General features: G+C 38.0%; 1 protein-coding gene, 2 long non-coding RNA genes and 1 pseudogene across 3 annotated transcripts; 3 read left to right on the forward strand and 1 right to left on the reverse strand.

Moving 5' to 3' along the window:
* Window positions 1-3,039: 3,039 nt before the first annotated feature.
* Window positions 3,040-18,072, forward strand: LOC121417609 (the record flags this gene model as incomplete). The annotated part of the gene is made up of 6 exons (XM_041611346.1): window positions 3,040-3,352; window positions 3,919-4,166; window positions 4,853-4,981; window positions 16,182-16,344; window positions 17,500-17,545; window positions 17,889-18,072. Coding segments are annotated over exons 1-6 (1,017 nt in total), but the record flags the coding sequence as incomplete, so codon positions are not given.
* A 2-nt stretch (window positions 18,073-18,074) lies between these two features.
* Window positions 18,075-19,814, forward strand: LOC121417116. Its single transcript, XR_005970313.1, has 3 exons — window positions 18,075-18,175; window positions 19,486-19,501; window positions 19,764-19,814. It is a non-coding gene; the product is annotated as an uncharacterized LOC121417116 (long non-coding RNA).
* A 109-nt stretch (window positions 19,815-19,923) lies between these two features.
* On the forward strand, window positions 19,924-35,254 carry LOC121417610 (annotated as a pseudogene).
* Window positions 35,255-58,864: 23,610 nt separating this feature from the next.
* On the reverse strand, window positions 58,865-61,534 carry LOC121417117. Its single transcript, XR_005970314.1, has 2 exons — window positions 59,302-61,534; window positions 58,865-59,009 (listed from the first exon to the last, which is right to left on the reverse strand). It is a non-coding gene; the product is annotated as an uncharacterized LOC121417117 (long non-coding RNA).
* Between the last annotated feature and the right edge of the window lie 10,555 nt (window positions 61,535-72,089).

Below are 72,089 nucleotides of genomic sequence, written 5' to 3' on the forward strand. Positions count from 1 at the left end.
CAGAAGACATTCACGGCCAGACACCCTTACATCAAACCATAAGCCTCGGGTACAGAGATATTGTTGATGTTCTAGTTGACAACAGGGATGCTAAGGTAGGCGATACATACATCTTATAATGTTCTTTCCGGAGTTATAAATAGCTGAAATGGTGCCGTTTGGTCATTCTGCAACTAATTGCCAATGTATGAATCTTTTAAACTGTATAGAATATTGATGTAATTTGCAAAAATGCTTGTTCCGCAAAATTCGGAAAACAGTACAACAGAAAAGAGCACTTTGATTACCATTATAAAAATAAAAGTTTATTTCAGTTTGGTATTCAAGGAAGATTTTACCAAATGAATTGATTTCTGTAAAATAAACTTTATGGCATAGATAAAAAAAATGCTTTCCCTACAATATACAAGAGTGCTTATTTTGCTAACTACGTTTACATAATTCTATCAATCCAGAGTGATTCAGTGGCCATCCATCTTGCTGTGATGCACGGACATACATCCATCATTGAGAGGATGATTGCTAAAGGTGGGATCTCAATGTACAGTCTAATGACGGTCAGACATGTCTTCATAAAGCTATCAAATTATGCTACCAAAGAAAAAGGAATGTTGAAGACACCGAAACACTCAGAAAGGTTGTCTTGAAAAAGACATTTGCCTCAGTTTTCAGTGTACACTTGGATTTTAAAACATTTAAGTCAACTGAGTACAATCATCATGGCATTTCCGGCATCCGCTGCTAATTGCAATACGATACAAACTTACAAAGATATAACGAAAAATCATATGACTATTTTGCACTTAATTAAATTTGTGAGAAGTTAATATTTTATTCATACCATAATTTCTTTTATCATTGATCCTATCAGAAATATTAATGACATCAAACACTTTATGACTAATAAGGTTTAAATTCTATAATTTGTACTTAAATAACAAAACAAGGACGGGGAATTTGAATGTTGTATACATAATTACCCCATAAAATTAGTTAATTATCCTTTGCAGGTATCCGAAGAATACTACGGTGGCAGGTTATCTCCTGAAAAGGCATTGGTGCTCTATCTCTTAGAAAATAGAGCCAGGATTGATATCAAGGATGAAGCAGGTTGCCTACCAATCCACTATGCAAATGATGAAATGATCAGACAGATGATATTGGCAAGGTGAACAATTACTTTCTTTAAACTAAATTTCCGGTACAAACGGATTCTGATATAAATGTATTTTCAAGTCAAAGATCAAGTCCACTCCAGAAAAAAACAAATCAGAGGAAAATCAAGCAAGCACAACATTGGAAATTTCATCACAATCGAATGTAAAATTATATGATATTTTTAAGTTTTGCTTATTTTTCATTAAAAAAATCTACATGCACAAATCAGTGACATATAAATGAAAGAGTCGATGATGTTCCTAACGCATCCTTTTATATTTCTATTGTTTGAAATGTGTAATATTTCAATTTTACAGATTTAACAAAGAGGACCATCTTTGACTGAACCATAAAATCGTTAAAGCAATGGTAATACCACACGCTCAGGGTGGAATTAAACCGTGCTTCATATGAGAATGAAGAGAAAATCTAGAATATTTATATCATGAAATACAGAGGAAATAGCAAGGGGTGACATCATTAGTCCCCTCTTTTGCATGCCGACCAGAATGTGCATATTGTACAAATGCTATTTTTTAATCGAAAGAAACTTTAATAGATAAAACCTTATTTTAAACCAATTTTGATTGAATATTCAGTGTTTAATAGTGTGGAGTTTATCTTATCATTCAAACCGATTTTCTATTGGGATGGAATTGTCCTTTCAATATTCTATGGGTTAATTAGTTCGTGTAGCTCTAAAAAACACAGTTTGCAATTTAAAATGGCACATAATAAGTGAATATTTTTCACTGATGTATTATTATCAGAAGTCCATCAAAACAAACGGTTTTCTTTTGAATGTTCTAAATGATTTTAATGCAGTTTATGTAGTAAATATGGTTCAAGATATTAGAAGTTGAATGATTTTGTATTAATTGCTTACTGCAGATCACCTGCCTTGGATGGTGCACAGTCTACTAGAGGTAAGAGCATCTCTGAAATATGAAACAAGAAATCGTCACCGAATTCGTCGCAGACTGCACGTTGATATATATCTTGTTGACCGACTGATCGTTCATGGAAAAACATTCCATTTGTCTACTTTAGGAACAAGAGGGTTGCTGTTTTACTCTAATTATGTATATATAATTTTGTATTTATTTTTTTCCCCCATTATAGCTCTCTTTTCCTCTCGTTTATTATGGTATTGTTCTTCCACCTTTTATTATTCTTACCCTTCCACTTCTTCTCTTTTTGTTCTTATTCTTCTCGCTCTCGTTATTCTACCTATACATTCATCATAATTCTTTATCTCTTTGTGATTTTATATCAAATCTCTTAATGCATTTCCTTTATCTTTTCCCCATATTCCTATCAACTCCGCCTTCTGTCTCTCATTCCTATTCATTCCTATTCTTAATGCTTTTTTACGATCTGGAAATCAGTGTTCTGATTTTTTTTGCATAATTCATGTATCTGACTACTTATGAATCATATTGATTTTAAAACTTTATCGTTTATATATTAGCGAATTTTTAAATGCTATTTTCTTTGATTGTGGTCGATGACCTCGTGTCGTATGGTCAATGTTCTGTAATCGTTCATCTTATGCTATGTGATAATCGTTGCTTTTGTGTTGGGTTTTACTTTACAATATTCTATGCCTTATTGATGTCAAAACGTTTGTCATTCGTCTTTATGCCTCGATTGATTCTTTAATCTAAAAACAAACCATTTTGAACGGAATTTGAATAACCGAGATCAGAACACAAGGGTTAGTTAGCTTTTGATAGGATTATATACATTGTAAAATTGTTTGATTATTATTCAATTTCATTGGCTGAAATGCAGGTTTGTTCCTCTACATTTTGTGTACCGTGACCTTTTTGTTCACCTTGTATACGTGCATATATCACAGATCGGCAATCGAACTCTAACGCTGCCTCTGTCAAAGTCAACAGAAATTCCAGTCAAGAAATCAATCTAGAAGACCATGGAATATCAATGTACCTTCCTCCTGGAGCGGTTCCACCTGATGTTTCTTGTCAGATCACCCTAACCATCTGTAGAGAAAATACCTGTGTAGATATCACTGAAGGTGAATCAATGGCCTGCTATGGGATCAAGTGTGACCCTCAACCCTTGATCTTCAACCAACCTGTTACGATCACTATACCACACTCTTCCTTGGTCGTCCATCCAGAGCAAGTAAAACCAGACATCGTTTGTCGTGTGTGGGACTCTATCAAGGGTAAGTCCATGAAGATTGATATTGGAGTAAAACAATATACGTATTATTGGTAACTGTACAGTAAATCATTTAGGTTTTTTTTCTTAAAATGACTTTGACGCTAACCTATATATATAAACCATATATCAAATTTGACATTTTTAAGATCATCACTACAATCAGTAAAATTATAAGTGGCAGCGTTCGTAATCATTCGCACTATCAACGGTGTGGTGCCGGCCGAGTGGTCTAAGCCGCCCGAATACACATTGAAAGTCCGGGTTTCGATTCCTGGCACGGTCCTTAATTGACAAAGGCGTATTTCCATGCGTTTCTTTTTTTTTATCTTGGATCAAAGGAATGAAAATGCTTTGTGCATTATTGATAATGTGTTCACGTGTTTGTTATAGAAACAAATTAACAGCGCATTGTCATCATTCAATATATCAGCTTCCTTAAGCAGGTAATTATTTCACTTATAATACCGTTCCTGATATTTATACAATTTATAACCATTATGACTTTCTGAAAGTCGTGATGAGGTGAATTTCATTGATCTTTTCTCTCTTCGGTATTGGTAAAACAAGATCTACCGAAAACTCTAAGGAAGCAATCATCCAGCTCACCAGACACATCACCATACTGCAGACTTTACGAAAGACATCTTGAGCTGTACATTGGCCACTGTGCAGAGTGGTGGGTTCTGATTCCACTCGAACAACAGGTGATTCGACAGCGGATAATGTGTACTCCATACGTCCCAGACAGGATCAAAAGAGGACAAGAGCTTGCAGTTAATCTTCAGTTGTGTAACGACCTACCTGGAAACGAAGCGGTCAGTATTAAACATCGTCACTCCATATAAGTTCAGAATTATCATTCATTCGCCAAATAAATACAGCTCTGAAAACCCGAAGACCTTTATCATTTGAGAAATTGTTGATTGATGAATTTCCACCCTCCAGCCATATGAGGTGAATGTTCGCGGGTAGAACAAAATTACTTGAATGCTATTGGTTGACGTGATGATTGAAGCGCTCTGAACCATTTCACCATTAATGATAGTATTATTATTATTGTTATCATTTTTAATATAATTATCACTGTCATAATCAGTATTGCTCTTATCATCACAATTATTTAAGATAATTCTGCTTAAAGATATTAGCACCGTTGTAAATAAAAACCAGGATTTTTTTACAATTACCTCAGGTAAAGTAAACTTTTCACATCTGTAATTGCATGTTGGTAATAACATCAATACACCATATCAATCATTTCAACGGTTGTGTTGGCTCAGCTGGTAGAGAGTCCGATTCACAAACGGCGGGAAGTCGGGAGCTCCGGCCGCGTCAGACAAATATATAGCGCTGCCGCGCCGAAGGTCAATTGGGCAGGCAAAATTAGTTTTCGGAGTTTTTGTACTTCAGATTTCTAGTTAGAATTATAAAATATGGATTTTGATATTTTTTATAATTTTTTGATAATTGAAATAAAATACAATCGTAATCATCTTTGTAGGCAACACAAGAGGAGTCGAGACAACAATCTTACCACAGATGTCATCGCTCGGTCCCTTTCAATGTTGAAACAAAGGCTGGTGACGTCACAATCACGTGCCATCGTGAGGGAGGAGAAATTGAGAGCCAGGTAATTAAGCTTCAGGAACTTATTTGATAATCGTAAAACAAATAAGGTGCTCTTAGCAATCAGGCTCCTTGTTAGCATGAAACTGATCCTAAAGCGATTTAAAGTACTCACAAAATAAGGCATACGGAGATGTGCCGCTAGAATGGGTCGCTTTTTTGGACCCCCCCCCCCTAACATGCGGTATGGTTTTATGCTGGAAATTCCCTAAACATTGCCCCAATTTTTAGATACATGGGTCCATGGCCCCTGTTTTAAAATACTGGGCTTAAACATGGGTCCATATTCTCCTCCTTTAGTGATAACTTCTTTGAATCGTAGCCATGGCGTGTTTTCCTTCAGCAAGAAATTCATCCACACTGTGCTGCACTCGACCCAGGTGAGGTGAATGGGTACCCGGCAGGAGTAATTCCATGCATGCACTGGGCGCCGGTGATGGTAGCTCGAGCTAAAGCCGGGGTAATAATAGCAGCGCTTTGTATCCTCTGGCAAAAAGCGCTTTATAAATCCAGCTATTATTATTATTATTATTATTATTATATTTTTTAATTTTTGCTTGTCAAAATTTACATCAATAACTGGGATATACCCATTTGATTTGCTAGTTCATTACGATGAACCTGCGTGCCGAATATAGAGTACACAACTTTTCCTGCGCGCGCGCTGCATCTCCCTACCAACGCACTATCCCAAGATCGTCGCGCAATTTGGCGTCCATTTCCTCTTTTACTTTCGCCTGCGGTCGAGTGCAGTCGCAAGCTAAGTACACTCTCAAAATTGCATTTCTGTTTTCCGTTTGGATTCTTTTTGTGCAATTCTTCCCTTATTTCAATCTTATTTTCTCTCATCTAAGATTGTTATAGGATTATCACGTCGCGCGGAGCTTCCGTGATATTATTTTAACGTTTCTTGTCCCTCTTCGTGAGTTTGTTTTTAAAGATACGTTTCTCACAGGCGGGTTGTCTTCACCTCTCCGCCCCATAGCTCCGCGCCTTCCTGCTCGGGCGTTGTCTTCGCTCCTTTTTAATTCTTTAAATCTTTTTATTCACTGACTTCTTCGTTTATACGACTCGTCGTGAATTTAATTGATTTATTTCTCCACAGATAGGTTCTGTAGGACGTTAGGAGCGTCGTATTCCAGCCTCGTTTCAAGTTCTTTGTCTCTTGTTTCGAGTTAGTTGATTGTTCTTTTGTTTCAATCAATCCTTTGTTCTTGTATTTATTAATTGAATTAATTGGTTAATTGATTAATTAATTAATTGATTGATTCTTTTAATTCTTGACTTGCTCCTTTGCCTCGATTCAAGTTCTTTGTTTCTTGTTTCGAGTTAGTTGATTGTTCTTTTGTTTCAATCAATCCTTTGTTCTTGTGTTTATTAATTGATTAATTATTCAATTAATTAAAAAAAAATTATTTTCTTTCCTTCACAAGAATACTTAGATTTTTTTTAGGAAGCCGTCTCCTGTCAGCGTTCGTCGCCTTTGGCTCGGCCTTCCTTCTCGGGAAAGCTATCTTTGTTTTTCCCCCTTTCCTTTTCAAGTCAGCTACCGGTCTCTGGACTTATAAATTTTTTTTTTCTTAAACTTCTTGTTTATAAAAAAAAAGAAAAAAAAAAGAAAGGGAATCTTGCTCCCCTTTTTTCCTTAGCTGATCCTCACCTCAAGAAAAATTATTTTTTCTTTTGAACAGGTGGACACAAAAAAAAAAAAAAAATTAGTGTTTTCTTCTTTTTAGATGCTTCCCCCCTTCCTTCTTTTCAGAATTTTGGCGGAAGCAGATTCTTGTTGTGATAATCAAATAATTAATTTTTCTAACGGACTTCAGGGACAGTGTCTCTTAATAATTCTTAATTATTACTGTTTCCTTTGTTCTGGGATTTTACCTTGTATCATCCTTGTGAGATCCGTTTTTGACTCTCAAAAGTCCGCTTTTTGAGGTCCTTGTCTTACTACTAGATCACCCTACGGCAATAATGAGCCTTCGGACTCTCTTTCTGAAGAGCCTCAGGCGACTGCTGTTTCGGGGCCCGACACCGGGGTCTTATCCCCCACCACAGGTAGTATAGATAGCGAGAACAGAGTCAGAGCCCCGTGGGCTCTCAAAGGGGTGGAACCGTGGACGCGCGTTCACGTGCCCCGCTTAATAAGGGTGGAACCGTGGATTTGCGACCACGTGCCCGCACGGTGATGGCCAAGGCTTCCGTCCCGGAACCTGAACCTTATTGGGGAGCGTCGCACTAGTACAGAAAACGGCGACTCCTCTAGGGCTGTCAGACCCACCGGCCATCGGGTCACCTAAAGTCCGGGGGAGAGCACGGGTCTCTCCACCCGGCAAAGACTAGGCTCGATGCCGTGTAAGACCCCTCTAGGGAGCGTCGGCAAAGGGCTACCAGCCCCTAGTCGGAAGAGGCACCTGAGTCCGACCGTGTCGGACTCTCAATTCAATCTGACGCCGTCAGATTCGGCCGACGCCTCCTCTCGCTCGGCTAGCTCTCCCCGTGGGAGAGCTAAGGAGAGGAAGACAGGCGCAGTCCAGTCTCTGGTCCAGCCTCTGGTCCAGCGTCTGGTCCTCGGCTGGCTCTCCCTGTGGGAGAGCTAAGGAGAGGAAGACAGGCGCAGCCCAGCCTCTTGTCCCTTCTTCCGCTCCGGCGCCGGAGCAACCGAAGAAGAAGAAAAGAAGAAGAGGAGAACCACAGACGTAAGCCCCGCTCCGTCGGGCGGTCTGTCCTCTGATTCTTTTGATGGCCAGGCCTCTCAGCTTCTCAAGCTAATCTAGAGTGCCCTCCAGCACTGCGGGTTTTTACCCCCAGGCTTGCCTGCTTCAGCCGACGGTACTACCAACCGAGCGGATCAAGCAGACACCGGCCATCCAACACACCTCGGAGAGTCACCGGCAATATCATGTTTTGCCGGCTCACGCACCTGCAAGGGAAATTCCCGCTAATACACAGGTGCTATCGACATACGGGCGTCGCCCGCCATTATGTCACCAGACTCCCGATCATTATACCCTCTTCTGCCCCCCGGCGGGGGCCGCATAGAAGAGAAGAAGAAAAAGAAATTCTAGGTCGCTAACCCCGCTGTGCGGGCAGACCTTCCCTTCTGATTCTTGTGCCGACGGCCAGGCGTCGTAACTTCATGTTACAACAGAACGCCCTCGAGCACCACGGATCTTCATCCTAATGCTCTCTGTCAGCTAAAACCGCCGTGTCGAGCACCAGCAGGTCAAGCAGACAGTCGCTCATCGTCACTCTCACCTCGGAGAGTCACCGGCAATATGATTCGCCGGCCCACGCACCTGCAAGGGAAATCCCCGCTAATACACAGGTGCTATCGACATACGGGCGTCGCCCGCCACTATGTCGCCAGACTCCCGATGATTGTTCCCTCTTCTGCCCCCGGGGGGGCCGCACAGAAGAGGAAGAACAAGAAGAAAGTCTAGGTCGCTAACCCCGCTGTGCGGGCAGACCTTTCCTTCTGATTCTTGTGCCGACGGCCAGGCGTCGTAACTTCATGTTACAACAGAACGCCCTCGAGCATCACGGATCTTTATCCTCATGCTCCCTGTCAGCTAAAACCGCCGTGTCGAGCACCGGGCAGGTTAAGCAGACATTCGCCATCTTGCACCTCGGAGAGTCACCGGCGATTTCATGATTCGCCGGCTCACGCACCTGCAAGGGAAATCCCCGCTAATACACAGGTGTTATCGACATACGCCCTCCATTATGTCACCTGGGCCCGTATTCCATAAACGAGATAAGCATGCTTAAGTCAAAAATCTAAGCATTTTGTCTTATATTTCTGTCTAAGATAAAACTCTTAGCCAAAACGCATATTCCATAAAGAATTGGCTAAGAATTTTGTCTTAGAATTTGGCTAAGAGGTTTTGCGCAACTAAGACAGATATAGAATGAATGGCTAAGTAACTTTTCTTAAAACTGCAGATTCTGTATTTCATAAATACAACATGGCTAAGAATTTAGCCCTAACTTTAAGACAGCTGTGAGTTGTCTTAATTGTATTACCTTCGAGGTAATTCAGCCAACAAAATTTTACAATTTATACCTATATTGCATTTCGAGCTCCTACTTCATTTTTTAAACCGATTTTCATGAAATTTTGAACACACATTGGTCTTAAGGTAAGGAGGTGGAAGATGTTTTTCTTTTTCAGAAATTGTGTTGCCATGGTAACAATATATTATGGCCAAAATTTTGCCGTTTAAAATACTTCTTTAATTTTCTACCAATTCTCATGAAAGATAGCTCACACATTGGATTTGAGGAAAGATGTGCAAGACACATTAATGCATGTGTCAGAAAATGTGTTGCCATGGTAACGGTATATAATGGCAAAAATTATGTATAAATCTTACTACTTCCTCAGTTTTTAACCAATTTTCCTGAAATGTGGCACAAACATTAGTCTTGATGTGAAAATGTGCAAAACATATTTTATGCCTATATAAAAAATTGTGTTGCCATGGTAACAAAAAATACCAAATATAAATGAAAATCTTGTGATTGAATTACTTTATCAGTTTTCAACTGGTCTATTCTCCTAAATACTTGGCATACACATTAGTCTTGAGTTCAAGATGTCTAAGACATATTTTTGCCGGTATCAAAAATCGTGTTGCCATGGTAACATATTATTTAACGAAAATCTTGTAGTTCGAACTCCTTCATCTTTTTCAACCAATGCTCATGAAATTTGGCACACACATCAGTCTTGAGTTAAAAATGTGCAAGAATATTTTTTGTCTGTATCAGAAATCGTGTTGCCAAGGCAAGGTAACAACATATTATATTTGAAATTAGGTGAAAATCTTGTGGTCTGAAACCCTTTTTATTTTTCAACCAATTCTTACAAAAGTTGGCTCACACATTGATTTTGAGGTATAGATCTGCAAAACATAGTCTATATTGGAAAATTTGTTGCATGAACCCATTTTTCTGTGGCCGGTCGAGACAAGTATTTCCTAATAAAACCAATATTTCGCAATTGGTAGCGAACTGATCTACAAATATAAGAAATGTGATTAGACATGTGAGAATCAAAAACTAGGCCTATACCGAGATTGCGACAAGAACTTGACAGATTTACAGTGAGGCCAGAAAATGAGATTGAGTCGATGTGGATTTTACTAAGATGTACCGGTACTTTGGAGCCAAAAAGAAAAAATTCACATTTGGCTGGATTCAACTTAATGCTAGATCCCTAGCCTACTTCCTTTTTGAATAGATCTAGACTAGCCTACATTTACTATTTTTAAAAACTAGAATCTATATTTTGATAGAGTCTACAAGTCTCTACTCTAGATCTCGACCTATAACTATGAACACCTAGATTGATATAGTTCTACTTCTACTAGATCTAGATAGCTTTTAGTCTTATTTTTCGTCTAGATCTAGGCCTACGTTAGAGATTCTAGATCAAACAGTAGACTAGTCTGAGATCAGCCAGTCCTAACGTTAGGGCTACCGGCTAGGCTAGAAATAGAATCTAGAATGAATTTGAAGTATAGCCATAATAGGCTAGGCCGCCTAGACCTGAAGTAAATTTTTATATAAATCTAGGCCCCAGTCTAGACTGAGCTGTTGGTCTACTACTAGGCTTTACTTAAGGCCTGTTTTCTAGAAACCTAGATCTAAACAAACTCCCCAAAATGTATAAATTAATATCCCCCTCCAAAAAAATAAATGGACCTGAAGTAGACCTAGGCCTAGTCCTAGATCTACTTGGAATCTACATAGATGTCTAGGTCAGGACTAGGCCTAGATCTAACTAGTTTAGGCGTAGTTGGCAAGCAATGCATAGCGATAGGCCTAGCAGTAGCACTGTATGTCTGTAGACAGGAATAACCGTCGTTTCTGGGAATTTATTTAAAAGTTTCTGACATTTACTGTCATATCACATTGGTGAGATTAGGATCTAGGCCAACGTAATGTTGTTAGACTGCCAAGTGTCGTACTCGTACTTTAACAGAAAAATCAAAATACAGTCGGGGACAGAAGCTTTTGGTCTAGGCTAGGCCTAACTCTAAGTCAGATCTATTCTAGTCCTACATGTAAATCTATCCCTGTCCTAAGTAAGGCTAAGCCAGGCTAAGTCCTGAATGTTGTTCTAGGCCTAGACCAATACTAATATACCTAGGTCTATATGATGTATTATTATATAGCTTCAGTCTCGGTTGCTCCACTATGTCTATGGCATGCCGCTACTACTAACAAAGTTACGTTTTGCAGCCTTCATAAAAAGGTAAAAAAAGTAAAAAAAACAATGTTTAATTCTCCTCCAAACGGATATTATAGATCTAATTGGGCCTAGGCTAGATCTAGGCCTAATGTTAGACCCAAGACTAGTCTCAAAAGTTACAAAAGTTTTCTCTTAGGGGGCCTAGGTCTACTTAAACTGAAGTTAGAGTAAAGATGTCGAGAGGAATATATTCAATTTATATTTTGACAAACAATACATGAAAAGTAATATATGGGACTGATACACAAAAAAAACTGCAAGTCACTCGGTTTGGGATTGAAATGTTTTGGTAATTAACAAAAATATAGATATGTTGAATTAAAAATTCTTACCATATATGTGTGATGAATGCTCTTCTCTTACTACAATAGTTGTAATTAGTTTCAATAAAATCCAAATTTTTAAGAAAAAACAACTTTAGTCACATTTTTGCAAGTTTGTTGCAGTGACCTCTGCAGCAATTTATCATTAAGAAGGTCACTGAAGGTCATAGAATTTGAGACTTTGGCTTAGCCATATCGCCTGACTTGAGACAAATGTCTTAAGTTTATGGAATATCGCTAGGGAAGATTTCTTAGACAAGCAAAATGCTAAGACAAATTGCTAAGACTTAAGCAAAAATCTTATCTCGTTTATGGAATACGGGCCCAGACTCCCGATATTTGTGGGTAAGGCGTCGCACATACTCCCATGAGCAGTGCGGGTAATTCACCCACGCTTCATATCAGCTTCAGCCGCCTTGCTAAGCACTGTGCGGCTCAAGCAATCACCTGTCCTCTCACACCGGGCATTTATTGAAACGCTGTTCACCTACACGGTGACCCCCGTTTCTATGCAGGTGCTTCCGACATACGGCTTTCAAGCATCAATATGTCGGCAAGCTCTCGGTGACCGACGGCTGGACGTTGCATCCGTTCAGGCTGCATCTATGCGTCCCCGAGCATTACGGTTTCTTATCCTCGTGTTCTCCGTCATTATAAGACCGCCGCGGTCTTATTGCCGGCGTCGGGTATTGAGCGGATTGAGACTTCTCTCGCCAACCCGCACTCCGGGGAGCCATCGGCGAGTTACCTGCATGGGTATTCCCCCTTTTTATGCAGGTACTCCCGAATTCGCCCTCTACGTCAAGCCCACGTACGGCGACGACTCCTTCAGCGGTAACTCTCTCCATTCTACCCCCTAAGCGGGCCCGTAGATTGGAGGTAAGAATCTCTTACATACCGCATGCCGCACTTCTCTCGTGAGAATGTTTGGCTGCTTTGAGGGGGCAACCTATCACGTCCGCGGACCGTCCGCCCAGGCGACGGGACCGTCGGTTTCTGGCCTGAACCTCACTTTCTATTCGAAAGTAAGGGTGCCCTGTCTTACTTAGCTCCTAACATTGCAAGGCCAGAGTCAGGGCTAGTACAGACACCCGTCCTCCAGCGATCGCCGCTGAAGAGAGGGCGACTCCGATATGAGCACCATCACCGCTCAGCGGTATGTCTCACTACCTCATAGCTCTCCGAACTTATGAGTATGTATATCGGATCTGAATGTCACGGCGATTAAAAGTTCTCCTGTGCTTAGTAATCGCTACGCCTTCACCACCCGGTGCATTATGGTTATGTTAACCTATTGTCTCGTATTCGGGCGGCTCGTTCGAGCCCTGCCCGAGCTGCCATCACCGGTCGTCCAGCCGGACACCGCCGAAAGCACCCGCACCGAATACCTGGAGGGAATCAGCTTTTCATATGCTAGATATCCCTCCTGTTGACATTCACAGCTGTTCCCCGAGTCCTTCCGGTCGGGTAAGCATCATCTCGGAGGAAAGAAACCGCCGTACATCTCATGAGATTATTGGCTATGTACGTGCGTTCAAGCTTGTTTAAAGCCCCAGACTTCTCTGTCGGCATTCTATGCCTACTTTCTGGGCACACCCACCGTACCGGGTCGGCGAGTTTACACCAAACTGTACGCCTCCAGACCATCGGTCGAGCTCTAACAGTCTATCTTATAGACTGCCCTCTATGTGGGTCAAGCTTGCGGGCGTCTCCGCCGTTTCCTCCTTGTGTGGAGTGGTCTACGGTGGATGTCTTACCGTGCCCATTTGTCGAACCGTCTTCTTATTTAGAAGCTTTTTCACTCGGCACACTCGAGTCGCCTCGCATGCTGCTTTCATCCTCCCTCCATGCAATGCATGTGGCCATGGTCACCGCACGACCGAGGATGATGTAACCGTGGATGCATGTATGCTTATGCCTACCTAACCACAATCACTACGACCCGCTTTTTCTCGGGCCGACTGTGGATGAGTCTCTCCATGTAAGTGATTTACTTCACTGGAGTTCTTCTTTTAGAAACTTAGATGCTCATCCCCCACTGCTTAGGGCGTCATTTTTGCCGCCCCCCGCAGCTTTTTGGAACTCCTTATTCTCCGATATCGGACTGTTCCACGCTGCCGCAACCGGCGCCGGCGGTGCTTGCTCTTACGATCACCTGAGAGACCAGGCCTTGTGGCTGTTTTCATAAACAACTGGTTCTCACCGCAGACTGATGGAAATTTTTGTGATTATTTTCCTCAAGTCTCCCTCCTCCTTCGCTTGTTTCTTCAAGCGAGGACATCGACACTCTTAGCCAGTTTCCGTCCCGAACTTGATAGGACAGGGCCGTTGCTACCTCATTCGATTCCGTTGGGAACGTAACTGTTGAGGTATCATATCTGGCGATGTCTGTTCGTTAGAACATCTCTTGATTGTCGCCTTCACGTAGGATCATGACAGAGACTTTTCGCCAGCTCCCTCTGGCGTACACTTGCTGCTGCTAGGGATTCCCCCGCCCGGCGGTCATCCATCGCAGCCTAGCCTCACGGGCTCTCTCGGCAATGGTGGCTTGAGCCAAGCCACCTCTTCCACCGCGGGCACTGCACCCTCAGATGGGTGCTTCAATCAGTACGGGAGAAAGGGAATCCTGAGTTCTCTCTCGATCACTCGGTCTATCACACCTTTGTCGTGATGTGTACCGCGCTGTTTCTCTGACACGCCCGGTTGAGCTATTTTAACCAGACTGCTTTATTCTACATAGGCAGCAGGTCCGCGGCATTTCTTATTAAAAGGATGGCACTCAGTCGCTTTCTCGACCCTTGACTGCCTTACGAGTGGTTTTCTTCTTAAATCCCTACTCTCCGTCGTTCCTAGTCCCCTTCGGACCGCTAGTAACTTTCTGCCACAGCTCTCTTTAACAGAATTCTGCAGATGTTCTGCCCTCACGCATTTGAGACAGATATCGAATTCTGGGCGCTTTCTCCCACGCGGAGGCTTCTGAGATCTCTCGCCTTCTCAGATTGTTCGATTGATCACTTACTGAGCCTTAAAGCTTCAGTTTTCCGATCACGATTCTTGTTGAAATTTTCAACAAATTCCGAATTTTACGCTCTTGTCAGCTGGTGATGTTGTTCTCCTGACACTAGGCCGAGGGCCCATGATACTTAGTATCATTCTTCTTGGGCTCTTTCTTGGAATCGTCGTTCACGACTTCTCGAGGTCCGCCTATTGACGCCCCTCTTTCCTTCACTCCTTGCTCTTAAGGACTTCTTCACATGAGGCTTTATCGCCTCCCCTGTCCGTAAGGCAACGGCCTTTGTGTCTTCATCTCCCTATTTTTACGCACTTCTTAGTCTAGACATGCCTCCCTTCACGTTGAATCCGTGTTGGTCTAGCAAATCAAATGGGTATATCCCAGTTATTGATGTAAATTATGAAAATACTTACCATGATTTTCTTATTTACGAGATAACTGGATATACCCATTTGAACCCTCCCTCCTACCCCTCGCCTTGTGTGACAACATGTCTTGCCCGCAGGCTCATGAGAGGAAATGGACGCCAAATTGCGCGACGATCTTGGGATAGTGCGTTGGTAGGGAGATGCAGCGCGCGCGCAGGAAAAGTTGTGTACTCTATATTCGGCACGCAGGTTCATCGTAATGAACTAGCAAATCAAATGGGTATATCCAGTTATCTCGTAAATAAGAAAATCATGGTAAGTATTTTCATATTTTAATAAATCCCTTATAATGGGTACCCTTTTAGCCAAAATGACCCGTAAATATGGGTATGGGTTTTGTACCTTCACCCGCACACCCCCGTCCTAACCAATTCTAAGTATCCCCTTGCCAGGGGGCTCCTAGAGAGTAGAAATCATTTACTAACGTATGCTTACTTTCCACGGAGACAGGGATTCCTTTCATTTATTTGCCCCCCGAGATTTCTACTTTCCTTAAAGATCTGGCCCTAAATCATTTAAATGGGATGCAACTTTATTTCCGACATTTCTACGTTATCGATTTCAATTCAATTTCAATTTATTTCATTTTCAACAGAACAAAGTAATGTATCGAAATAATTACAATGAACTTATACAGACAAAATAAATTGAGGCATGTACAATTAATGATATTTACCTATAACTTAAAGTAAAACATTTCATGTGTAAACAAGAATTCATTAACATAACGTTACGGATGCATGCGTCCGTAACGTTGGCAAAGAACAATGAGAAACAAGATGACAGCGTCAAGTCCCACCCCCCGTCTTTTCATAATATTTTTCTCGTTTTTTAAATGAATTCTTGTTTAAAAATGAAATCGATAGCGTAGGAACGTCGGAAATGAAGTTATATCCCACTTATATGTTTAAGGGCTAGTTCTTTTAAGTTAAAAATCTCGGGGGCGAAAGTTTCTGTTTTGGGGGCGGTACACGTACATGAATGGGAAGTAATTCCTGGCTCCGTGGAGAGTAAGCATACGTTAGTAAATTATTTCTACTCTCTAGGAGCCTCCTGGCTATCCCCCCCCCCCCCCGGTTTAAATAATCCTTTTTTGGGTGGTGGATTAAAGCCTGTCCAAACGGCACAGCCTCTTGGTGGTTTATGCATTTCTATTCTGCAGCTGTATTTTTTCCCAACAGATCGTTTCTCTTAGGGACCTTCTAGCCAAGATAAACCAATGTATATCAATATACGTTCCACCCAGTGAGGACGATCTAAACTTTGCAGTGATTACCATAACGATTACACAGGCTGGGAAGCTTGGAATATCACGATCTATTGCCTTTGTCATCAGATATACAGGTAGAATTTCATGCTTGATAATTCAATGATAAAATGTTATGTTTCTTATTTTAATCACCAAAGAGTTGGATAAGGGTATGGATTCAAAAATTACCCGCCATGTTATTCAGCTCCATGAACTAATTAATGAACGGTATTAAACCATTTTTCATAACAAGGTGTAGGGGAAGGCGGGGTAAGTTGAGCATAGGGGCAAGTTGAGCCACCAGCCCCAGGCCAATAATGAATGAGTCAGACATTGTGGCGGTGTCATGTATTGATGACCCATAGCATAACCCCTAACCCCACCATATTGTTTTCATCTTTGAAACAAAAAGCAGTTTTTTTAGAGGGAAAAATATGAATTTCAGCCAAAAAAGTAAAAAAGAGTGTGAAATAGATAAGTGCTTTATAAACACACACGTCTTTAGATATAATAAAGACATGATAACAACATTATTAGTCCAGGTATGGATCTTCATTCCTGTCATAGTCTTTTATATGATGGATGCATAATAAATGTGTGGATACAAAATTATCGCACTAAGTTCGGACTGGGGTAAGTTGAGCCAAACAGCATGGGGCAAGTTGAGCCATGGTAATTCCTATGGTAATGTATCTTAAAAAAAAACAAACCATAAAAATCGATGGAAATGCTGGCTGAAAGGAGCAAATTTACATGACTGCTCTTTTCCTTTTAAAGGATGTTAGTATTTATAGAGAATTAGCAAGTGAAAAGACTTTAAACAAAAAATATGACATGCCGGTCCTCCCCCATACATTTTGTACATAGTTTTTGTGGCTCAACTTACCCCAGAAGGTGGCTCAAACTTACCCCATATATGGGGCAAGTTGAGCCATTTGACATCGTTTTTTTCAAAGGTCACGATGACTTTCAGTGTGGGGATAGAAAGTTATATATAGGTAAACAATATTTCAAAAGAATTAAATTTCAAGGCAAGGTACTTATTTCGACAAGATTATTAATCATATCAATTTTAACATGCAAAAAGCAAAAACTGTCACAACTTACCCCGCCTTCATAATCCTTTGACACTATCGCTGACAACAAAAAGCATATTTTTAGATAATGAAATAAAGAGAAGTATTATCATTGTAAACAGAAAACACAGTGGAATGTTCGTTTTATGTCTCTTCATTTTCTCTCTGTGTTAGATGGACCTGTGTGCGAATTTCCCTCCGAACAGACAGATCTCACTAGGTAGGTTTCCATCCATTAACGTGTTTTTCTTTTTCTCTTCCTTTTTGAGGAAACTCAGATATTTGTTTAGAAAAAAAAGATTTATTTAATTTCAGGTAATATGCTTGTTGACTCGATTAGACGGATAAAGACATCAATAATAATTATGATCGTGAACTTTCAGTCAGGTTCTCAAAACGGCAACGTTTGAACGAAGGGTTTTAAAATACAGTGACACGCCGTGGATGTATATGTGATATAGCAAGTGAAAACGATTTTAAAATATAGTAATTTAGATTAATTAATATTAAATAGCAGTTCTTTGATATTTCAGCCATGCCTTTTATTTTCATCCATCTTCTAGGACGCTAGAAGAAGTAAAGAACAGTGACCTTCAATCTGACATAGACATTCTAACAATAGCCCAGACAATGGACGTAAATCAGTTCTATGATTTGGGCATTGCTCTTGGCTTCACCATAGCTGAGTTGGATCGGGTAGAGTATAAAAGATCCCGAGATAGGCAGCAAGCTACATACGACATGCTTGTGGTATGGAGAGGGAGACAAGCATCTACCCAAGCAGCAAAGAATACCCTCATCACAATTATAGAATCATTCAACTCATCTTCAAATGATACAACTTTACCAGGTTTGAGTTTGTGTTTGTTGATTTTACTTTGGTTTCAGTCTTCGTTTTTATAATAACTGTTGTATCTAAGGAGATTGATAAGAATCATTTGTGTTACTAGTTTCAGAATAATTACTTTTAGCTGCATGATGTAACTGCATCTTCGTTTGTAAGAAATCGGAAATATTGCTATAAAATGGAGAGTACGGATATCTGACAATATCTTACAATAACAGTAAATTTATTTTGCAAGCATTAATTTATTTTCTCATTATCACAAAAAATAGTTGATAATAACATGCAAATTGAATAGCGTTATCCTTTATTTTCGCTTGTGGATTAAACTATGGATTTCGTCTAGTTTTTCATCGTCCGTAAAGGGTTGAGTAATTATTTTTTACTAGTTTCAGAAAAATGCTTCTAGATTCACGGTGTAACTGCATTTTTGGGGGGTAAAATATTGTTAGAAAAATTGACAGTACGGGTTTTGTCAATTTTTCTCAAGTGGTTCTACCATAACTCTTGTATAAATTACTTGCCAAAATTCTTCATCTCGTTTGTATTTGAAGATTGTATAAGTTTGCATCAGGAACGACATACTAGCTAACATCTAGGCAGCGTACTAATAATTAAAGGATAAGTCCACCCCAACAAAAACTTGATTTGAATAAAAAGAGAAAAATTCAACAAGCATAACACTGACAATTTCATCAAAATCGGATGTAAAATAAGAAAGTTATGGCATTTTAAAGTTTCGCTTATTTTCAACAAAATAGTTTTATGAACGAGCCAGTTACATCCAAATGAGAGAGTTGATGACATCCCTCACTCACTATTTCTTTTGTATTTTATTATATGATATATGAAATATTTTGATTTTCTCGTCATTTTCATGTGAAATGAAGTTTCATTCCTCCCTGAACACGTGGAATTCCATTATTTTAACATTTTGTGCTTCGGGCAAGGAGGTCCTAATCGTCAAATTCGTAAAAATTGAAATATTGTATAATTCAAACAATAAAAAAACAAAAGAAATAGTGAGTGACATCATCGACTCTCTCATTTGGATGTAACTGGCTCGTTCATATAACTATTTTGTTGAAAATAAGCGAAACTTTGAAATGTCGTAACTTTCTTATTTTACATCCGATTTTGATAAAATTTTCAGCATTGTGCTTGTCTGATTTTTCTCTATCATGTCTATTGATTCAAATCAACATTTTTCTGAGGTGGACTTGACCTTTAATTTTATCAGTAAATTTTCTTTCATGAATTGATTTTTCTTTTCTCTTAACATTGCTCCCATCTCGGATTCGGCTACGTCCATCAAGATATTGACCCAACTGAGTAAGTTTTTTTTTTTATTTGCAGTGCGTTTTATTATAGCCAAATGAAATAAGCAGCAACTTCAAAAGTGATATGTGTGACATTCTGCTTTACTAAAAACACTAAAGATTATTATAAATTAGTTAAAACTTTAATTTGTTATTTAAATTACAATACGCAAACTTGTCACATTTCTTAATATTTTGTTTATTTTAAGTTAATGTATGTCATAATGGTAACAATTACTGATAGTGAATTTCATGATTTCAATCCAATGATACAGAGAGATTCCCGACTGTATGCTAATACAATTCTCCCGTCACATTAACAAAGAGAAATTCTATAAGATTGGCAAGCAACTGGGATTTGATGACATAGAGTTACATCACATCGAGCGTCGTTCCCTGTACAATAGGAAGGATGCTAATATCCAAATGCTCTCGATGTGGAAAGCATCTCAATTATCATCAGATAAACCGGATGAAAAACTGAAGATGGTCTGGGAATCCTTAAATGAGGCTTCAAACGTGACGGACATGAATGGTATTCAAAATTATTTAAGAAAAGGAAATGCACACAAAATGAAAAAGGTGGCGACAAGTTCTAGTTTAGATGTAGATTTCAGTTTAGTAACGCATTTTGATACTTTTGTTACTGAATTGGAATCGACTACTAAACTAGAACTTTAAAAAAGGTTCATTATACGATCCCTTGTTTACAGCATAATGAGTAAAATAACATCCTAATTTATAGATTTAAATGTTGCTTGGTGCTTTTTAGGAAAAATAACACGCATCATAATTGAAAGGCAAGCCCTATAAACTTTGAAGGTTGGTTTGGAATTTTCTTTTCATGTCAACTTGTCATATAGTTCTCGTTGACAGGAATGGTTGACCAAAGAGGTAGAACTGGTAAAGATTGGCCTGGTCAAAAATTAGGGTTATAAAAAAAATTATATTACCTGCACATGTGATGACATTTTAATCTTTAGGGGAGGGGTTGCGTAAACACACCGAACTATAACAGTAATAGTAACTTTCTTACGGCACAAGTGGTGAGTTTTCAATGGTTATTATCAGGTAAGATTTAAAAAAAAATGCAACAAAACCCTCTGGTTATATATCATATCACAGATGATGAGCAGAGTGATGATGTGACTCCTCTTGACCCGATGTGAATTCTGACCCATCACCCGAGAACCAGAAGAGGATGAAGATGAAGAGAATGAAGACTGGAAGATCATCGAATACTCAGAGTCAGGTAGGAACGAATAATAAGCGAGGGTGTGAATGGAGAGGGATGGAGAGATAGAGGGGGGAGGGGCTAAAAGAAAAAAAAGAGGAAAGAAGCCATTTTAATGAATCAAAAGGTATATATGTATCAGACGCGTTTTCGATAAAAACCAAAACCAAGAGACAAAAATTGCACCGTGCACGTTGTACCTTAATTGAAATTTCTAATAACATTCACCCAACCATATATTATTAAATCGTAGACAAAGATGACATTGTTGGAGACTTCGACGAGTATGGAGGTTCACCTGGGAATTCAGAACTTTGTGCAGTTGTTCGTCCAGTGGCGAACGTTACGTTGGCCTTACAAGTAGCTAACGCTCTTCGCTTGGACGTGAATGACATTTTATCTCTCATTGCTCCGCACGACCCTGCATTAATGGAGAGATTAGCGTGGAAACTCCTGCATCAATGGTGTAGACGTCTAGGAAGACAGGAGAAGGGAGAAGATGACTACCCTTCTTCTAGGATACAACATCGAAGACACTCAACCAGGTTTAATCACAACTTGATTTTTTTAATCGCACTTGGTATTGTGTAAAACAAGTTTTATAAACAAATATGTTGGAATGAAAAAGGACACTTTGATAACATATCAACCCCCAAAAATGTTTTTGTATATAAACTGGGTTCTAAAATAAACTAATCAAAATTCACAAGCGCACCGCACAAATTCTACTCTATCAGTCAAAATGAACAAAATTTGACACAGGCTAGCTTCAATAATCTTCAGTAACCACATCTCAAAAATTGAGAGATTAGTTTAATAACAAAGAAGTTGTAGTCCCTCAAAGCAATTGGTTCCGGAATCCAAAGTCACAAAAGTCTCAATTTCAGTCTTAACGAAATGTTCATTATTTGTTTCACTGCTGTTGAGTCCATTCATGCATTATGCTTCTATAATCTCAATAGGTGTGTTTAAATTTCATCCTAACATCCTGTAACTGCTTAGTTACTGAGGCAATCAATTAAATATGCCGATAGTAATGACATGAACTTTAATAAACTGGTAAGTTTGTTTAATCCCATTTCATTTTCATTGTTCTTTCTCAAGTTGCCATTTTGTGACTTTGGGTTCCAGAACCAATTGATTAATTATTGACATGTGCTTATTAAAGATTATTGAAGCTATCTTTTGTCAAAATTTGGTTCATTCTGACCGGGTGGAATTGATGTAGTGCGCTTGTTAAGTTTGATAAGTTTCTTAACCCAATTTATATATTGACAAAAGGGACACGTGTGTCCTCATGGTTCCATTATAATTGCTAATTGCTCCTCTACAAATTCTACAAACTAATGGAATGGCCAACTTCAACCCTGGATTTCACACTATACCCTATCCTTTACCTAACCATAAACTAACATAAAACACCCTTGCAACCCTAACCCGTATCTTAGACGAAATAAAGCCCGGAGGAATTGTCGCTGGGAAAATGTTGTGTCACCGTCCTGATTCACTGTAATTGTGGTGTGATTATGTCCTCCAAAATATAGGTATTGATGAAATCTCTGTCAAGATTCGTACATCTCCAGACCTTATTGACCTCTCCCAACGGCTAGATTTACCAGCTTCTGAATTTTGTCAGTTGATGGCTTCATCTTTTACCTTTGAACCTGCCTTCATACGTCAAGTGATTCTACAAATGCTTCAGAGATGGGTCAAACAAGGAGGAACAAGACTGAGGTTGCTTGAAATTGTTCAAGCGTTTAATTTCAATGATGCTGCAGAGCATATAGCCAGAGGTAGGCTGGTCTATTCATTGGACATAATTAAATCAAGTGTATTTTTTTAATGTGTGTGCTTTTTGTCGCGTAGACCTATCATAATTTATGCTTATTTATTCTGCGTATTACATGGACTCGGTTTTTGTCTCACCTGGGGCCCATTTCATAAAGAGTTGCTATTATAGTAAGTTGCTATCATAGCAACTCTGGTAGATAAGCAACTTTTACTTGCTATACTAGCAACTTGCTATGCTAGCAACTTTGCATTTCATAAAAGCACATTCGCTGGAAAGTCAGCTTGACTTTCCAGCGAATTATTTGAATAGTCATGTACGAGGCTGATTAGGGGGAAATCCCCTTCCTCTCCCCTTTTTTTTCAATTCGAATCACAAATTAAGCTAGAAAGCACTGGTGGATCATGCACAGCAAGCCCATGCCTCTCCCCCACCTTTGAGAGGTCAAGTTATAAGAAACAAGTGGAATGCCTCTGGCCGTCTCACCTGCATCACGCTGTTCAATATAGCAGCAGTGCTGACTTTGAATACTACTCTAACTCGCACAAGATGTTCAGTGATACATGGTTACTCTTATGTCCACTTTTTATGAACTAGACCAATAAACTTACAGAGATATGATAGTTATTCAACAAAAAACCCCAACATGGCCAAAGTTCATTGACCTTACATGACCTTTGACCTTGATCATGTGACCTGAAACTCGAACAGGATGTTCAGTGATACTTGATTACTCTTATGTACAAGTTTCATGAATCAGATCCATAAACTTTCAAAGTTATGATGGTAATTCAACAGATACACCCAATTCGGCCAAAGTTCATTGACCCTAAATGACCTTTGACCTTGGTCATGTGACGTGAACCTCATGTAGGATGTTCAGTGATACTTGATTAACCTTATGTCCAAGTTTCATGAACTAGGTCCATATATTTTCTAAGTTATGATGACATTTCAAAAACTTAACCTCGGGTTAAGATTTCGATGTTGATTCCTCCAACATGGTCTAAGTTTATTGACCCTAAATGACCTTTGACCTTGATCATGTGACATGAAACTCTAATAGGATGTTCAGTAATACTTGATTAACCTTATGGCCAAGTTTTATTAACCAGGTCCCTATACTTTCTAAGTTATGACGTCATTTCAAATCTTTAACCTCAGGTTAAGATTTGATGTTGACGCCGCCGCCGCCGCCGTCGGAAAAGCGGCGCCTATAGTCTCACTTTGCTTCGCAGGTGAGACAAAAAATAAAAGTGAATACTAATGTATTTTTTTTGCTTGTTAATTTTTTCGGGGGCGAAATTATTAATTTGCAGCTGCAAACAGGGTCTGGAGCGCAGCATAAGACTAGCCATAGCCATTGAAGCAGAGTGACTGATGGCTTGCAATAATCCTGACTCGGGAAGAGAGTAAGAAGAAATTATTCATTTTTCAGAGGATTCTTTCTCTATTGTGTAAGTTTTCAGATAATTTAGGCATTTTAGCCCTATGCCAGGTAAAAAAATTATTTTCATAAATATGAAAATGCATCATTAACGCCGTTCGAAATTTCACCTTCAACAAATTTTCTACCACACAATTTTAATCCCAGTCCCACCCTTGACTTTTTGTGTTGGTAATGCAAGTTTGTATCAACAACACGGCAGGCGCGAGGCGCAGGCCACTGCTGGAGCAGTGCTGTTAAAAATCATCCTGAAGCAAGTAAATACATAGGCTCTAATTATACATGAAACATTGAAAATGACCGTAAAAGATTATTTTTGCTTATGTTTGAAATGATTTTTAAGTCATCGTATTCAATGGCGAATAACCATCCACTTAATAATGGATTCAACAATGGCCACAACTTTTTTTTAAGAAAGTCAGAAACAGAAAAAAGAGCAATTTATCATGTTTTTAGGGCCTAGGGCTTTATAAATTTAGGCCTTAAATTTAACACTTCCACATAATAGATCTACCTTCCTCTTTTTTTTCCCCACAAGAAAAAAAAATCCTCTCCAATTTTCTTTTTTTTTAAGTCTGTCTACAACCTCCCTTTTTTATCCTTGGCCTGCCCTGGGATAAACTGGAAAATTCGTTGTTTCGGAGGAACTTTTTAACTTTTTTTCGGGGGGGGGGTAGATAGGACAAAAAAAAACATAATTTCTACTAGAAAGCATTACTTTAATTATATATATTCTTTATTAGCATTATTATCACAGACATTGCTCTAAATATCCGTTCTCTTGTAAGAGCCCTTTGGGCATGCGTGAGCACAACGTACGCCATTCTTAACGATGAACTTGACATTGATAAACCCTTTACAGTGTCAACTTGACACTCCCCCAATACCAGCGTCAAATATTTAACCCTATTTTACGCTCCAGTAACCATACTTAACGCTCCAATAAAAAGTTGACGCTACTACTGGACCGTCAACTTTTTATGAAATGCGCTGCAGCGTCAAACATTAAATTTGACGCTGCAAGTAAAATTTGAGGCTGTTTTGGGACTTGACGCTGACGCTGTACCTTTATGAAATGGGCCCCTGCATAGCAGAGTGAGACGATAGGCGCCGCTTTTCCGACGGTAGCAGCGGCGTCAACATCAAATTTTAACCTGAGGTTAAGTTTTTGAAATGACATAACTTAAAAAGTATATGGACCTAGTTCATGAAACTTGACCATAAGGTCAATAAAGTATTACTGAACATCCTATCAGAGTTTCATGTCACATGACCAATGTCAAAGGTCATTTAGGGTCAACGAACTTAGACCATGTTGGAGGAATCACCATTGAAATCTTAACCTGAGGTTAAGTTTTTGAAATGTCATCATAACAGAAAATATATGAACCTAGTTCACGAAACGTGGACATAAGGTTAATCAATTATCACTAAACATCCTGCGTGAGTTTTATGTCACATGACCAAGGGTAAAGGTCATTTAGGGTCAATGAACTTTGGCCGAATTGGGGGTATCTGTTGAATTCCCATCATAACTTTGACAGTTTATGGATCTGATTCATGAAACATGGACGTAATAGTAATCAAGCATCACTGAACATTTTGTGCAAGTTTCAGCTCTCATGATTAAGGTCATTTAGGGTCAGTGAACTTTGGTCAAATTGGGGTATCTGTTGAATTACCATGACTTAGAAAGTTTATTGGTCTACTTCATTAAACTTGGACATTAGAGTAATCAAGTATCACTAAACATCCTGTGCGCATTTCAGGTCACATGACCAAGGTCAAAGGTCAATGAACTTTAGCCGAATTGGGTGTATCTGTTGAATTACCATCATAACTTTGAAAGTTTATGGATCTGATTCATGAATCTTGGACATAAGAGTAATCAAGTATCACTGAACATCTGTGCGAGTTTCAAGTCACATGATCAAGGTCAAAGGTCATGTAAGGTCAATGAACTTTGGCCATGTTTTTTTTTGTTGAATAACCATCATATCTCTGTAAGTTCATTGGTCTACATGTAGTTCATAAAAAGTGGACATAAGAGTAACCATGTATCACTGAACATCTTGTGCGAGTTAGAGTAGTTTTCAAAGTCAGCACTGCTGCTATATTGAACCGTGTGATGCAGTTCGAGACGGCAGAGGCATTCCACTTGTTTAATTATGAGGGAGCAATGAACAGCTGTCTTAATCTTTTAACAGGAGCATTAGAGGAGAACTACAAAAAAGTCTTTGACATACAGAGGGAGCTCTATTGTCCGATTTCAAAATGGATGGAGGAACGTTCACTACGTTACAACCCACAGCCAAAGGAGACTAACAATCAGATTTAGATCTATGCAATATTTATCTCACTGAACTTTTTAATGTCACTCTTGCAAGTATTTTATTGCTTACAATATAATTATGAGTTATTTACAAAACCTTGAAAGAGAATGAGGCTGGCTCTAACAGTTTGATCAACGACTGACACTCGACACTCTTGTTCAACAATTGCTGAGGCGAGTGATAAATCGCTCTTCAAGAAATGGTTTAAAGGTCAAGTCCACCTCAGAAAGATGTTGATTTGAATCGTTAGAGAACAAGTTGAATGCCCTGGCCGTCTCACCTGCATCACACGATTCAACATAGCAGCAGTGCTGACTTTGAAAACTGCTATAACTCGCACAAGATGTTCAGTGATACTTGGTTACTCTTATTTCCACGTATTATGAACTAGACCAATACACTTTACAGAGATAGGATGGTAATTCAAAAAATACCCAAATGTGGCCAAAGTCCATTGACCTCACATGACCTTTGACCTTGATCATGTGACCTGAAACTTGCACAGGATATTCAGTGATACTTGATCACTCTTATATCCAAGTTTCAAAAGTCAGATCAATAAACTTGCAAAGTTATGATGGTAATTCAACAGATACCCCCATTATTGCCAAAGTTCATTGACCTTTGACCTTAGTCATGTGACTTAAAATTCATACAGGATGTTCAGTGATACTTGATTATTCTTATGTCCAAGTTTTATGAACTAGACCAACATACTTTTAAAGTTATGATGGTAAATCAACAAATACCCCCAATTCGGCCAAAGTTCATTATGGCCAAGTTTCATGAACTAAGTCAATATGTTTTTTAAGTGATGTCATTTCAAAAACTTAACCTTAGCTTAAGGTTTGATGTTGACGACGTCGCAGCCGCCGCACAGTTGGCCAGAATGAACCCAAAGTGCGCCAAAACCCTTAATTCACATATTTGTACAATTAAATTTGGTAGGGGTAATTTCACCCGTAGAATTCAATAAAAGTATTTTCAAATATTGATGACGTCGTTGAAATACTGTTTTCTGATTGGCTGTTCACATTTGAGAAGAAATTACAAGTTTTTAATTTTCAGAAACTAGTTTTAGAGAAATTCCAGCAATAAGGAAGCATATTAGCAAACAGCAAACACATAGACAGGCAAACAAACAAAAAAAAGTCTGTGCTCGGGGTGCAAACAATTCAATTTGTGACTTGAGTATCGCTTAAAGAGGGCGCTCTACCATGAATCCGGAATTGTAAAATTCAAAGTGAAATTGTAAAAAAAAATGCAAAGGAGTATTTTCATTCCCTGGGTACAATGATTAACCACACCTACATGAATTAAAATGGATTGACTCCAGAAGTGGACAGTGAAATCTTTAAAATAATTATTCCAATGATAAATAATAGAGGCCGGGTCCTCTGCAGGTTAATTGTATTGTACAACGCCTACTTAGCTTGTTGTACGCGATCAAATGGGAGGCTGAATGTTACACATTCGTACCGTTGCACACAAGACGTACCATCCTAAATGTACCGTCCAAAATGTACCATTGCACGGCTTAGGAGGTGACGTCACAATGCGATTTCATTGAATAAGGTGACAATGCGCGTACAGCCCGCTGGCTAATGCGCAATGCTGTCCAAGATCATGCGCGCTTGTGGGCCCGGCTTGTGGGATTTTGCTTTTCGCTTTCGATATTTTTGCTCCCTTTTCATAGATTACTGCAGGGAAAAACTCTTGTTTTTTCATATTTTCGCTAGAAATTACCGAGGCGTTGTACAACACAAATAGCGAATATCTTATTCGTGCGATGGTGCGAGATTTCGCATTCGGTGAAAGAAAGAAACGCTCTATTCAACTCGGCTAACGCCTCGTTGAATAAGCATCTTTCTCCATGCGAAATCTCGCACCATCGCACTCATGCCTATTCGCTATTTGTATACCGTAAAAGGCCCTACAAGGCCTTCCTAATTTACCAAGAACGGCGTATACAAAGTTATTCCGAAACAGAGTCTTTCTCTGCTATCTCACCAACCATTATGTCTTTGGTGAGAGGATCTTTTAGCATACTTTGAACATCAGGGGGAAGAGGCTGTGCTTGTTGTACTTTAAAAATTTGCTACTAATCACAATGTCACTAGTTAGTCTGTGGAATACATATAAAGTCAATAAGAGTCATAAACCAAACAATCCTTGAAATGATAATATGCACTTCCTTCTTGATTGATTTTAACAATAATCTATAGCAAATTTAGAATGAGCCAAGATATAAACGAATTCATACGTGTATGTGAAGTTACAAACCCTTCATTTTTTTTTTTTTGGGGGGGGGATAAATACTAATAATGATAATGCAACTTATACATGTATAGATCCCACGTATATGTCCTTTACACATTTTCATATTTTGGCAGAAAACTGAGTGAGACCAATCACATCCCTAGTCATGTGTGTTATAGCGATATACAGTAGCCCTTACTTGGTTTATGAACAACAAAACAGATTAATAATCTTTACGGGAATTGAATTTATCTTCTCAGAATGACAGCATATCAGATATGCAACACGGGATGGAACAGTTTGACATTAAAATGAAAATGTTTTACTAGTATTATTATATAGTTAGTGGAAGTGGAAATGGAAGCTTGTTTTTTACGCATGTTTAACGAAATTATTTCAGGAAGATACCAGTCAAAAGAACCAGACACTTGAGCCAGACATCCCCCCCCCCCCCTCTCTCCCACCACGCGACGGTGAGTTTCACAGATACGGTCCCGGAGGGAGCGGGGAGTTTGTTTAATGTCACCCGCAACGTTCGGCACGCGCATAATGGGACACTAACTTGGAACGATTTTTGTGATAAATACGGCGAACATGTGGTTGGAAAATTGGTTATATCTCCAGAAAATAAACGTAAATGCAGCTAAATTTGGTATCATTGTAAAGCATGAGCTATAACAAAGACCGTCATGGTATTTACAGCGCAGCAATCGACAGCAATTTGTAAAAGAAATGCTCATGAAAAAAAAAATGCTAAAACCCCCCATTGTCAAATGGTTTCGTCCAAAATTACCTCTGAAGGGATATCATTTTATCTTGAAAATTTTCTATAACTTAAAACAATCATTTATCAATGAGTACCGTGAATTAAAAATAAATTAAACAATCCGTTTTGTTAAAACAGTGAAATATTTAAAACGTGTCATTGTTATATGCGGTAGCCGTAAAGGGTCATTTTCCGGTAATATTGAGTAAATGGGCATCTAATAATCAATTTCATGGAGAAATACTGTATGGAGACATCCTACAGGTTCTTATCTTTTCTTAGAACATGAAAAAAAATGTTTCATGACCAAAAAACAGTTTTGGCGCACTTTTGCTCTCTCCTGGCCCACTGTGCGCCGTCGGAAAAGCGGCGCCTTTAGTCTCACTCTACTATGCAGGTGAGACCAAAATCAGACAAGCACAATGCTGAACATTTCATCAAAATCGGACGTAAAATAAGAAAGTTATGACATTTCAAAATTTCGCTTATTTTCAACAAAATAGTTATATGAACGAGCCAGTTACATCCAAATGAGAGAGTCGATGATGTCACTCACTATTTTTTTTTTGTTTTTTTATTGTTTGAATTATACAATATTTCAATTTTTACGAATTTGACGATTAGGACCTCCTTGCCTGAAGCACAAAATGTTAAAATAATGGAATTCCACGTGTTCAGGGAGGAATGGAATTTAATTTCACATGACAATACGAGAAAATAAAAATATTTCATATAATAAAATACAAAAGAAATAGTGAGTGATGTCATCAACTCTCTCATTTTGGATGTAACTGGCTCGTTCGTATAACTACTTTGTTGAAAATAAGCAAAACTTAAAACTGCCATAACTTTATTATTTTACATCCGATTTTGATGAAATTTTCAGTGTTATGCTTGTTGAATTTTTCTCTCTTTATTCAAATCTAGGTTTTGTTGGGGTGGACTTGTCCTTAAAGGAGAGCTGTAGGAAGTGAAGATTTTCACAACTCCTGGTATTATGTAGTATCCATCCTTGTACAATAAATCTAACAATAAACCTCGAAGGCCAAACGAACATGTGGCTTTCTTCCTATTATTTCTTATATTTCAAAGTTAATAATTTTGCCGAAGGTATATGATGCTTCTATTTGTGCAATAAAACAAAGGAGACACAATGTTTCGTCTTATCCTAGCCACATCTCACTTTCTTTTTTTATACATAGATTTAATAATTAAATAAATTGAAATAATAAATAATCAAATAAAAGGAGACACAATGAAAGATCTTTTCGAGCCAAATCTTTTTTATTATTGAATAAAAAACACACTGAACTATCTTTAAAAAAAAATCTATTTCTATAGTGGGCGTGTCGTGGTTATGACTCTCGCCTTTCAAACAGAGGGTCGTGGGTTCGAATCCCAGCCATAGCGTGTTTTCCCTCAGCAAGAAGTTTAACCACACTGTGCTGCACCCAACCCAGGTGAGGTGAATGGGTACCTGCCAGGATTAATTCCTTGAATGCACGAGCGCTGAAAGGCAGCTCGAGCTAAAGCCGGGGTAATAGTAATAATAACATTGCGTCTTGGAATAGATTGTTTCTAGATAGATGGCATTATACAAATGTCCATTATTATTATATTCATTATTATTTCCTGATCGGATTTATTTTTACTTTCCAATGACAGCAATGCCACATCACCGTGGTTTCTTAGATCTGTTCACACATGGCCTCATTGATCACGAGGGAGGAGAGCTGAGGATAGACGAACCTGATATTAGGGTATCCATCCCTTCAGGAGCGATCCCCAAAGGAATGAAATCACTTGTTACTCTCACTATCCTCAGTCGAAGTCCATCTAAGTTTCCTCTGGATCCTGAGGAGGTTCTTGTAACACCACCCATCCGATGTTCCTTCAACCATCATCTTCTCAAACCTGCCACTATAGTGCTTCCACACTACATTGCTCCAGATCAATACCAGCAGAAGAAGCAAGACTTGCGTGTGAAGCTTTATAGCAAAATAGAACCAGGTAATATAGGAAATAGTATATGTAATATGAATTTGGTTCTCTTGTGTGCTTTGTGGGCTTCGTGGCGTTGATATGTAATTTTTCAAATGTATATTTAGCCGCATTTTCTCTTTTTTGTACACCCGATACGCCAAAATAGATGATGAAATGTAAAGCAACTTAAAATAATGTATGAGGTAAATATAATAACTGTATTAGTTAATGTTTTTTCCAACACAGTACACTGGCTTGAACGCCAAGTATTTTCTCGTCTATCGTTAAATATTCTAGGAGAATTTGGTTACAGGACTTTGCTTCCTGAATCGTCGAAGGGTTTTGAGATCTCAGAAGACAGGGTTACCTTCTCGACACGTCATCTTCAATACTTTGCTCTCTCTTCAAACGATATTCACGGAGTTCAGCTCATCTGTGAAGTATCACAGCCTATGTTCATGACCAACTTCCAGCATCCCAATCTTCGAATGTATATAGCGCATCCCTGCAATACTACAGTATGTACAGACCCTACGTTGATTATCAGGAGTTGCATTAAATGCATGGAAAATTACAATAGCAAAATCTGACCTTTTACGTGTTTTAAACATATAAAAGTAGCAAAACTTGTCGCATCTTTAAGAGTTGCTCTCAAGTACATGAAAATTTGATCGTGAAGCAGTAATTATATGTGTGTGTGTGTGTGTGTGTGCGGGTGTGTGTTGTATAGGTGTGTGTGTGTGCGTGTGTGTGAGAGAGAGGGTTGTGTTTGCCTGTGTTTGCCTGTGGAGGTGCCGGGCCGAGTGGTCTAAGGCGCCTGGCTATACATGGAAAGTCCGGAGTTCGATCCCCGGCCGCGGCACCTATGCCCGTGAGCAAGGCGTTTAATCTACAATGCTCTCTTTTATCCTGCTTTCAAATAAATGGAAATGCTATATGCATTATTGGTAGCTAGATGTGCACTTGGTTTTTTTTATTGATTAAGTTTCTTTATTGATTATACAATAATAATCATTGATAAAGAATCAATCAATAAAGAAAATGCATAAATTTTATCCAAACAGTGAATCACACGTGATATCTAGATTTTTAAGAACGTTTATTTCCAGGGTGTAAGAGGACACAATTGCAGATTGTTGGAACCATTCTATGAAGTCACGACTGTTATCAAATTTAATCTGGAATCTGCTGAAGATGACATCAATATTTCATGTCTAACTGGCTCAGAGAAGACCCAGGAAACTGTAAGCATCTGAAGAACTTTTCTGTCACCCCTCTTTGATATCATGTAGCATATCTAGGTTTACATTATATTACTGTGAAGCAAATCTACTAAGCGCTTAGCGCCTAACTTTAATAGGCGCGTTGAGCACTCTGCCGCAGAGTGGATTTGGTGCTATAAATCCCATCTATTATTACTAAGAAAGTGTTCTTACTATCTACCCTAGAATGGCTTGTTAATAATCACTATTATCTTCTAGAAACTTGATCAATTGCTTAAGGAAAATAAATAATGTGGTCTCTACAGAATGATGCAGAAAAAAATCACGAGCCAAAAATGTTCGACAAAGATAAAATGATGATTGTAAACAATTTCTTGTATTAAAAGCAGTTCATGTCAATTATCAGATTCCATTGTCAATCTCTTTACTATATATAAAGGTTCATGCGTATTCCCTACTATCTGGAGGTTGTAATACTATCAACATCAATCTACCGTCCTCAACCCATGATAAGATTGTTCGTGTTTCCATTGAGCAAGGCGTGGTCACACTTGCAGAACAAGAAATTAATATCCATAAAGAAGGTATGTGAAAAAAAATGAATGAATGAATGAATGAATGAAGACGGTTAATTTTTCAAGATATAAAAACCATCGAAACCAAGGCACTGCACTTCCATGTAAACCATTATCATCTTATGTAGATTATCATTTTAAAGAGAATGAAATGATCTATTTATTGGTATCAATCACACATTAATATTTACTAAAACCTCAAGTCAGACTTCCAAAATTATATTCATATTGTTTATATATGTGTGTGTATAATACATGCATTTATCTATATATTTATGGACATATATATATATATATATATATATATATATATATATATATATATATATATAGTATTATGTAGGTAATCGGAAGAAAGAAATTTTGCTAATTGCACTTTAAATATAAGAGTACTGAAACAATCATATTGATTTCCATCCTATTTGCATGATATCACGTCAAAAGGAATGCCAATGATGTATCAGGCATCATGTTCTTGACTTGACAAAAAAAAAATCCATAATGAAATCAACTTTGGAACATATCATTCAATTAAGACAAATTAATATTTTATGGTGCATTTATAAGCTTGTGGAGTACTTGAATCCAGAAGAACTATGTTGGCTTTCTTTTTTCTTTAACAGTGGAACCTGATTACGAAAAAACACAAAGGTAAGAGAATGTAAATCTTTTAACACATATGAGATTAGAATTTTACAAATTTATCAGAAAAAAAGTTAGAATGCGACAATTTGGGGAAAAGGGCGATCAATGAATCGTCTTTTAGCAGTTAAGAATGTTTTGTTCTTTTTTATCAATATCTCTGCAAAAATATGTTCTTCAAAATTAAAAAAACATGAAATTTCACAAATGCAATTGTATGATCACCTACGTGTTTCTTTTCCTTTCTTATTAGATGGAAAATATATGCAAAATAATTTCGGTACAAAATGCCAAGTTGATGAAAAAGAGTATGAACAGATTCCATGAAATCATGGATTGGTATTTTGTACCATTGATTTTATGATTACTTTTTTCTTAATAAAATCGGAAGGTGAATTTTGTCCGCATTTCAATTACATAGTAGCTCCAAATTTTTACATAACGATGCAGATTGTGTGGATCAAAAATAAACTCCAGTTGTGGTGACGAGAAAGAATTTGCACAAATTCAAGGAAATAACCACCAATAAACAAAACATAATTTTGTACAAAATGCTTCTGGTAGTAAATGCGTTTATTGCTTACCAATTAGCAAATTAAGAATTTTATTGCTGCTGCTGGTTATTTATGTATTTCGCCAAACAATAAAAAAACACAGTCCCATATGTGCCTATATATCATATGTTGACAATTCTCAGCGTGTTGGCTTTTTGCGTTGGTTTGAGAAATTGAACTGAACGTATCAGATCAAGATCTTTGATAGTTATGTGAAAATTTACCTTGAATTTAAAGTATTTTCCAATGAAATTAGTAATTTGAAGCGTCTACTCTAACTTGACTGAACTCAGACTGCACTTCGTTTAATCCACATTCAGAAGAGGCCGATTGAGGTTCGTTTCGAACGACGTGATACAGGTGTTGACTGGTTTAGTCTCTGGAATAAAGAATGCAAGTGAGCTTGGTTACCAGCTAGGTTTCTCCCACTCGATGGTCAGCAAGTATCTTTCCAGAGCAGACTCTTCCGCAAGTATTGTCTCGAATGCAGGTCTTAAAGAGATGCTTCACGACTGGAGAAAACGCGTCCGACCTAGTGAACAGGTTAAGAAGCTTCAACTTGCTTTAGAGACCGTTGGGTTAAGAAATGTAGCTGAATTCATATTTCACAACACTTAGACATGTTGGAGTGTAGTCGATCCTCATAGGCTCAAATAATTTTCTACGAATCTTCCATGTCTTCTAAAGTAGGAACTGGAGGGAAAAGTTTTGTAAACACTTTAATTCAGCTTGTTTCATTACTGCATGTCAGGTACGCATTTTTAAGACTGTTAAAGGAGCGCCTTTGGTGATCTTTTCCAGTAAAATGAAAGTTATGCTAACTCTGTACTTAAAGCATACAGGGCGCGTCTTTTTAGCTTTCTAAAATGTGCATGACAGTAATGTCATAATTAAACGATCTTGCTCTTACAAGGTCTAATGGACTTTATTTTATAGTTAATTTTACTTTGGGCACTTAAGTATATTCCTTTATTAAAAAGACACCATTCTTCAAGTATTTAGAAATATGTGACTTTCGGATTGAAAGAAAATACATATTTGAATTACCAAATGATAGATACACAATGTACGTGTATAGAGAGGGTTCTTGCTGGTGGTACGTCGATGTTCATGACTTATTTTATAAAGTGTTATAGCAACAAGTAGCTTTAATTATACATTCGCTTGTGATTGGCAAAAGGTTGTGAATGAATTATTTTGTAGCTGCAATTATAAATGATATTTAATATGATGATGAGTAATGATATTTTCTGTGCAAAAAATCGTTAACCTTAGCAGACATAATCTCCATCTGGGAAACTCTAATTATGCAGAGAATAATTTGTACATTCAATGTTAGAATTACACATTCATTCATTTCATTTACTCCACCTTCATGTGTGTAAACACACATATATAACATATATATATATATAAAAATATATATATATATATATATATATATATATATATATATATATATATATTCATATATATTATTCAATTAAGCATTTACCCATTAAATGTGAGCCCCTAAAAAGCAGAGGGCTTGTGAGGGGGGCCAAAAATACACGTAGTTCAACAATGCGTTAACATGAAAAGAGGAATAATGATAGTAAAAACGAAATCAGTGGTTTGTACTACTTGTAATACAGGTTACGATATAAGACAATGCTAAAGTTAACAAGAAAAAATGCAGGTCTTAAAGAGATGCTTCAAGACTGGAGAAAGCGCGTCCGACATAGTGAACAGGTTAAGAAACTTCAACACCGTTGGATTAAGAAATGAAGCTGAATACATATTTTACAACACTAAGACATGTTAGCTTAGTCGATCCTAAAGTAGATACAGAGCTCGTAATTTAGGTAGCTCTTTCTGAATCTAAGAAATCTGTATAGCATTATTATCCCAGAATCTGACTTACCAATTTCTAGACCCTATAAATACCATTTATGTTGCATTATTTCAAATGATTTGTCTTTGTTATAGTCATTTGTCTTTGATTTGTGAAAGTCATTTGTCATAATGTAGGCCCTGAAGTCCTGCAAGAATGCATTATATGAAAACTTTTTTTTTATTATTTCTGTTCGTGAGTGTGTACAACAGTAGTGATATTTAATCAAATTCTGGTCATTTGGTAAGGTAGTATGAATGAAAGATTTACTAATTTCAAGTCTACGATATTTGCAGATTTACTGAAATATATTTGTTCGGTGTTTATAATCTCGTTTGTTTCATTTTATTGTTTACATATCCTATTTTGTGTAATCCTTATTAGCATTTTACTGAGATGTTAAACGTCGATCGACCTATGTTACAACCAACTCCAACATGTCCAGTATTCTCAGTTCGGATTGCAAGTTTCAAGTTGTCGTTTATTTTTTAAAAGGTACCACCTGGTTGATAATTTATGTTCATTAATGTTATAGTCATATCATCTGATTCATTTGACCTAACTACAATTTCATTTATCATTCGATTAAATTTTTATTTGAAGGCCATCTATAACGTGTAAAAGTTTTTGGTAACGTTTCACAATGTGACTCATTTCCATATCAGATTCTGTTAAAACTATTTTACAAATATTTAGGAACTTGTAATTGATTCGTAATCATTGTTATCATATTTCATTTGTATTTGTTTATATTTATAACGTATGTTTGATTAGTATTTGCCTATGATGTTGATAATGGAAATGAAAAATAAAACTAGAAATTGAACTTGACTCAAATTATAAGCGAGCATACAAACCTTAGAAAAAACAATTATATTGTTTCTTTGTAAATATTTCGATGCTGCTTTTGTAAATAGTTATCACACACTCTTGGTTATTCATGTTTTCAATGTCAAATAAAATATTCTTATGACTTAGGTGGTAGCCTATCAGAAAGATATAAGCAAAAAATATTTCCTTTCAACTTCAGGTAATTCCACATTTGCTGAGTCATTTTATATCAACAAGACAAGAAAAAAATCATTTTGAACGTGATGAAAACATTTCATAGAAATATACATCCACTAGACGCGTCTTTATTCTGTACCATCTACACAAGACACACAACGTTCATAGAGTATGAACTAGAATAGCTGACAAAAGAAACAATGAGGGGATTTCCAAAACAAAGGATGACGCACGCAATTTGTTTGCTCTCTATTATTCATACCTCATATTAAAAAAGTATACCGTAATGTGTTTTATGGTTATCCTTGTTTTCATGAAATGTACCGCATAGGTATATTAATATTTGGGGAAAAAGGGAGATTGACAGTCGATCGACAATCAAAATCAAATACAGCTGCGTATCCAAAATTACTTGTGAACATAATATTGGTATTTTTATATACACAACAAAAAAAAGTAAGTCCCCCCTTGAACAAACATCAATAATTTCCGAACCATTTCGAATTATTGATATATTTTTACATGAGCGTGTAGGTAATTTTATAGGCTACCCTCTGAGTAAATGTTATGGACGTATTTTACGTCATGCTTCAGTGAGCACCGTCAAAAGGCAAAAATTTCACTTTTCAAAAGTCACAAGCCAACTATCATGACTTTGATTCCATTTACTGGAACTAATTCCACATTCTCATCATGAAAATAGTCAGAAGGCTTGTGAAAGGTACTTTCTAAAATACAAAAAAAAAATTTTGCTAAATTTCATGGTTGAATAAACACGAGTCCAAATTTGCAATAATTGGATTTTTTACACATATATATCACTAAGAATGAAAGAATATGATGACAGTTATTTTTGGGAAGAGTATCGTCAACAATATTCATCGTTTCACGGTTCAATGAACATTTATTGAAAACAAAAAATACGATTTTCATATATCATAGACAAGTATTGTTTCATTTTGGTAACTGAAAATGATCTTTTCTCAACTTTTTCGTTATGTTCACGACCATTTAACATGCTTCAATGATTCAAAGGCGTTTAACTAAACATTCACGCTTGAATGAACATGTGGAATGTGATGCTCTCTTTTTTACGTTATTGGAAAAAATGCAATTCGTAACTATGGATATCTGTTAAAAACCTTGCATAGTTCATTTGATTTGATTTTTATGAAAATCCCGATGTTAAATGCATCAGTGAGCACATAATATTCGAAAATTATGCAAATGAGAAGAAAGTTCAAAGCCTTGGCCCCACTCTGTGCCGTGTTGAATGGTTATTTTGGTGTGCGCGCCTTTTGGATAGTGTTACTCTGAAGCCATGTGCGAAGTTTCATGAAAAAACTGTTGGCAGAAGTAGCAAAAACCGTCCATGAAACAAACCCTCATTTCATATTTGTGAAAATTTTGACTTCTTCTCTCATAGACTTGTGTACATTATGAGTGCATATGTTTAAGAATAAGTAAACCCTCATTCAATATGGTGGAACTTTTTTTCAAGGCTGTCTTTAGCAATGTCATTTGGCAGTAATGTTTATTAGCCTATGGGCAGAATTCTGTGCAAAAATGAAATCGATATGTTTATTCATGGATGAGTGAGCACGCATCAAAGTGGGAAAATTTGTATTTTCAATGTCACAGACTCATTTTAAAGGGTCATAAAGTGCATATTGAGGGCAAATTCGGTTTCACATATTTTTGTTTTATCATCCATCATTTCTATCACCACGCACTTTTCGAACTTAAAACATTTTTATGGTTGATCGAGCACGTTCGAAAACTTGGGAATGAATACTCTTTATACGGCATAAATGTATTCTTTTCGTAACAATTTTTCATGACCAGTTTAATTTATAGGCAAATTAGTGGTGGACCCAGAATTTTAAAATGGGGGAGGGGCCTATAATCGGGGGAGCCACCAACATTTTCAAATTTTAACATGTTCTATAGCAAGTTGTAAAGGATACTACCATAACCCCCTATGATGATACGTCAAAATACAGGGGCCACAGAACGGTTTTCAAAGTGGGAGGGGAGGTGGGGGGTAGCTGAGCCAAAAGTGGGAGGGTGGGGGCTGACCATGCAAAAAATCACAATCGTATGGTCATTTTTACATTTTTGTACATGCTTTTTAAAAAAAAGTGGGGGGCTGAACCCCCTCCCCCCGCTTCCGCGGCCCCTGCAATACAATGCGCTCACTCAACCATGAACATACGGTATCAAAATTGTGTGTGGAGTGGCTAAATGACGGATAGTAAACAGTATACCACCATAAAATTCACTATAAAACAACTTTTGTCCAACATTGTATTTGCACAATCTGAAACACGACTCTTGTGACTTTCAAAAATGGTCATTTTTAATTCAATCTTTGATTATTCATGCATGACCCAACCGATCAATTTCATATTTCCCAAGGAGTTGCCTAATGAGTGTAGAAATCCACCTACGAAATATCATATCTCAAAATAATTCCGTTCAAAAGTTACAGCAATTTGATTTAGGGGGGACTTACTTTTTTGTTGTGTATATATGCTTCGAGAAGTTGTAGAGACAAGCTATGTAGAAATGTGTACTGCATTTGATATTATCTCTTATGCATTGACCATGCATTACATTACGTATATAAAATTATTATTATGTTGATAAAGCTTCTGCGACGATTGTTCAATGGTATTTTCTGTAAAAGCTGTATACAAATATTAATAATAATTACATATCAAGACTATCCATATTGTTTACAAGTACATATAAATTAATTTGAGAATCTTTTCAATATATGTAATATTGGGATATGTAACATGAGTTTAAGTTGAGTCAGACGCTTATATCTGATTACTTTTTTTTTAATTTTTTTACGATTCGTTTGACTTGTGTTTGAAGTAGTTTAAGATTGTACCATGTATTATTCTTATTGTAATTATGATGCTAAAGGAGTAGGAATATTTGTGTAGTAGTCATTTAGGATCAAACAAAGTCAACAACAAAGTGATTAGACCATAAAATGGAAAGAAATTTATGAAATGGTGAAAGATATGCCAAACGACTCTAGTCCTGCTATGGATTCAATAGTTGTTAGAGTATTAAAAAAACAATCTCATTGATATGCATTCCATTATATAATATTTTTAACTTAAGCATATCAACAGGTACTGTTCCCAAATATTTGAAGATTGCTAAGGTCACTCCTATACACAAAAGTGGAAGTCGAGAAAATATGAACAATTATCGTCCAATATCTGTACTAAATATATTTGCTAAAATACTTGAGAGATGTGTGTATAACAGGATTATTAGTTTTATTGATGAAAATGATATAATATTTAACAACCAGTATGGATTCAGGAAGGGGCACTCCACATCTTCAGCTGTCTTGGAGCTTACACATAAGATACACAACTCTATTAATAACAAAGAACATACTCTAGCAATATTTATTGATCTCTCTAAAGCCTTTGATGTTATTGACCACTCTATTTTGTTAAAAAAATAGATTACCACGGAATAAGGGGCTTGCCACTCAAATGGATCACAGATTATTTAACCGATCGAGAACAAATTACTATATTTAACAAATGTGAGTCAAGCTCCAGGACAGTGAGATATGGAGTGCCCCAGGGTTCAGTCCTCAGCCCACTCCTTTTTCTGTTATTTATGAATGATTTACCCCAATGTTCAAATATGCTAAATTTTTTGCTATTTGCTGATGACACGTGTGTTTCTATGTATGGTAGTAATATTGATATTCTGTTCAGAGATATGAATTTACAGCTTAAAAAATCACTGAGTGGATGTCAGTCAATAATCTAATTGTGAATACTTCAAAAACCAATTATATGTTGTTTAGCACATGCAGCCATAAGATAGACAACTTAAAATTATACTATAATAGCTTTGAAATTACTCAACTTCACAATGTAAAATTTTTAGGTATTTATTTGGATGACAATTTATCTTGGAACTTTCATATTAAACAGGTCTGTAATAAGATTGCTAAAAGGATTGGGGTAATAGCTAAACTTAATTTTTTGCCAAGTTCAGTTCTAAAAATGTTATATCATGTTTTTATCACATCTACCATTAACTATGGAGTGGTTGCATGGGGATTTACAACTAAAAGAAATATACAGAAAATTTTTACTTTACAAAAACGAGCAATCCGTCTAATAACTCATTCCAATTACCTCTCTGAAAGTGCACCTCTTTTCAAACGATTCAGAATATCATATCATTACAGACCTGTTTATTCATGTACCAATGCCACAACCATATGTTACCTAAGTCTCTTCAAGATTATTTTAAAATGAATAATTTATATCACTCATATCAAACTAGAAATTGTAACAGTTATCACCCTCCTTTGCCACGCATAGCTTTAACTAGACGATCTGTTTTTTTTTATTTTGGACCACTCTTTTGGAACTCATTACCGAATTCTGTTAAATTATCAAAATCTTTAAATCAATTTAAACGTGCATGTCTTCGAAACAAAACACTTTTAAACACGGCTTTCCATTTATTGTAATGATTTGTTTTCACCCCCCCCCCCCCCCCCCTTCTCTTAGACGTATTTGTTATTATGTTATGATTATATTGTTTGTCTACTTTACATGTATTAATATGATTTATTCTATACTTTAGGGGCCAATTTAAACAAGCAGTTATGCTTTCTTTGACCCCTCCACGTGTAATATATCTTTTAATGTCAATGATTTGTACATACGTATATTTTTAATTGTGGAAATAAAATTTGAATTTGAAAGACTGAATGTATAACATAAATCTTTTTCAAGATTTGGAAATTTGATCATAAACCCACATCTTGAGAATAGAGAGGCAAAAACAATCATGTAAGCTTCAACGTCGTACGTTTTAGTGATTGATTGATGTACTGTAATCTTTGAAAAACTTGACCTCTGTATCTCGTTGATAAACTGCTATTATACATTGGGAAATAAAAGCATCTATATACAACTCGATATTCTTGTGTTCATAGCATGTTTTTTGTGATTTTGATACTGCAAAAACTCAGGTGTTGATTTAACACCAGCTCGGAATCTATTATGTCCACACCAGAGAAGTATTGAAACAACACCAGTTTGGAATCAAACCCATGCTGTTCTAATACTAATTGGTGTTGTATAAACACCTATTTGGTGTTAGACCGAAAGTAAAATGGTGTAGTTTTACACTTCTCTGGTGTGGACATAAATAGATTCTGGGCTGGTGTTAAATCAACACCGGTGCTTTTGCAGTGTAACGTTTCCTCGTTCTGTCAATTTATGACAAGAGGGGGGGGGGACATTTGAAGCAATTCAATGAGTGTGCCGTGTTTAATGAATTCTATTTCAATATGTTCAAGGTTACTTACCTCTGCAGCGATCACCTTGATTGCCTGATCAAGCAAACACTAAATAAATGCTCTGATGTCAAACCGGTGTTGTTAGAAACATAGACACAAAGATTCTCAACACTCTTCCCACATTTTAGTAATTTACCTAAATGTGCAATTTACCAAAATGTACCGTAACAGGGGCCATCAGCGTTACCTGGAAAATAATGGGAAACAACAAGGAGAAAGAGGATTGAGAGAATGGCACTTCTATGTGATTCTATTGGATTCCACAACAGTGTAACCCAACTACGTCGTAGCCAACTATATAGAACAGTAACTACAGTGGCAGTCGCCAGACTCAAATTGAGAATACACTGTACCGATACTTGTATGAAACCGGTAGTTATTCTCAATAATGGAAATAATAAATACAACCACCCATGCAAATTTATTGTTTTGAGCTTGGCATTGAGTGCTGATTGCTTTTTTCAATCTTCATTGAAGGAGTATCAATAATAGCATCTGCTGTATTCCATCTCAATATCACAAAGAAACAAGAGCAGAAAGATAAATGCATCATCTTAATTTGTTCAAGTTCATCTTTAGAAACTTTCAATATTGTGCCAATGAGGGAGTATTTCAAAGTAAAAGCTGTGACGAAATAATCTTCATCAGCCATTCCCTGCATGGAGAGACCAGTAATGAGGAGGGTACGTGTTTATCAGTCGATCTGTAACCACTGCACTTTATCATGAATTAAAGGTTGCCAGCACTGTGGTCCGTGTAATCTTGCAGTGGCCGACTTGTAAGTCTGCTCCTCTCTGGATGCTGTGATCTGTGACGTCACCATTCTCAAGGACAGGGTGAATTCCTGGACTGGTACACTCATAATCTGTGAATGAAATCGCACGAATGTGTATGAGTATCCCACCTGAAAAGGGATGTTTTAAAATTGATCAGTATACATTTTCTTATCTTCTTCACTATCAAGAAGTCATTTCTATTTGCTTTTAAACTGAAAAAAGAACACAACTACAACATATACCACCCATATTTCTCTGTCTCCTTTATTTGTTTTTATTTTATTGAATTCGACTCTTCAGAACTCGAGTCTTTGTCTGAGTATACGAACTAGTCTGTTTACCATCCGAGCATGTGATGTAAAATCAAAAGAACGCTTTGAAGGGAAACTTGATCGGAACATTCTCACATTATCTTTTTTTCAAGTGATGGTCCAGAATGAAATACCAGGATTGTTGTGCATAGAGTGCCTAAAGGCAGCACCTACTTGAGTGTAGTGTCGTTTTGAGTGGACAATGAATATGCTACACGTACATACCTTCGGAACATAAAACACCGACCACTCCCGTTTCCTCTAGTGGAATTTCATTACCAAGCCAGCACACAATATAACAACTACAGATGCTTGGTGGGTCGGGCAGCCGAGCACATGTATCCCCCGAACACACCGTCATCCGTCAATGCGATATACAGTGCGTATCAAAAAAAGTTTACACTTGGAAAAAATCCTGTAAAATTATACATTTGTTATATCCTGAAGAATTTTAGACATTTTAACATTGGTACAGATCCATTTAAGCAAATGACGATGTAACTGTCGAAAAATATTTCCGCTTGAGTGAGCACCGCTTACTTTTGAAAAGTTAGTGAAAAATGATTTGCGCAGAACTTTGAAATAGTTTTGTGAATAAAAGTAGATTTTAATCATGAAGAACACGTTGAATTTAGCTAGTAAAATTGATTTGAAGATATCTTTTACCTTTTTAACTTGTTTCCTCGCCCAAAACACTTCGAAGAGTGCATTGCGCCCTACCCCACTCCCCCGCACACCAAGGCCATCGTGACGATATTCACTTTACACTGAGCCATGATTTTCATGAAATGGCTTAAGCTTGATTTTCCTTTTGTTAATCATTGTCAAGCTTGGAAAAGTGTGGAAAAACAAGTATTACATGAAAAATGAAATGTAAACCCCCTTTAAATGATAAAAACTTAGTGAAAAAATGCTGGAGAAGTCTGATATAAACTTTTGTTCAGACTTAGTTATGTCCTAAGATTCAGCTGGCACAAAAAGGGTAGGTAAAGGTTGTGCTTACTTAGTGTTGAAATTTCAATTTGGGGGCAAAATTGTTACAAAATGCTTGAATGTATCCATTTATTACAATTGACAAAAAGTGCAATGGGAAATGTATGAGAAATGTTTCGCAGGGTAAGTTTGATTTCGCCCTTTCCCCTTGACACAGCGTGAAAACGAGCATTTCAGCGCAAACAGATTTCTGCGAGCTTTACAAAAATGGACAGTGCTCACTCAAGTGTAACATTCTGTCAAAACTTTTACTTTCATTGGATAGATGAGACCCAAACCCAAGATTATATGTGAAAATATTACCCACACGTATATTTTTAAATTCCCAGGGTTTTTTCAAAGTGTAAACTTTTTTTGATACGCACTGTATAGAGCTCACACAGAAATTTGACCAAAAAATTCAATTATCATGGCAACAATGACCCTAGCATGCTGGTTCCCCAAGTCCATCTACCATCAAATGTGGTTGAAAAGTGACTTATGGTTGCGGAGAAAGAGAGTCTTGCATGTTAATGTCAACGTTGACTTGAAAACGACCTTTGACCATAACGTGTTACCTGCGACTGCAGCATAACATGTAGGTTCCCCAAATCCATCTACCATCCAAGTTTGGTTGAAAAGTGACTTACGGTAGCAGAGTTAGGTGTCATAAGATAGTCTTGCATGTTAACTTTAATGTTGACCTGAAAATGACCTTCGACCTTACAATGTGACCTCTGACTGCAGCATAACATGCAGGTACCCCAAATCCATCTAACATCCAAGTTTGGTTGAAAAGTGACTTACGGTTGCAGAGTTAGTTGTCATAAGAGAGTCTTGCATGTAAACTTTAACTTTGACCTGAAAATGACCCTTGATCTTACCATATGACCTCAGACTGCAGCATAACATGCAGGTGCCCCAAGTCCAGCTACCATACAAGCTTGGTTAAAAAACGATTTACGGTTGTGGAGTTATCCTATCCTGCACACTTGGACATTTAAGTTTGTTTGAAATCCGGTTCGCTTTGTAAATTTGATTTTTTTTTTGGTGATATTTTTTTACCTGATTGCTAAGAAAGCATCAATGCTTGTAAGCAAGCAACCAGAGGATCGACGGCTTAAGGTTCTCTCAGAAGGACCTGTTACTGAGGATTAATGCATTACCAAAGGGCACTAGCACACCAAGTTTGAATCGAACCCGGGTCACCGGAATACGAATCCCCGCTATGCCGACTGAGCTATCGCGCCTCCTAAAGGCCCATTTTCATCATCGATTATTGTAATAATTGTTATTCTACATGTACTTAGTTTTTAAATTGGCATTGTGTAATACTTTACTTTGTTTTTGCATTTTCTTTCACTTTTCCTACTTAGAAACAAACGCAATGTTGAGAATAAGAAACAGTATAGGCCTATACTCATGTTTTAAACTAATTATTCCTTATTAATACCAAAATGCAGATATTGTTTTTCACACCGTTTTGCGACGTAGAGTGCAGTATAGTTACAATCGAAATCAGCAAATGTTTCCTCACATGAGCTTGAATATGGACAAGGATTCGGTATGCATGCTGAAACGATAAACATCTATTGTAACCGCGTACTCGTTAAGAGCAAATGGCATTGCTTTTCGGTAAAAAATAAATACATAGAATAAAAAAAAAATATTACAATAATCGATTTTAAAAAACGGCCTGGAAAAGAAAAACGAGACAACCCGTTTAAAATGAGTCTTATACTCACAAACGTGGAGCGACTCAGCTGACGTCTCCCTAGACATCCTCTGCTCTCTTCAATTCAATTTCAATTCCATTTATTTACACTCTCAATAAAAACATGAAAAAAAAACATACATAAGGTACAAAAGTAAAACATTGTGAAAACATGAGAATGAGTGGCCAACAAAAGAGAGCAGATGGCCTTATTGAGCGTTGACCCAACAACTATGAGACAAAATCATCTTCCTCTGTATCACATTAATTACGTCCAAAATGTGCGCGAGAGGAGAAGACAATGAAGTATACAGGAAACTAGAAAAGAGGCCTAATTTATTAATCTCCGTAAAACCCGACGGGTCGCCAATCTCTTTTATGACGTCTTGCCCCCCCACCAAAAAAAAAAAAAAAATGCCAGTGCTACTCTTATTACCTGGATGAGCGCAGTACATAGATTGGTCTTTCCCTGTGCCTGTTGTGTATACGGGTTGATGATAGAGTGATCTAGATGTAGAGAGTCTTTAATCATCTTGATTTATCTTCTCACAATTCTTATTTTAGATACAATAAACATTTCCTTTTTGGAATATTATTTTTTTCAAAATATATTTAGAACTACTTTCTGTCAAGGGGACTTTTTGATAAAGAAAACAATACATGAACAAACAAAGAGTTACATGACTAATATTTCTTATGCTAACGCATTGTGTTACAATGAAAAAACTCACCGTACGTCTTGTATTGAACTGTACATTTTTCCAAATGTTACTCATTCTGTAGATGTTAATATGTCGCAGTTAAAACTCACTTGATTTAGCACAGACGGATCAGTATTCTTCAGATAGAAGCCATCTCCAAATCAATAAGGAAACCCCGGGGGTGGGAGATAAATGCATTTACTGTACACATGCGTGATCAAATTCTTTCCAAACACCCCCTAAATGAGTTTTTCTGTGTGCAAAATAACCCTCAAACCAAGTTTTTCAAGGGCTTTATTTACACATTATGGCCTCTAGACAAGTTGTTGCCAGAATATGACCCCGGGGAAAAGCTTGGAGAAAAACATATCCGAAACACGTTTGGTCTCCCCCCCCCCAAAAAAAAAATACCCTATTGACCCCGCGATTGACCATTGACCAGTCTTTCAAAACCACCCTCTTCTTGAAAATCTGTGTTTTTAATACCCTTTAACGAATGCACGCGCGGCCTACTTGCAAAACTGATAAAAACCCACCCCTTTAAACGCGTTTGGCCACGCATGTGTATAGCAATATATTTGACTCCCCCCCCCCCCCCCCAGAAGGAAACATATCGATCCGTGTTCGTACAGTTTATACAGAACAATTTTTCTTCAAACTTCTTTAAATGCAGGCCATTTTGAGTTATCATCTTTCTACAGCCCTAAAGCCAACAGCGCCTCCATCTCCCCCTCTCTCAATTCCTTTTCTCTCCTCTCCATCTCTCTCTCTCCCTTTTCGCTCCCCCTCGAGCCCCTCTCTACCTCCTTCTCCCTCTCAATTGCATTCATGTTCTGCTGTCCTCTCTTTTTCATCTTGCCACAGCCTCTAAAGCCAACAGCGCCTCCATCTCCCTCTCTCAATTCCTTTTCTCTCCTCTTCATCTCTCTCTCTCGATTGCATTCATGTTCTGCTGTCCTCTCTTTTTCATCTTGCCACAGCCTCTAAAGCCAACAGCGCCTCCATCTCCCTCTCTCAATTCCTTTTCTCTCCTCTCCATCTCTCTCTCCCTTTTCCCTCCCCCTCGAGCCCGTCTCTACCTCCTTCTCCCTCTCTCTCGATTGCATTCATGGTCTGCTTTCCTCTCTTTTTCTTCTCCAGGAAATAAGATACAAACTTTAATGACAAATAGATGAACAAATATTTATGTTATCAAATCTATTACAACTGTAAATAAACATGTATAAACTTTATATAAATACATATGAAAGACTATATTAAATTACATTGAAGACATAACATGTGAATAATGAACTAGTTGGCATGATAATAATAAAAACAATGTACAGAATTGTTACTCACCCATGCCTTTAACAAGCTGACATTTCCATTATAATATTAAATGCATGATAATAATAAACTATAGTTGGCAAATAAGAATACAGAAAACCATGCTTTAAAAAAGCTGAAATTTTCATTATAATACACAGATCCTCAATCCACTGCATTAAGCTCACAAGCCCATATTCCTAAGTCAAGTTTAGACAATGATCTAAACTCAAAATATGGAAAACTAATAAAATTTACAAAGTTTAGATTTCGTCTGTTTTTTTTCATTGATGCGGGGTTTGTTCATTGTGACGTAATAGTACTGTTGGCAAGAATGAGCACGCTTCAAGATGCGCTCTTCCTTTTGCACACGGAACGTTCATACATATTGCGGCAAAAATCGTGCCATTATTTTGTTGGGTTTTTTCTCTTCTGCAATGACATATATTTTAAAAGTGGATCAATCAAAAGTTTGTTCGGTCTCTCTGTACTCTCTAGGTGCCAATGTTTTTATTGTTCTTTTTTTGGGGGGCGTGGTCCAAGCCCTCCCCCATTCCAATCTGTATACCTTTAGCTTTATGTAGAGTGCATAGAGCATACACGAAGCTGAAGCATGCATGTCTATTGAATTTTGGACAAATTGTTAATAGTTCATATCTTTAAGGGGCTTTCACAATTGCTCGTACGATCATTTGGTCACAATATATGTTGCCAAGAATCGCAACGGTTGTAAGCAGTCGCATCACCAATTGTGAAAGGGGCTTTAATACCTTGCTGCTTATAACTTAACAGCCAAACACTATTTCTTCTCTCCCTTTCTTTTTATTTCATTAAATTGACAACCTCATGATGCACCTGTATTACATATACAGACGATCGCTAAGAAGTGGGGACAATATAATCTGTTGAAGACTGAATGCTATTCAACAAATTTCCACATTCTGTCTCCAACTGGTTAATTGCACTGCAGATATCAATGTATGAGGAAAATGTGGTGAAACCTACTAGAAGAACACTGGCATTGACATTGTGACCCAGTTCGAAGAGTTACGAATCCCCGGAATAAATCTCAGCAACAAAAGGAGTTTAGTCCATCAGATGCAGCAAAAGTGAGGATAACTTATCCCTAATTGGCAGCATTCTGATAACTAATCCTCAGTTTCACCCTAGATTAAAATAGAATTTAATCCACACTTCTATGGAATGCTGGACTTTCATAACATTTTTCAGTATTTGGGGGCAATTATAATGTATCAATTATTTCATTAAATTTATGATACTTTTGTATTGTCGTATTTTTCCTATTTCAAGACAATTAATTTTTTGAAAACCTTATTTGGCAGTAGGATAATAAATCTAAATTGGTGAATAGGTTGACAACTGGCATTCCATAAAAGTGTGGTCTAATATTATGTGTGATTTTGGTCGTTTCCCGATAAGCACCACACTACACTCAGGGAGGATGCATATCCATATCTAGAGTAACAATATTTTTTAAAATATATTTCAGCGTTTTGGATACCATCCTTTTATAGAGCATGTTGAGATACCTCCATAACCCAAATTTGGTGATAATCGGTCAATGGGGCCTTAGATATGACCTCATGAGTACATAATTAGCCCCATGATCGAAGTACATGTATTATTGGCCTGATTTATTATATTTAGGACCAAGCCAATGATACATTGATTTTCAGGGACTAATTGTGTAGGCTACTCATGAGGCCATCTCTAAGGCCCCCACGGACCGATTTCCACCAAATTGAACTTGTAGATGTATTTAACCCTATCTAGGCCGGGGTATTTTGGGAGTTCATACAGCCGGGGGGGGGGCCTGGGAGGCCCCCCCTGAGATCTCGGCCGTCGACCGCGCGACTGCGCCGAAAATTGGCACGCGTGTTGCCTGGGACATTATCTACAAAATTGTATAGTAATTTTTTTCATGCGAATCACTATTAAGTGATTATGCTAATTTATGCTTAATTAGTATGCAAAATCATACTTTTCCCTCCAGGGTGATTCCATACGTGTCGTACGGGACATTTAGAGAACATTTGACAGTTTTTGACAAGAAAAAACAAAAAATATTCCAGTAACTATAGGTGGTCATCAACTACTACCAGAGTGTAAGAAAAACCAAGACTTAACATGACTTGAATTCACATCCTGTATATTACAGATTAAAAATAGTAATGTGTCGTACGGACGCAGAAAAAGTGGCTTTTTTAGAAACCTCAAGTTTGTACTCAAGTCTGTGAGTTGGGCAGATAAAGTTCAAATTGACACTCAATTACCCAAGAACAAACACATTTACAAATGAAAGCAAAATAAACATTCATGAATAAATAAAGCAAATTATAATTTTCGAGAACATTGTGGCGTACGGGACATTCAAAATGTGTCGTACGGGACATCTCTAAATTGAAGCCAAACTTTCTTACTTTATGTCACTTTGACTTCTTCAATCACATTATTTGGCTGATGATAATGATAATCCCATCAAACTAAGACATTCATTAGGTTAGAAACCGCTATTAGGTGAATATTTCTGTCAATATATCATAAACAAAATAATGTGTCGTACGGGACAATTGTGTGTCGTACAGGACACTTGTGTGTCGTACGGGACACTTGTTTGTCGTACGGGACACTTGTGTGTTGTACAGGCAGTGCGTGTTGTACTGGGCAGCCTGAATAAATAAACATGAATTTTTATCAATCAGAAGGAGCATTGCCCCTAAATTCTTGCTTATTTATGAATAATCATTTAATAAGCAATCATTCAGGACAAACCTATATATATACAATTGGGAGCAATATGTTATAATTTTTTTCATGATGGGAAATGTACAAGTCTTCACAGCATTTTTACGAGCTGAAAAACTTCAGGTTTTGTGTGAAGTTATATTTTAGGGAACTAATTGATGATTTCCAAACACTATTTAAACAATAAATGAATGAAACTTTGTGTAAATTATGGGGCTAAAATGATCATGATGTTATGATTTTTTATATAAAATGTATATCTACATGATATATGTCACAACTGTCACTTTTTCCCTTTTTGGTCACAATTTTTTTGTCTAAAGAAATGCGGTTCTACTTTTTCAAACCCATCTGCATTTCATGAAACCATATGGTTTGTCTTATTTTTAAGATTTTTTTACAACTTGAAAAAAGTAAGGAGTTTCAATATTGTATAAAAAAAATAGTAATCATCAAGGGAAGTCCAAATAGATGATCATGATGATTGATATGATTTTTTTTTACATCTTATAATAATTCCACATTAGCATGCAAGAGGAAGTTATCTTCCAGGCTAGGTTGAAATAATTATAAAGGTTTTCTTTTCATGCTCAATGAAAAGAAATTAACCTGCTCTGATCAGTGAAAATCACCAGTTTAGCTGAAGGGATTCACAACAGAATAAGCCTACATGAAATCAATTAAAATGTTTAGAATCACCTATTTCATGTTCTATGGAGATAAACAAAGTACTTTTTCAGTTCACTTTATGTTAAATCAATTAAATGAATTTAAATATGCCTACTATTTATGGTTTCTGAATCCAAATCCTGCAATTAAATGCATTATTATATTGTGTGTCGTACAGGACATGTCCCGTACGACACAGCGTGTGTCGTACGGGACATTTTTTAATAGGACAATAATTGAAAAATGAAGGGCAGTAATTAGATCCTTATGGGATAAATCGATCACCCATGGGTCAAACAAAGAGAAACTCATTTTATGAAATTGCATCATCAAAAATAAAATTGTAGGAAAAACTTTTGCATTGTCATGTGTCGTACGGGACATTGCCAAAAATAGGTTCGGAAAAATCAGGGCTGCCCCTATTATGGATCATGAAAATGTTGTAGATATTATTTGGAACCATCAATGATATATTATTCTATTGACCTACAATATTTTCAATCTTCTCTTGCTTTGCAAATAATTGTTTCAGGTGGAATTTGTACTTGACTATTCAATGAGCAAAATTATTGAAAATTTAAAATTCCATTGTTCTCCCCCAAAAAAACTATATGTCTTCAATTTTGGTTAAAACTCATAATTTTCATAAAATTTAGGTATCATAGTAAAATATTACACTACTTATGACTTATTGAAAGCATGTTGAAATTTATGATATTTTTGAAGTTCTAGTGTGGAATCGCCCTCCAACTCCTTAAATAAAGCTCCAAATGTAAATAAAGCTTCAATTGGCATTGATACTCTTTGTGGTGTTCTTAGCAAGTGTACATGAATAAAAGTGCGATATCAGATCATTTTCTTATGTATTTTATTGTTTTTTGCAATTTCTTATGTATTTCTGTTTTTTGACCTTTTGTTTTTCATTGTTTTTTCAATCAAATTTGTTGGGGACTCTTCTGTGATCATAAAAAGCATAAAATAAATACATTTAGACCAGCAAAACTGAAAATAATCGTACATTTAAGAATTTTGGTTGAAAACACAATTTGCATTGACTTTGTACACAAAACCACGTTTTTGAACAATTTTTTTGTCTGACATGCACTTACATAATTTTGCGTAATTTCGGAACCACGTACCCGGGTGATGCAAAATTTGTCTCAAAAGTTGCGTAAGACTTGAAAGTACAAAGTCAGGGAGCGGCGCGGTCAAAAAATTTTACACAGCGAAAATATGGCGCGATTCTTTGAATGGGGGCCCCCGGGGCCCCCCCCCCCCCCCCCCCCCCGCCTAGATAGGTTGAACCATGCTCTACCAAAACTTGGTATAAAAAATGTTGACGTGCAATAAAGGGGAACTTGATGACGATGTCACAAAGCTTCATTTTCATTTCAAATTTGATGAGCTAGGTAAGATGGAAAGAATGAAAGTAATTATGCCAAATAATGAACCAACAGAATGGGTATCTTCTTTTGTATAACAGTAAAGACAATAATCAGTCTATCACTACATGAAAACTCTTCAAGAGCAGTTGGAGAATTTGGAAAAGACAATAGAAGGGCAATTAAGAGAGACAATTACTCTCATGCAGCTAAAATGGAAGCTGATGGATAACATCGCATCAGAATCCTGTACTTCTCAACCAACAACTTCTACTCCAAGACGCTCACCACACATTGCAGCTCTTTCTGAGACATCCACTTTCATTCCATGGTTATATGTGAATCTTCGCTTTAGGGTTAGGTTTTAATATGGGAGAGATGCAACAGAGACAACAGAATTTCAACATTTCGTAAACAAAAGTGAAAAAAGAATTCAATTACAAGATGAGTTTTGATGAAGCTGGAAAAACTTCAACATCAAGTGTATACTTCTGGAGAAGTCGTTGCGTTTCTTAGAATTCGAAAAGAGGGAAACCTTAAAGAGCAAGACAGTACAAGGGTGGTGAAAAAATTCCTCATTTTTAATCTCCAAAATTTCTTTTTATTTTGTTATTACAGGTGCAGTTTTTCAAAAAATGTCAAAATGTTGACTTTGGGTCTAATGAAGAATTTCAGAGATTACCTCATATTTCTGATGATGATAAATGGTGCTCCTAGGAGTGGAGTAAAGAGTCTAACCCTAACGGGTGTAATTCCCCAAGTAACTATGTTCAGACCCCCTCTGGCCGTAAGACCGTTGGGACCTCAACTGCAGATAAGGACAGGCCCTCGCCCAAGCCGAAAGGGTGGGCAATGGGGCCTGGACATGGAGACGTTTAGGGTAGCCATATCCAATACTTGTAACCGTGACGTACTACTCACGAGATCAATGATTAACAGGAACCTTGAATATCATGAGAACAGAGCGGAAGGTACTTATTAGTCAAATGCACCATCTGGTGCATCATCAGGTAAGACTTGTGACAGCATTAAGGGGGAGGCAGGAAAACATTCTAAACCTAAGCAATTTACAGCAGTAGCTGCATTTGCAGATCCCCATAGGATTCACAACCAGTAGAAGACATAAGGTGCTTTTTTGAAGAAGGATAGCATAGCATCCAGGTGAATTCTTGATATACAGAGACTGGGGAATTGGTTCAGGCAATTGAATTTCAATGAATTGATCCGTGTCCAGCAGCTAGCGGACCACATCAAGTAAAGGTAACAGGCGCTACACTATGAAGACAAGGAGAAAATTATGGGAAAAGGTAAACATCTGAAGGGCACGAGACTAGGGAACACAGATGATTTACCGAAGTCCATTAGAGAATCGAGGAAGCCAGAATTTCAACTTATGCAACACAAATCAAGAAATCTGGAAATAGAGTACATTTCTTTAAAATCTACAAAGCCCAGAAAGTCCCTTCAAAAAGCAAGGAAACCACAATTTTAACTTACTTGTCAAGGAATGCCTGGAGCTACTAAGACAACACAACATTGATGTGGTGGCAATTGTCTGTGATGGAGCGGCCACTAATAAGACAATGGCTGTGTGTCTTGGATGCTCTCTTAACCCAGATACACTCAGAGGTACATTCCTGCATCCAACAACATCCCAGGGGATCTCCTTCCTTTTTGAGGAAGTGCATAACCTCAAACTCCTCAGAAACCTTCTGGCTGACAAAGAATTACTCCACAATGTAGGCAAAAAAGTAAGCAATTTATCAAACATACATGCATGTAATCATTCAAAAGGAACTGAAAACAACTTGAAAGCGAAGGAAGGTAGACAGCAAACAGAAAGATTACAGAAATTTTGCCTGTCAATAACAGATACAGGACTTGTTGACTTTGACAGAGAAAGTGGTCAAGTGCACATGCCAAAGACCCTGAACTATTGGTGAAAGAGTACTGCAAGAACTATGGCTGATTGAAATAAAATCTGATTCATGGTCATTTATGAAAAACAAAGAAAAACAACTTTCAAGCAAAGGAGAGATGGAAGAATTTATACAGATAAGTTTAAGAAAATATGCCTGTAAATACGATACCACAGCCCACAATGCTACTTCGACCACCTAAGAGAGATGTTGGCCCTTCCCAGAAAAAAAACTGCATTACTCGAATCAGTGGAAGGCAAAGCTGTGTTCATAATGGATTGTATCTGCAATTTGTCCCAATTTCAAGACCAACAAGGCGGATCGCTGAGGTGGTCACTGATGATCGATGGAGTATCAATCAAGAAAGGCTTAGAATACACAAAACATGAAGATTAATGTCTGGGCCTTTGGGCTGATGATGTAGCCACACAGGCAATTGTGTTCATGTTGACAGCCATCGACTCACATGTATGGTCGCCAATTGACTACTTTGTTTGGAGATGGATTAATAGCCCAAGACAGGCGTTCCTTGTCAAGGAATGCCTACAGCTACTAATACAGCATGACATAGATGTGGTGGCACTGGTGTGTGATGGAGCGGCCATTAATAAGATGACTGTGTATCTTGGATGCTCTCTTCACCAAGATGCACTCACAGGAAAATTCCCGCATCAACATAACATCCCAGGAGATCTCGTTCCCGTTTGAGGTAGTACACAGCCTTAAACTCCTCAGGAACCTTCTAGCTGACAAAGAAGTATTACTCTATAATAGAGATAAAAAGGTAAGCAATTCATCCCACATACATGCATGTAATCATTCAAGAGGAACTGAAAAACAACTTGAAAGTGAAGGAAGGTAGACAGTAAACATAAAGATTACAGAAAGTTTGCCTGTCAATAACAGAAACAGGAATTGTTGATTTTAACATCGAGTACCAGAGAAAGCGGCAAAGTGCACATGCCAAAGACACTGAACTATTGGTCAAAGAGTACCACAAGAACTATGGCTGATTGAAATAAAATCTGATGCATGGTCAATTATAAAAAACAAAGAAAAACAACTATAAAGCAAAGGAAGGAAGGCATTATACAAATAAATTTAATAAAGTATGCCTGTCAATACGATACCATAGCCCACGTTGCTATAACCACCTAACAGAGATGTTGGCCCTTCCCTGAAAAAATAACCAAAGTAACTTACTCCTACTTGAATCAGTGGAAGGCAAACCTGGGTTCACAATGGAGTGTATCAGCGGTTTGTCCTTATTCCAAGACCAACAAGGCGGATCCCTGAGGTGGTCATTGACGATCGATGGAGTATCAATCAAGAAAGGCCTAGAATACGAACAACATTAAGATTAATTTCTGGGCCTTTGGGCTGATGATGTAGCCACACAGGAAATTGTGTTCATGTTGACAGCCATCGGATACTTTGTTGATCAACAGCTAATTGTTGTTTTATTGATTGGGCACTGTCCCTGATTAAATTTGGATATTCAGAGGAAAAAACGCAACCATGCTAATGAATTGCGCCAAGAGGGGATGCCAGTCTCGTGTTACATACGAGACTTGGGCTTATTTGAGTCTCCATCGGTATTAAAGTGAATAAATTACAGGCCGTCCGCAACCGGATACGGTTTAATGGTTTCTCGGTGACCATTTGAGGAGCTGAACAAAAATATAACAATGATCTACAGCAGACTAAAGTAAAATCTGATGCCAGGACAATTATCAAATACAAAGAAAAACTTTAAAGCAAAGGAAGGAAGGCATTATACAGATAAGTTTAAGAAAGTATGCCTGTCAATATGATATCATAGCCTACGTTGCTATGACCACCTAACAGAGATGTTGGTCCTTCTCTGTAAAAAAAAAGAAACATATTACTACTTGAATCAGGAAGGCAAACCCGGTGTCACAATGGAGTGTTTCCCTTTTTTGTCCCGAGTCCAAGACCAACAAGGCAGATCCCTGAGATGGTCATTGATGATCAAAGGAGTATTAATCAAGAAAAGTATAGAATACGATCAACCTCAAGATGAGTTTCTGGGCCTTTAAAGTGATAACATTGTGACACAGGCCATTGTCCTCATGTTTACTGACATTGACTCACGTTTAAGGGCACCAATAGGATACTTCCTTTGCAGAGGGACTGATGGCCCAAGACAGGCGTTCCTTGTCAAGGAATGCCTGGAGCTACTAATACAACACAACAATGATGTGGTGGCATTAGTATGTGATGGAGCGGCCACTAATAAGACAACGGCTGTGTATCTTGGATGCTCTCTTCACCCAGATCCACTCAGAGGTACATTCCCGCATCCAACAACATCCCAGGAGATCTCCTTCCTTATCGAGGAAGTGCACAACCTCAAACTCCTCAGAAACCTTCTGGCAGACTAAGAAGAATTACTCTACAATCTAGGCAAAAAGTAAGCAATTTATTCAACATACATGCATGTAATCATTCAAAAGGAACTGAAAAAACAACTTGAAAGCGAAGGAAGGAAGACAGTAATCAAAAAGATTACAGAAATTATGCCTGTCAATAACAGAAACAGGAATTATTGACTTTGACATAGAGTACCAGAGCAAGCGGCCAAGTGCACATGCCAAAGACATTGAACTATTGGTCAGAGTACTGCAAGAACTATGGCTGATTGAAATTAAATCTGATGCCTGGTCATTTATCAAAAACAAAGAAAAGAAAACAACTTTAAAGCAAAGGAAAGATGGAAGACTTTATAAAGATAAGTTTAAGAAAATATGCCTGTAAATACGATACCACAGCCCACAATGCTACTTCGACCACCTAAGAGAGATGTTGGCCCTTCCCAGAAAAAAAACTGTGCATTACTCGAATCAGTGGAAGGCAAAGCTGTGTTCATAATGGATTGTATCTGCAATTTGTCCCAATTTCAAGACCAACAAGGCGGATCGCTGAGGTGGTCACTGATGATCGATGGAGTATCAATCAAGAAAGGCTTAGAATACACAAAACATGAAGATTAATGTCTGGGCCTTTGGGCTGATGATGTAGCCACACAGGCAATTGTGTTCAAGTTGACAGCCATCGACTCACATGTACGGTCAGCCATCGGATACTTTGTTGATCAACAGCTGATTGTTGTTTGATTAATTGGGCACTGTCCCTGATTAAATTTGGATATTCGGGGGAAAAAACGCAACCATGCCAATGAATTGCGCCGTAAGGGGATGCCAGTCTCATGTAACATACGAATGTCACATGGAGACTCAAATAATAAAGATTCAACACATGCCATTTACCATAATGAACAATCATCAGGGTTTATTTAGCACAATTAGCATTAAGTGAATATATTGTCTCACTATCCATACATTATATACCTCACTCCAACAATGATGGGATTAGGCCCTGAATTAGCCTATCTATCCTTCACCATTTGGAATATAACTCTAGTACCTGTAGGAATGTTTAGATATCACTTGAGTACATAATTATTTCTCATAGCATCCTGCACTGTTAACTTTCAATTCGAATATCATAAGTTCTCTACACCCTTACTAATCATAGTGAGTTGTGACGGACACCAGAACTGTGTCGAGTTTGAACTCCTACAAACAACTTCCACAATCAGCTTCTACAATATGTTCAGTGCACGAACTCAATACATAGCCCTTCTGGGCTACTCACCATTCAACAATGAAAACATCGACAAAAACACATGTCTTTTCTGAAAATCAGTTTAGGTTTTCTTCACAAGATTGTCATCCTTTCTCTGTATAACAGTTTCATTTCAAGCATTATCTCGCTTTGATACAGCTCACCAGTTCAACGATTGATGACAGTCGGCCTGCAAATCGAAGGTTTGGAACTGCTGTGCGGGTGACTTTACTTCGATGTAGTTCAAACCGCCAACTCAGTCATCCAGATTGTGTATTTCGTCCTAAGTCCCAAGATCACGTGCCATCTACATTTTGAGAATGCACATAACATATTCTCTAGTATGCATTCATTTATTTTATACACGTGCAGAATACAAATGACATACATAACTTCATATTCAGTTAACAATTACTGACATGCATTGTCTTTAACATTATATGAAGCATTATTTGCTGATTTTAGTACATTTCAAGTTCGAATTGTTACAAATCAAATACAATACTCTACCATGGTCTAGCACAGTTCAGCCATGTCTTTAAAGCATTTGAAAATAACTTAATTATAGTAGCTCAATTACAAAAGTTTCATTCGCTTACCGATGGCTTGAGTTTCACAGGCTTGAAAAAAGTGTTAAGTTACACTGATGTAACAGGCTAACTCTTCTGCCTTTGGATTATAAAAATAGGTAGCTCTTGCATAATCTTAGCAAGTTCAGGAAGAAAAGTAAAACAAATTATCTTCAACTGTGTTTTTCAGAGCAGCCAAATTCGACTCTCCCTTCCTCATGGCGTTCAAGTTGAGGTGTGTCCACTCTCTGTACACCAGCAAGCCACATACAATGTATAAAACCAATAAAGTGCATTGCTATGTCTCCTATTCAAAAGCCAAAATGCTAAACCAAGACAGGTATGTCTTGCACGGCTGAATAACTCCTCACCATCAATGGCACACTCAATAGACTCTCTCTCTCTCTCTCACTGACTTTGATTCAAAGATATTGCATTTTCAACGTGACAACGAGACTCGGGCTTATTTGAGTCTCCATCGGTATTAAAGTGAATAAATTACAGACCATCCGTAATGGTTTTGTCGGTGACCATTCGAGGAGCTGAACAAAAATATATCAATGATCTACAGCAGACTAAAATAAAATCTGATGCCAGGACAATTATCAAATACAAAGAAAAACTTTAAAGCAAAGGAAGGAAGGCCTCATACAGATAAGTTTAAGCATGCCTGTCAATATAATATCATAGCCCACGCTGCTACGACCACCTAACAGAGAAGTTGGCCCTTCCCTAGAAAAAAATAAACAGTACATAACTCGAATTAGGGGAAGGCAAATCCGAATTAATAATGGAGTGTATTGGTGGTTTACCCTATTCCAAGACCAACAAGGCAGATCCCTAAGGTGGCTATTGACAATCCATGGAGTGTCAATCAAGAAAGGCATAGAGTATGATCAGCATAAAGTTGAGTTTCTGGGCTTTTCAGGGGTAAATGTCTCCATGTTGACAGCTATCGACACACACGTACGGTTTGCCATTGGTTACTTTGTTTAGAGACAGATTGATAGCCCAAGAAAGGCTTGTCACGGAATGCCTGGAGTGACTAATACAGCATGACATAGATGTGGTAGCATTAGTATGTGATGGAGCGGCCACTAATTTGGCTGTGTATCTTGGATGCTCTCTTCACCCACATGCGCTCAGAGGTACATTCCCGCATCCACACAACATCCCAGGAGATCCCCTTCCTATTTGATAAAGTACACAACATCAAACTCCTAAGAAACCTTCTTGCAGACAAAGAAGTATTACTCGACAATGGAGATAGAAATGTAAGCAATCCATCAAATATACATGCATGTTATCATTCAAGAGGAACTGAAAAAAAATTTTGAAGCGAAGGAAGGTAGACAGTAAACAGAATTTATGCCTGTCAATAACAGAAACAGAAATTGTTGACTTTGATAGAGTACCAGAGCAAGTGGCCAAGTGCAAATGCCAAAGACACTGAACTATTGGTCAAAGAGTACCACAAGAACTATGGCAGACAGAAAAAAACTCTGATGCCTGGTCAATTACCAAAAACAAAGAGAAACAACTTAAAAACAGAGGAAGGACTGCTTCATACAGATAAAGTATGCCTGTCAATACGATACCACAGCCCACGTTGGTAAGACCTTAAACACAGATGTTATCCCTTCCATGTAAAAAAAAATCAGTACAATGCTCAGATCAATGGAAGGCGAACCCTGGTTCACCATGGAGTGTATCCCAGTTTGTCCAGAGTCGAAAACAAACAAGGCAGATCCTTGAGGTGGTCACTGACGATCGATGGAATATCAATCAAGAAAGGCCTAGAATACGAACAACATTAAGATTAATTTCTGGGCCTTTGGGCTGATGATGTAAACACACAGGCAATTGTGTTCATGTTGACAGCCATCGATTCACATTTACAGCCATCGGATACTTTGTTGATCAACAGCTGATTGTTGTTCGATTAATTGGGCACTATCCCTGATTAAATTTGGATATTCGGGGGAAAAAAACGCAACCATGCCAATGAATTGCGCCATGAGGGGATGCCAGTCTCGTGTTACATACGAGACTCGGGCTTATTTGAGTCTCCAGTGGTATTAAAGTGAATAAATTACAGGCCGTCCGCAACCGGATACGGTTTAATGGTTTCTCGGTGACCATTCGAGGAGCTGAACAAAAATATAACAATGATCTACAGCAGACTAAAATCTGATGCCAGGACATTTATCAAATACAAAAAAACTTTAAAGCAAAGGAAGGAAGGCGTTATACAGATAAGTTTAAGAAAGTATGCCTGTCAATAGGAAACCATAGCCAGCGTTGCTATGACCACCTAACAAAGATGTTGGCCCTTCCCTGTAAAATGAAAACAGAACATTACTGGAATCAGTGGAAAGAAAACCTGATTTCACAATGGAGTGTATCCGTGGTTTGTCCCGATTCCAAGACCAACAAAGCAGATCATGCCTGAGATGGTCATTGACAATCGATGGAGTATTAATCAAGAAAGGTGTAGAATACGATCAGCATGAAGATGAGTTTCTGGGCCATTGGGATGATGTAGCCACACAGGCAATTGTGTTCATGTTGACAGCCATTGACTCACATGTACGGTCAGCCATCAGATACTTTGTTGATCAACAGCTAATTGTTGGTCGATTAATTGGGCACTGTCCCTGATTAAATTTGGATATTCGGACGAAAAAAACGCAACCATGCCAATGAAATGCGCCGTGAGGGGATGCCAGTCTCGTGTTACATACGAGACTCGGGCTTATTTGAGTCTCCATCGGTATTAAAGTGAATAAATTACAGGCCGTCCGCAACCGGATACGGTTTAATGGTTTCTCGGTGACCATTCGAGGAGCTGAACAAAAATATAGCAATGATCTACAGCAGACTAAAATAAAATCTGATGCCGGGACAATTATCAAATAAAAGCAAAGGAAGGAAGGTGCTATACAGATAAGTTTAAGAAAGTATGCCTGTCAATACGATATCATAGCCCACGTTGCTACGACCACCTAAGACAGATGTTAACCCTTCCAGGAAAAAAAACAGTACATAACTCGAATTAGGGGAAGGCAAATCCGTATTAATAATGGAGTGTATTGGCGGTTTACCCTATTCCAAGACCAACAAGGCAGATCCCTAAGGTGGCTATTGACAATCCATGGAGTGTCAATCAAGAAAGGCATAGAGTATGATCAGCATAAAGTTGAGTTTCTGGGCTTTTCAGGGGTAAATGTCTCCATGTTGACAGCTATCGACACACACGTACGGTTTGCCATTGGTTACTTTGTTTAGAGACAGATTGATAGCCCAAGAAAGGCTTGTCACGGAATGCCTGGAGTGACTAATACAGCATGACATAGATGTGGTAGCATTAGTATGTGATGGAGCGGCCACTAATTTGGCTGTGTATCTTGGATGCTCTCTTCACCCACATGCGCTCAGAGGTACATTCCCGCATCCACACAACATCCCAGGAGATCCCCTTCCTATTTGATAAAGTACACAACATCAAACTCCTAAGAAACCTTCTTGCAGACAAAGAAGTATTACTCGACAATGGAGATAGAAATGTAAGCAATCCATCAAATATACATGCATGTTATCATTCAAGAGGAACTCAAAAAAATTTGGAAGCGAAGGAAGGTAGACAGTAAACAGAATTTATGCCTGTCAATAACAGAAACAGGAATTGTTGACTTTGATAGAGTACCAGAGCAAGTGGCCAAGTGCAAATGCCAAAGACACTGAACTATTGGTCAAAGAGTACCACAAGAACTATGGCAGACAGAAAAAAACTCTGATGCCTGGTCAATTACCAAAAACAAAGAGAAACAACTTAAAAACAGAGGAAGGACTGCTTCATACAGATAAATTAAGTATGCCTGTCAATACGATACCACAGCCCACGTTGGTAAGACCTTAAACACAGATGTTATCCCTTCCATGTAAAAAAAATCAGTACAATACTCGGATCAATGGAAGGCGAACCCTGGTTCACCATGGAGTGTATCCCAGTTTGTCCAGAGTCGAAAACAAACAAGGCAGATCCTTGAGGTGGTCACTGACGATCGATGGAATATCAATCAAGAAAGGCCTAGAATACGAACAACATTAAGATCAATTTCTGGGCTTTTGGGCTGATGATGTAAACACACAGGCAATTGTGTTCATGTTGACATGAGCCATCGATTCACATTTACAGCCATCGGATACTTTGTTGATCAACAGCTGATTGTTGTTCGATTAATTGGGCACTATCCCTGATTAAATTTGGATATTCGGGGGAAAAAAACGCAACCATGCCAATGAATTGCACCGTGAGGGGATGCCAGTCTCGTATTACATACGAGACTCGGGCTTATTTGAGTCTCCAGTGGTATTAAAGTGAATAAATTACAGGCCGTCCGCAACCGGATACGGTTTAATGGTTTCTTGGTGACCATTCGAGGAGCTGAACAAAAATATAACAATGATCTACAGCAGACTAAAATCTGATGCCAGGAAATTTATCAAATACAAAAAAAACTTTAAAGCAAAGGAAGGAAGGCGTTATACAGATAAGTTTAAGAAAGTATGCCTGTCAATAGGATACCATAGCCAGCGTTGCTATGACCACCTAACAGAGATGTTGGTCCTTCCCTGTAAAAAAAAAAAGAACATAGTACTTCTAGAATCAGGAAGGCAAACCCGGGTTTGTCCCGAGGCCAAGACCAACAAGGCAGATCCCTGAAGTCAGGTGATCAAGAGCTATTCGACAGCTGATTGTTGAAGTTTGATTGGGCACTGTCACTGATTCACTATTTACTCCATTCAAATCTTGATATTTGGAGAAAAAAAGGGCACCATGCCAATGAATTGCACTGGCTTATTTGAGTCTTCATCGGTAAGTGAATAAACCGGATACGGCTCAATGGTTTCTCTGTGACCCTTTGGGGAGTTGAACAAATATATGATGGAACTACGGCAGACTGAAATAAAATCTGATGCCAGGACAATTATCACAAACAAAGAAAAACAATTTTAAAGCGAAGGAAGGAGGGTGTTATACAGATAAGTTTAAGAAAGTATGCCTGTCAATATGATATCATAGCCCACGTTGCTACGACCACCTAAGACAGATGTTGGCCCTTCCCTGTAAAATAAAAACAGAACATTACTCGAATCAGTGGAAAGAAAACCCGATTTCACAATGGAGTGTATCCGCGGTTTGTCCCGATTCCAAGACCAACAAGGCAGATGCCTGAGATGGTCATTGACGATCGATGGAGTATTAATCAAGAAAGGTGTAGAATACGATCAGCATGAAGATGAGTTTCTGGGCCATTGGGCTGATGATGTAGCCACACAGGCAATTGTGTTCATGTTGACAGCCATCGACTCACATGTATGGTCAGCCATCAGATACTTTGTTGATCAACAGCTGATTGTTGTTTGATTAATGGGGCACTGTCCCTGATTAAATTTGGATATTCGGGGGAAAAAACGCAACCATGCCAATGAATTGCGCCGTGAGGGGATGCCAGTCTCGTGTTACATACGAGACTCGGGCTTATTTGAGTCTCCAGTGGTATTAAAGTGAATAAATTACAGGCCGTCCGCAACTGGATACGGTTTAATGGTTTCTCGGTGACCATTCGAGGAGCTGAACAAAAATATAACAATGATCTACAGCAGACTAAAATAAAATCTGATGCCAGGACAATTATCAAATACAAAAAAAACTTTAAAGCAAAGGAAGGAAGGCGTTATACAGATAAGTTTAAGAAAGTATGCCTGTCAATAGGATACCATAGCCAGCGTTGCTATGACCACCTAACAGAGATGTTGGTCCTTCCCTGTAAAAAAAAAGAACATAGTACTTCTAGAATCAGGAAGGCAAACCCGGGTTTGTCCCGAGGCCAAGACCAACAAGGCAGATCCCTGAAGTCAGGTGATCAAGAGCTATTCGACAGCTGATTGTTGAAGTTTGATTGGGCACTGTCACTGATTCACTATTTACTCCATTCAAATCTTGATATTTGGAGAAAAAAAGGGCACCATGCCAATGAATTGCACTGTGAGAGGATGCCTGTCTCGTGTAACATATGAGAGACTGGCTTATTTGAGTCTTCATCGGTAAGTGAATAAACCGGATACGGCTCAATGGTTTCTCTGTGACCCTTTGGGGAGTTGAACAAATATATAGTGATGGAACTACGGCAGACTGAAATAAAATCTGATGCCAGGACAATCATCACAAACAAAGAAAAACAATTTTAAAGCGAAGGAAGGAGGGTGTTATACAGATAAGTTTAAGAAAGTATGCCTGTCAATATGATATCATAGCCCACGTTGCTACGACCACCTAAGACAGATGTTGGCCCTTCCCTGTAAAATAAAAACAGAACATTACTCGAATCAGTGGAAAGAAAACCCGATTTCACAATGGAGTGTATCCGCGGTTTGTCCCGATTCCAAGACCAACAAGGCAGATGCCTGAGATGGTCATTGACGATCGATGGAGTATTAATCAAGAAAGGTGTAGAATACGATCAGCATGAAGATGAGTTTCTGGGCCATTGGGATGATGTAGCCACACAGGCAATTGTGTTCATGTTGACAGCCATTGACTCACATGTATGGTCAGCCATCAGATACTTTGTTGATCAACAGCTGATTGTTGTTCGATTAATTGGGCACTGTCCCTGATTAAATTTGGATATTCGGGGGAAAAAACGCAACCATGCCAATGAATTGCGCCGTGAGGGGATGCCAGTCTCGTGTTACATACGAGACTCGGGCTTATTTGAGTCTCCAGTGGTATTAAAGTGAATAAATTACAAGCCGTCTGCAACTGGATACGGTTTAATGGTTTCTCGGTGACCATTCGAGGAGCTGAACAAAAATATAGCAATGATCTACAGCAGACTAAAATAAAATCTGATGCCAGGACAATTATCAAATACAAAGAAAAACTTTAAAGCAAAGGAAGGAAGGTGTTATACAGATAAGTTTAAGAAAGTATGACTGTCAATATGATATCATAGCCCAAGTTGCTACGACCACCTAAGACAGATGTTGGCACTTCCCTGTAAAAAAACGAAAACAGTACATTACTCGAATCAGTGGAAGGCAAACCCGCATTCACAATGGAGTGTTATCAATCAAGAAAGGCCTAGAATACGCACAACATTAAGAAGACTTTCTGGGCCTTTCAGGTGATGATGTTTTCTTCATGTTGACCACCATTGACTCACATGTAAGGGCACCAATAGGATACTTCCTTTGCAGAGGAATTGATGGCCCAAGACAGGCATTCCTTGTCAAGAAATTCCAAGAACACAATCACAGGGAAGACAACTCAAGTAGACATTACCGATTGATGGTGTGGCAAACAAGAAAGGAATGGAATACGCCAATGACTCACATGTAAGGGCACCAATAGGATACTTCCTTTGCAGAGGAATTGATGGCCCAAGACAGGTGGTCCTTGTAAATGAATGCCTTTAGCAACTGATACAGTACAACATTGATGTGGTGGAATTAGTATGTGATGGAGCGTCCACTAATAAGACAATGGCTGTGTATCTTGGATGCTCTCTTCACCCAGATGCACTTCATTTCCCGAATCCGGAAAGATCTCCTTCCTTTTTGATGCAGTACACAAAGAAGTCTTACTCTACAATGGAGACAAAAAAAGTAAGAAATTTATCCAATACACCTGTATGTAATCATTGAAAATGAACTGTAAAACAATTCAAAAGTACAAGGACTTAGATGTTATACAGATTAGTTCAGGAAACTATGCCTGCCAATAATGTATCACAGCCCACGTTAAACTGAAAACCTTAGGGAAATTATAGCTCTTCCGTGCATGCAAACTCGGCAAAATGCTCAATGCAGTGGAAAGTAAACCTGGGTGTACATCAGAATGAGTTTCTACATGTAGGCCTCACAAGAGATGACATAGCCACAGAGGCAATAATTTAATGGCATTAGATGCACAATTAACATGGCACATCTGGTGCTTTCTGTGCACAAAGGGTGATAACAGGGACCAGAATAGTTGACAATGATATAGAGTACCTGAGCAAGCAGACAAGTGCATATGGCAATGACAATGAAGTCTTTGTCAAAGAATAACGCAAGGGCACAATTTTGTTTACATTTAAGGCAGGGAGCACTCAGCATTTCCTGGTTTTCAGAGACAAAGTCAACTGGTAAACCTAAGGAAGCTAGGGCAGAAACTGAAAAGCCTTTCAAACAAGTTAGATATGTGGAGGAAAATAAATCCTACCAGCTAACGTAGACAACTGGGAGGACAGATTTTTTTTTCTGTCAGATTGAAACTAGATATATCTCATTCCTTCTTACCGTCTTGTACATTACAGCAATATTGAATGCCAGAGCATTTTTTAATACATCTCTCCCCATTCCTTGAACAAATAAATGTCCAAGTACTCCCCTCCATGAGCAAATTGCTCTTTGCAGTAAAGGTTAATGCGGGTTTACCATGGAATATACCTGTGGTTTGTCCAATGTGCAAGAACAAGAACGAAGATCATTCAATTGGACCCTAATGATACACAGAAAGTCAATAAACAAAGGAGTAGAAAGCAAGGGCGCCGGAAGTGGGGGGGCAGGGGGGCACTTGCCCCCCCAAATAAAATTGGGGGGGCAAAACAAGATTTTGCCCCCCAATGTGCCCCCCTGAAAGTAGAAAAATTACAAATTATTTAAGGACAAAATTAAACGATGAAGGCACTTTTCTGCCTAAAAATTGTCATTTCAATTGTCAAAAATGAAAAAATTTCGCCCCTGACCGGGCAATTACAATATTATAGTAAGCCTCGCGTCTTTTGACGAACATGTTCCTCTGTGAAACCTCCCTTTGATAAGCCCCTTTACCATCTTATTACAATGTGACAATGTTTTTCCTTTAATGAATACATTTCAGACTAAAACCGAATGGCAAATTGATAGTGGTCCACCAATGATTAGGTTTATAACTCTATGATCATGGCTGTGTCGGCTAACAAACCGGACCCAATATCACTAACGCGCGTGAACACTGGTTACTCGAGCAACATATGGAATCTATATAGATATCAAGCCCAGAAACCATAACATCTCGAGATCGTCATTATCTCATACACTGTTAAAAATACCCTGATTTTACAGAAAAAAGAAAGAATATTTTGCAAAGAGCAATCACAGAATCATTCTGTAAATTCATAAAACAGGAATTTTTCTGCAATTTAACAGATCAGGTCTGTTTAAAAAGGGGAAAAGGGTGTTTTATTAAAGGATATTTGTAAGGTTCCTCCATACACCGAATAACAATTTCCTGTAAGATTATGCAATCTGGTAAGATTACAGGTGTTCTCGAGACTCTGCTGCAGGAACTTCTTTTATTTTAAGGACAAATTTTCTAACAGTGACTTGTAGCCTGAGTAAGTCATCCCTGAAATAGTAAGTATAGTTTAATAAAGATACAGATTTGAATTATAAAATCTTGCTTCAATTATTTCATTTTCAACTTAATATGAATAGAGTTAATACAATGATAACAAGTGAGTGTCCTAAAGATAATACCAAGATCATTTCAACTCAAAATAGACTTGTTATCAGAAAATTACACACAGAATAATCATGTGTAGAGGATTATAATTTATAATTTGTGAAAATGGTGAATCCCACTCGAAAGCAACTTAGAGATAATGTTTAGACATGAAAAAAAATCTGTGAAAGTGTCTACTTGACCCGACTCATATTATCCGAGAAATGAATAAAAATGTAAATAAAGAATATAAAAGAAAAAATAAGCGTTACAGTACTGCTCTACTATAAAAAAAATCTTAAGATATTTTCACAGCCCCGTATTTTCCTCTATTCCTTTTCGTTGGCATGAATGGCAGGCGTTTTGTCTGATGCTATTTCAGCTCATGATATAGCACTTATGTATTTTGGATTCCAAAACTTCTTCCCATTACCTGTTACTAATCAGATCGCGGTGACATCTATGTTCTCTGGTTCACCCAAGTTTTTGTTATTCAGAGACGTTTGCAAAAATAAAAAATAAAAACTGGGGGTGGGTGGGGCATCAAGACCTAAATTTTCGAAGAAACTTAAGAGCGAGGGGGCTGTGATGGGGGAGCTTTTGCGAGTTCTATGATAAAATTGAAGGATTTCATGCGCACCTCAGTGGTGAATTTTGCCCTCTTGATCGGCGGCCCCCGGCTGCGTATGGTCATGTTTGTCGTTTTAAAGTCTCTAAAAGGCCTATATTACATTGGTTTGAAACAATTTAGTTTGCAATAAGACTCGTCATTTGCTGGAACTGCGACCCTGATAATGAAGAAACACCAGTCTTGGTCAGAAGGAGCAAAAAGAACTAAACGACTGTTTAATTCTCAAGAAATTTATTTTTCGAATGCTCTTAGAAACGCAACTTCTATTTTTCATTTTTACACAAAGTCCTTACCGTCGGAGGTCCCACACCCTCTCCCGCTCGATCGCTTTGGTGTCTCGCGCTGTCAAACATATTGTGCCCCCTTCGGGATTTTGCCGCCCCAAAACTGAAAGTGTTCCGGCGCGCTTGGTAGAAAGTGACCATCATCGAGATGAGTTCATCAGCAGCTCAGATGATGTAGCCACACTGGCTATTGTGTTTGTGCTGATGGCATTTAGATGCACACATACATTCTCTTCACTGATCTGTTATGTGAGCATAATGCCATCACATATTTTACCCCACATTGGGACAACTGACCAGAGGCAATTGGGGGGAAAAATGTCTTTCAATTCGCTGGAGTCATGGATGCAGCATGGGATGGTCAGAGATATTATCCTGGCTGCAATACAGGTGATTCTTTGCCGGAAAACAAGGCATTTATATAGATTGGGAACATTGAACATGGAACAGCCATGCTAGACCGATTACTAGCAAATGAAGAGAATACTGTGTTCGAGTAGGAGTACAGAAGGAAGTGTTTTTGAGTTCTTGAAGAAAATTCAAGTGAAGATTGAAGAGCATTTGATGGCGATGCAAAGCTTGCTCAGTAGAAAGCTCTTCAATGATACTTTCAACAATGCCACTTTGAGGAGAGAATTCCAGAGTGTGTTGAAATGAGAAAAAGGATGTTAATGTCTCAGCATATTGTGAGGACACCAAGATAGATATTTAAGAAGTTCCATTTGAACCAATGACAACATTGTTAGGTACATCATGAGAAGGCTCAGCAAAGTGCTGGATGGGCAAATGCTCGCTTTTATACCCTGAGTTCCTGAACGATTTTAACAGGACTAGACTGTACTAGATAAAACAGAAGGATATCACATCTCCTTTGATGATAGGAATGTACAGTATCAGCTTATTGCGAGGATACGAAGATAATTACCATCTTACACGTTCCTTTTGAGGCGAACGATAGTACTGTGAGGTACATATTGAGCAGGTTCGGAAAGGTACTCGATACTCACTCATTGGGAGTTCCCGAACATATTTAACGGGACGAGACAATACAAAATGAAACTTGAGGACATCCCATCTTCCTGGATGATAGAGGGGAGGGCTTGCTGGGTGAGGTATGATGGGCAGCCAAGAACCTGTCTGAAATGTAAGAAGACTGGGCAGCCAAGAACCTGTCTGAAATGTAAGAAGACTGGTCATGACTCAACGGACTGCACCATTACCAGATGTTGTAGGTGCGATAGGGGAGGGCACATTGCTCAAAACTGCAAGGAGCAAATGAAGTGCACTATATGTGGTGAGAAGATGCACAGATTAAATGATGAAGAGTTAGAATAGAGATAGATGTTCACAGATAACCAAGGGGGCAGTTTACTATGTGAGGAGGATCCATCCCTTCTATGTAAAGCAGAGATGCAAACTTGATCAAGAACACTTCACTCTCTTAAAGGCTGAAAATCAGTATTTTGGCAAGAAAAAATTAGTATTTTCACAGAAATACCATAGAACACATAAAATGAAACTTTAGAAATCAGTACCGGCAATTTGCATGACACCACCAGTAATCTTTCTCATTTTTTCAGTAATTACTTAATACCAGTGCTACTTGGGAGCTCTGCTATAGCAATAATCCGTCTTAATGAAGTTGACTGCAGAAAAGACAAGGAAATCAGGATACAACTTCAAGAAAAAAGTCTCTCATCCTTTTTGGAAATATGTTTATGGATTAAATGATTCTTAGAGCTCTATGAATGAATGCCTATAAATAGTACACACAAACAACAAGAAAAAGAAATGAGCTGCGTGCACACAGCCGTTACGTGTCGCCCGTAGCTGTAGCTAGTGCTATAGCAAACAGAGAATCGATCCAACTTGTTACATCATGATCGTGTACTAGTACAATCTCTATATGGGTAATTTTTGGACAAAATGCCTAAAACAAAACAAAAAGAAATGAAGAAAGGTGTAGAGAGAGGAAGGAACTAGGAGCAAGAGGAGGTGGACATGCTGGGTTAAGGAGGATATTACAGATAAACTGGATGGGACAGTGAGGGCCGTTGTGGCCCATGAATTTATTGCCAATTATCTCTGAAAGCACGGATTTGTATTCAAGGAAAATCCTATCCATCCAAAACAAGATAAAGGCCCTCAAAAGGAAGTACACTGTACAACAAAATACTTAGTGCCAACAAAACAAGCGGTGAAGGGAGGTACACATTCCAATGTTTCCCTATTTTACATGAGTATGGTCTCTTTGACCAATCAGAGTGCAGTATTCTTGTTTTCAAGCTACTTCATGTACTTGGCAAATGAAAAGTGTGCTTTTGACCTGATTCAAACAATTCTTGTTTTGAAATCTATACCATTTTAA

This window comes from Lytechinus variegatus, chromosome 6, assembly GCF_018143015.1.
Source record: "Lytechinus variegatus isolate NC3 chromosome 6, Lvar_3.0, whole genome shotgun sequence".
NCBI lineage: Eukaryota > Metazoa > Echinodermata > Echinoidea > Temnopleuroida > Toxopneustidae > Lytechinus > Lytechinus variegatus.